The following is a 72,089-nucleotide window of genomic DNA, read 5'->3' as shown; positions in this document are numbered from 1 at the left end:
TAATAGGGTATTGCTATCAATATTGCAATTGGTATTGGTTTGGGTATCAATAGTGGTATCAGTGTATAGTGTGATGTAATCCTAGAATTCATGCCAGGATGAGGAGCCCCTCCTCAAGATGCAGCTGCACTGAGGAACTCTCTTCCTGTCTTGTCTCAAAAAAGATCATGGCTGGGACCCACCATCTTTCTTTGGTCCTATCCTAGAAATGGATTCCAAACCAACAATTCCGTGGCTACGTACAATGATGGCCAAAGACTCAGTGCCATTATCTTTGGGATCAGGCAATAGGGCCATGCAATACCAAAAGGACAGCTCTCTCTCTCAGTAACATCCAGCAAAGAACTCACTGTATCTGCAACAAATACTGCCTTTGGCCCCTGTAGCCACCAGCCCAACTCTGAAAAGGCCAGCTATTTCTGTGCTCAAGCTGGGTTTATTAAGAAAATATTCAATAGCCTGTGGGTGCCTGGGTGGCTCAGTCGATTAAGCGTCTGCCTTCGGCTCAGATCATGATCCCAGGGTCCTAGGATCAAGTCCCCTGTCGGGCTCCCTGCTTCACAGGGAGCCTGCTTCTCTGCCCCTCAGGGAGTCTGCTTCTCTGCCCCTCTCCCCCTGCCTGTGCTCTTTCTTTCTCTCTCTCTCAAATAAATAAATAAAACCTTTCTTTAAAAAAGAAAATACTCAATTGTCTAATGATTTATTAATTTGTTAGTGGTGAAAAAATTTTCCATAAAATCCCATTGTCCAAAATGTCTAGAAATAACATCTTGAACTTAGCTACATTCCTAGGGAACAGAAATTACCCTAGAACCATCTATAAATCACCAACCAGCTATGACAAGGCCATGAGAAGCAGCCTAGTTTCCATGTTCACCTCAGAAATTCTGAGCTATCTCACACTGGCTGAAAGAACTTATTATTATATTATTTAAACAATAATCTCAGTCACCATTAAGCAAGTGCCTACTATATGCCAAGTATCTTTCATAAAATACCCCTATTTCTCATAACGATCCTGTGAGGAAATCCTGTGAGGAAATCATTATTGTCTCCAATTTGTGAATAAAGAAACAAAGTCCCAATTTCCCAATAATGTGTGCCAGTCCACACAGTTACTAGGTAGACAAGCTAGGATTCAAACCCAGGTCTTCCCAGCTCCAAAAACTTCTCTATCCTCCACTTAAAGCTAGCCTTGCCAAGGTTGATAGGAAGAGCAGTCACCATCCGAGGGCAAATCTCCCTTCGAACTCCAGGGTCAGCGGAGCAAGAGTGACAATGCTGTGGTAGCACATTAGGGCTGTGAGAATGTCAGCCTGCGTGACAGGAACAACGAGGTAAGCGGGGCAGTAACAGTAGCGGTGGGAAAGCCACAGAGGTCACCAGGCCCAAGGAATGCAGCTCCGAGAAGGCCCAGAGTGTACTGTTCTACTGAATGCCAGCCTCAGCCCTCCCCATGTCCCACTTAGATACACGCACACTGACGGCATGACCTGAATAAAGAAGGCGGACCTATCAATGGGCAGGAGCTCCAGTTAGACTCAAGTAGCAAGGGGCGAGGGGAATGTCACTGGGTGACAGAGGCAGCCAAGCTGCACCCAGCCCCAGACAGGGAATACTGTCTTAAACTTTTTAAGAAATATTCTCACTCTTGGTTTCCTGCTCAGGTCATGATCTCAAGGTCATGAGATCGAGCCCTGAATAGGTCTCTGTACTCAGTGGGGAGTCTGCTTGAGATTCTCTCTCTCCCTCTCCCTCTCCCTCTGCCCCTTCCCCTACTCTTGCTCAAATAAATAAATAAATAAAAATCTAAGAAAGAAAGAAAGAAAGAAAGAAAGAAAGAAAGAAAGAAAGAAAGAAAGAAAGAAAAAGAAAGAAAAAGAAAGAAAGAAAGAAAGAAAGAAAGAAAGAAAGAAAGAAAGAAAGAAAGAAAGAAAGAAAGAAAGAAAGAAAGACTGACTTACCCAAACATTGCTCTGGGCCTGTCTCTGCAAAGATCTTTGTATGAATCGTCCCTGAGTAAGCAATTCCCCAGTGTACCCCACCAGTCCCCAGGAATAAGGTGCATCAGGAAACTGATCAGACTTAAAGATCAGCTTTTTTTTTTTTTTTTTTTGAAGTAGAGTAGGGAGAGACAGCAGTGAGGGAAAAGGAGGTCCGGGGGGATTTTGTGGTGCACATGAAGTTTGTTTCTAGAATCTCACCTCCTGCTCTGCATTTGCACCTCCCGATATCTTGGCACATTTTCTCTTTCATTCCTGCTCTCTGGCTGATGAAAGTTCTCCCCTCAAAGACCCCCAATAAAGGCTTCTTCTCCCCTAAAACTCCCACCACTCAAAATGTATCTCTTTATTCTTCTCTTCCTCCCTTCCCTGCTCTCCTCAGAGCTCCCTTTCCCTCAGTTTAAGTATTAGAGAAGCAATCTGATTAAATTCATCAATTCCAAGTGTAAATGAAAGCTACCCTACTTTGGGGAACCCTCTAGATGAATGATAAGAATAATGTGAGCACTGTGGAGAAAATGTCTTGCAGCCGAGAGCCTTTTCTTCAAGCACATCTTTTTTTTTTAAGATTTATTTATTTATTTATTTATTTGACAGATTGAGAGAGAGCGAGCTTGCATGTGTGGGGAGAGGGGCAGAGGCAGAGACTCCCAAGCAGACTCCCCCCCAAAGCAGGGCCAGACTCTTGGCTCAATTCCATGACCCATGAGATCACGACCCCAGCTGAAACCAAGAGTCAGAGGCTCAACTGACTGAGCCACCCAGGTGCCCCCTCAAGCATATCTTTGAGCGAGTCTTGATAAAGAGTGGAAAAACAGAGGTCTCGGCGGCTCCTTTTGGGAGTAGGAAGGAATTAGAAAGCCCTGGGTTCTCTCCAATGACCACAGGGTAATTATGTAGCCAAACTGGGTTTGGCTGGGTGGGGAGTGCTCCATGACCCAGGTGTTCTTTGAGGCCCTCAAGTAAGTCAGTACAATGACTACAAAGTGCTGGGAATCAGAACTTGGTGATAACAGAAAATAGGCCACAGTTTCGCTAAAAGCAAAGCTATTCCAACACCCTGCTCTGGGTGTTGACTCTGGCACTGTTTACTAAGAACTGGATTCTGGGGTAGCCGAAATGTCCAGATCCAAGCAACAGGCTAATGGAGAAAGAGGAGAAGCTACTAGCTGACTCCTCCGTCAGTGGGAAAGGAGGTGAGCCCTTGTCCCTCCTCCCAGGAGAAGAATTCAAAGGAACCTCTTGTCCCTCCTACTTTGAAAACCACTTCTCAGTCCCCTACCCTTCGCTAGAAAAACACAGCTATGAAGGCCCTTGAGTAACAGATTCATGAGCCTTCAAAGAGGCCCTGAGAGCAATTTCTGGCTCTTCTTCATTTTATTTTTCCCTTTCTTGGTTTGGCTGTGCAAAATAATCACAATGACACATCAAAATGAGCTCCTTACCATTTATGCCCAGCACAATAATTATTACGGCTATCATTAAATATATGTCTAACTCCATTACAGGTGGTGTTTCATTGGAATCCTGAACTCTTGTTCACAGATGCTCATATTTCATACTTTATTGCTCAAGTGGTATGATCATTCACTCACAACTTTAAAAATATTAGGAGAACCATTAATTAAGAGGCCGGGTTTCACTCCCAACTCTGATCATAATTAGTTGTGTGATTTTGGGCAACTCCCTTAGTCTCTTTGGGTCTCAGTTTCCTCAAACATCAAATGAAGTAATTGAAATAGAAAGCTCTCTAATTTACCATCCATCTCTCAAAGTCCGAAATATTGTGATTATACTAATATTGAACATCCTTTAACACTATTAAGGAGACTTTTTAGAATCTTATACAACCTCAAATTTTTTTTATAGAAGCTACTTATGTTATGATATCCTGCCATTCGCTGAACATCATACCTGTCCTAGGCATTATCCCAGGCATTTCCTGAACAGGGGCTCATTTAATCTTCCTAACGAGCTTGTTAGGTGCATACTACTGCCCTGACTTTAGAGGTAAGAAGGCTCAGACTCCCAAAGTCAGCAGAGCTAGAATTCACATAACTGGGCTCTACGAGATTCCAAAATCTGTGTTCTTCAAGCCATATTGTGATGTCTCCAAAATAATTTTGCATAACATAAATGGGGTAAGAGATTGGTTTGAATTAGGCCCAAATTTGAAATACACCTTGGAATTTCTGTGTATGTATTTCTCCTCTCCCCACCTCCACCCCTTGTCTCCTTCTCCTTCTTCTTCAGCCAACTTTCCCTATAAATTCACTTTTTATCATCTGTTTCTTTCTCATAACATAAAAGTTTAGATGGCTACAAGTGTGCCTATTACTGGGATTAATTGGTTGTTGTACTACCTGATAAATTCAAATTTACTGACTAATGCTAAAAGTCAAAAATCATACAGAAAATGTCCTATAATGATTTATAATCTATATGCAGAGAAAGAATTCAGTGCAGGTGCATAGGCTTTGGAACTAACTGGATAAAGTTCAGATATTAGCTCTGCTAAGCAAAAGCCCTGTAACTTGAGGTTGATTACTAAACTTCACTGGTTATGGGTTTACTCATCTGTTAAATAGATGCAGTAATGCCTGCCTTCCAGAGTAATAGTAAGGACTGAAGGTGTTAATGGAAGTGAAAGTAGTTACAACAGTAAGAATAAATTGCTGATTAAGGACCAGGTACTGGGGGCGCCTGGGTGGCTCAGTCATTAAGTGTCTGCCTTTGGCTCAGGGCCTGATCCTGGGGTCCTGGGATCGAGCCGGCAACGGGCTCCCTACTGGGAGCCTGCTTCTTCCTCTCCCACTCCCCCTACTTGTGTTCCCTCTCTCGCTGGCTGTCTCTCTCTCTGTCAAATAAATAAATAAAATCTTAAAAAAAAAAAAAGGACCAGGTACTGTGCTAAATATTTTGTTGTACTATTTCATTAATCCTCACAACTATGTATGAACTGAGTCCTGTCATCCCCATTTTATAGATGACAAAACTGATACGGCAAGATTAAAGAGTTTGCCCAACTCATGCAGGTGGAAAATGGCAGGGCCCGGATTTCAATCTAAGAAGTCCATCTTCAGGACCCAGACTCAAAGTAAGGTGCCTGACAGAGAAGAGAAACTCAGTAAAGATGTGTTTCTTCCACCCCTGTAAATGTTTAGAGATTTATAATAAGAAACTGGTCAACACATTATTTGATGGAATGAATTTAATTTCTAGCTTTAAAAGTCCTAGATTTTGTAGAGAATATCATATCTGACTGTTGGAAAGTATAGAGTGACCTACTTCAAGCAAATCAGCTTTAAGTAAGGTCTGTTTTAAATAGCACGCCCTGGAGTATTCACCACAAAAATTGCCAACCATTTATCAAGTGAGCTACGTGTGTGTGTGTGTGTGTGTGTGTGTGTGTGTGTGTATGAGAGAGAGCGAGACAGAGAGAGAGAAAGGGCATCTCACCCATTGATTTGTTTTTCTTCTTCTTTTTTTTTTAAATATTTTATTTATTTATTTGACGGAGAGAGAGACAACCAGTGAGAGAGGGAACACAAGCAGGGGGGTGGGAGAGGAAGAAGCACCCAGGACTCTGGGATCACGCCCTGAGCCGAAGGCAGACGCTTAACGACTGAGCCACCCAGGTGCCCTTGATTTGTTCTCCTGACATTTGGTAAATAGACTTTTGCTATTGCCTTTGTTTTTGATACCAAATAATTTTGTCTGAACTTGACCCTTGAGCTTGAACGCAATATGAATCAAGATTAGTCACACTTTAGGGGGAAATATTTAGACATCTGAGACTCTTATTAGACTTCTAATTTTTTGTTACTTGATTTTTACCAAATGATACAAATCCCACAAAGGAAAAAAAGAAAGAGGGAAGGAAGGAAGGAAAAGAACCTCAAGGCAAGGCAAAGGGTATAGCCACAAACATCCAAGTCAATAGGAGAATATTTCAAAAATCAATTAAAAAGATAAATAAGTTAAAATGTACATCAAGTACTTCAAAGGTAACAATAAATGGAACACCCTACAGAGATAAGAACACAACCGTTTGTGTAGTTATAATACACACAAAAATTCAGGTCTATATTCTGTAGCTCTAGTGATGAGAGAATGAATCTAGTCCTGCAAATGAGAAAATAACCAAGTGCTTTCATCAGAAATAAAACGTATTCCTTAGTAGGAAGTAATAATTGGGAAGAAAGTCTGTGAGCTTGGAGATGTGGGCAACAGACAAGCAATGTTACATGACGTCACATGTAGCAGGGCAGAGATGCCCCTTCTGGTTAGAAATCACCAGTTCTGGGCTCCGTTTCAGCCCTCCTACGTAAGTTACTATGTGGTTTATGGTAAATCATGTAAACTCTTTTAATGCATTAAAAATGATGGTACAACCACAATTAGGCTACATACCGCGTTTGGAACTCTTAATTTAGAAACGCAGTTTGAATGAAATATCAGTAATACAATGTCTTCCCATTTCTATTTGACTTTGGTTTTCAATGCACTTAAGGTGAGTTGAGGCTAAAAATGTATATTTCAAATATGATAGTTTGCTCCATGTTTGAGGTGAATAGGAAGAGATGTAGATAGAACATTTTTGCTAATGGGTCTCTTTTCTTGGGGCTATCATTCATGTTCTAGGGAAAAAGTGTGTAAAATTGTGGACATATAAGGTCTGCTGGGTGGCGGGGGTGGGGGGGTGGGGGGATGTTAAGCCAGAACACACAAAAGTTCCAGCAAATTACACAGCCCACATTCTCAATTTTGTTTCCTTGACTGACGCTAGATATGAAAAAATTGAAATGCTAATTACAGTGGGATTCAACAGCAGGGAGGAGGAGAAAGCAACCGAACCGATCACAATTTTATTTTCATTTAAATCAGTTTGTTAATTGGGTTAGAATTCTCCCGCTGAAAGGAGGAGGAGGACCACAGATTAGTTTATTTTTAGCTTCGTTGCTGCAAAATTCTCCACTGCTTCTTTCAGCTTGGAGTCGAAAGAGGAGTAAATGTGTTTTCAGGTAACAAAAGTTGTAAGTTTCTTTCCCACCGGCCGCTTCCTTCTCAGGAACCTGGCGTTTGATGTGCGGACATCAGACCGGTGTCCTGCTCCTCGTAGGGCAGCAGGACTAGCTCCCAAGCCTCTGGCCCACGTGGAAGGAACTTCTACCTTCCCCAGTGTTAATATATGGCGGTTGGGCTCTTTGTAATTTTAAAACATAAATCACGGCCTCGTATATATTAATTTTGAACTATGTATGGCTCACTGTTTTTTTCTTCCATGAACAATGCATAAGAAAATAAAACATATGGAATCGGCCTTTTATTTCTCCACCAGAAAAAACAAAAATGAAAATGAAAAACACCTAGACCAGTCTTTGCCGAACACCTTTCCATCCAGAATAAGTCAGACGGCTGAGACGTGGTCGGTGATCTATCCCCCAAGACTTCAATTCTGGCATTTCTTTTGGGACCCGTCTCCTTGTCTGCCTTGTGTTGTTACTGTTCTCCTCGTCTTTATTCTCCTTTGTGAAGTCTTGAATTTCTGGAGAGCGCCAGTCCTGCGTTAGTCTTTGTCTTTTCTTCTCCCCAGGACAAACCTCAATGTGTTGTAGACGCTATATACTCAAAATATTTTGCTATCATGTTTTGTTTTTACAGAAGGACTTACCCTACGATGTAGATAAGGAAATGGAGAAAGACCAAAACTTGCCCAAAGTCTCAGAGTTAGCTTTGTGGTCTGTGCATTCTATCAAATGGGCCAATGAAATGATCCCCAACACGAAGTTACTGTCTCAGAGAACTTTAAGTGGAAGTTCCCAGATTTGCCTGGTTACACTCACATGCCTTCAGGGCATTCGCCGTAAAGCCACAAACCTCACAGACTTTGAGGTCACTGAAAGCTTTATCTCCGTTTCCACTGGCATGCTCCGCACAGGGACGTTCAAGTCTGTTTACTCAGGTTTGCCTCAAAGCACAATGCCGTCAGTTGTCATAACGTGGATGGGGCTGGGCTGCTCCAACCAGTACTTGGTGGACGGCTTCCCAAAATGACCAGGTAATGCAGGAAATGGAGGTGACTCACTTCTAGTGGCCTGCATTCTGAGTCATTCTCCACCAAATTCCTCAGGATGGTGCAAAGAAAAAGACCAAGCCAGAGCATCCCAACGCCAGGGAGCGGTAAATAAGCCACTTTTGGCTTTTCTCTCACCTCCCTCTCTTCTCCTCTGTGCTGCCTTCCAGGCCCTAACCTGCCCCCCAGGGTGCCAGGCCTGGTCACTACCATTCTTGTCTTCCCTTTCCTCAAACTCTCTCTCTCCTGATTCTCCAGGACCGGGTGTTAATCTCAGAAAAAGAGTTCTTACTCTTGGTCAAGGTAGTCTCTTCCTTGCCAAGAAATATGTTTTCATTTGGCAACAGTCTGTAAAGTTAACGCCCTTGCTTTCATTCTCCAGTCCAAGGGTAGCAAATGGATTTCATCTCATGTGTTAAATCCAGCTGATTGCTGGTGGAGCCTGGGATGCCAAGCTGATAGGGAAGCTGTAGCCATTCCCGGGCTCCGTGGTGAAGAGGGCTATACGGGAGAGCAGGTGCTCTGGGCATGGGCATGTCTGCCATGTATTCATCAGCCCTGACCTCACAGGAAGCGTTTTCAATGGTAGGAATCTCCAGGGAGGCAGGAGGAGAGGAATTACCACAGCCGACACTTGTGACTGATACAGTTAAGTAGATCAGACGCTTGGACATTCTGCAAATTATCTGACTCAAGAAGCTTCAGACTTTTTCATATGCAGGGTCAGTGTAAGCCAGAAACACCATCCAGCAAATACAATGTTCTTATGTGTTTTTAACTCATTTGTATTATCGAAAGTACTCTTCCGTTTGTATATATTTTTTATTGTTTTTTTTCAAAAGTAAAGTGTAAAACCCTACCTTTCAGGTCTACTTACAAAATGACTGATTACTGTCTTTTTTTCTTTGTATAGAGTCCCAATTGGACTCCTTATTTTTAATGCCCTTTTCTTTTCTTTCCTTTTTTTTTTTTTTAAGATTTTATTTATTTATTTCACACAGAGAGAGCGAGTGAGCACAAGCAGGGGGAGATGCAGAGGGAGAGGTAGAAGCAGGCTCCCCACTGAGCAGGGAGCCCTATGTGGGACTTGATCCCAGGACTCTGAGATCATGACCTGAGCTGAAGGCGGACGCTTAATTTGACTGAGCCACCCGGACGCCCCAATATCCCTTTCTATACACAATGTTACCTAATGTTATTGCCTAGCTACCATATACCACTGAGCTGAAAATACTGCGGGAGTTGGAAAGTAACCTTGATTTACCATGTATTCACAGAAATATGAAATATTTGAGAAACAAATGAATTCTCATCTGTGCCTTACAGGTCTGATGGGCTTCCAAGCAAGTACAGGACTTACTTTTTGCATTTCACTACTATTTAATCTGCAGGGGGGCTGGAGTCACCTCTGACGATGGCAGAGATGCAGCTACCACCACCAAAGTTCTGTGGCTACCCCGAAGACTGTTGCACTTGCCATTGAAGAGGGGGCTGCTTCAGGGGTGCCTGGTTGGTTCAATTGGTAGAGAGTGCGACTCTTGATCTCAGGGTTGTAGGTTCAAGCCCCATGTTGGGTGTAGTGATTACTTAAAAGTAAAATCTTAAAAAAAAGAAAACGAGGGGACTGCTTCAAAGCCTGTCCCTCAGGAGCCTACCAAAGTGACCATTGCCGGTGGATCAAAGCCATTACCAGCAGCCAGGAGCTCCTTACGTCCACTATCACAGCTATCACATAGACACCAGGTCACCTGAGATGCCACCAGTGCAGCCTCTAGAGGAATAAGGCTAGCCCAAGAAAACCTGGAAAGTGGAAAAATGTGTCTTCTGTGCTAGTCTTTCACTGTCATCCAAGGAAGACTCTAAACTCTGACAGGATGGAGACCATGACTTTCTTACTCATTTTTCCATCCCTAGTATCTAGCACAGTGTATAGTACTTAACTGGTACTCAAAAAATCATTGTTGAATGTGTAGATGATGGATGGAAGGATGGATGGACGGATGGATGGATGGATGGATGGATGGATGGATGGATGGATAAATGAATGAATGTTGTTCCCTCCAGGTGCCTCATGTTAATGTGTTGATGTGAAACAAACAACAAACCCCCAGATGGCTGCAGTCAGGGGGAACATTTGATAGTTTGACACAGGAAATAACTATCAAGCAAATGATTTTTTTTTTTTTTTTTTTTTTTTAGTAACAAGAGAAGGCTTTTTGATGCAGCTCTCAACCTGAAAGTTGTTTTCTTCCTGTCAAGGTTAGGGCAGTATGACACATTGAAGAGAAAGAAAAGAAATTCCTGGGTATTAGCAGACAGCCATAGAAATCAGCACTAGAGAACTTTCCTTGGAGAATGGTTTGTTACACTCCAGGAAAGCTTGAATAGTCTACACCATGGTGAATAGGAATGGGATTAGCTAGAGCTATTTAAATACAGTTCGTAAAGACACCCTACTTAAAGTCTCAGGGTAAAATACTCTTAAACTCCATTGCCTATACATGATTTATCAACACTGATAATAGAAAGTCACCACTTCACAGTGGATCAGTGAGGGGATAGGATGGGACTGGGCATAAAACATTATGAAACCCAAAAAAAGGCTCAGCAAATAGTGTTGGACTAAGAGATTTCTTCTTTCTTAATTATTTTTAGCTATGGTTTTACCAGTAGTAACTCAGTCAAGATGACTGAGTATAGGACAGAAACAGCTTTATTGAGGTATAATTTACATACCATAAAATCCACCTGTTAACAAGTATACATTCCAATGATTTTTATAAGTTCAGGCAGTTGTATGAATATTGCTACAATCTAGTTTTAGAACATTTCTATCACCCTCAAAATTTCTGTCATTGCCACTTGCAGTCAATGGCCACTCCCATGCCCAGCCCAGGGAATTACTATTCTGCTTCTCTGTCTTTGTAGATTCGCCATTTTCAGAAATTTCATATAAACAGGATCATGCAAAATATAGTCTTTTGTGTCTGTCTTCCTCCACTTTGCATGACGTTTTTGAGGTTCAACTATGTTGTCCGTATATCCATAATCTGAGGGTGGGGGTTGATTGCTGGTTAGTATTTCATGGTATAATACCACATTTTGTTTAATGGGCATTTGGATTTTTTCCATTTTTAGCTATTATGAATAATGGTTCTAAGAACATTGTTATACAAGTCTTTCTGTGAACATATGTTATTTATTTCTCTTGGGTATATACCTAGGAAAAGAATTGCTGGGTCATACGCTAAATTTATGTTTTCAAGATGTTGCCCAACATTTTGCCAAAGTGGATGCGCCATTTTACATTCTCACCAGCAATGAGCAGGCGCTCATATCTCCCATACTGGATAAATCAGTCTTTTGGATCAGTCATTCTAGTGGGTTTATAGTGGAATCTCATTGTGACTTTTTTTTTTAAAAAATTTATTTATTTATTTGACAGAGAGAGGGACAGCCAATGAGAGAGGGAGCACTAGCAGGGGGAGTGGGAGAGGAAGAAGCAGGCTCCCAGCGGAGCAGGGAGCCCGATGTGGGGCTTGATCCCAGGACTCTGGGATCACGTCCTGAGCCGAAGGCAGACGCTCAACGACTGAGCCACCCAGGCGCCCCTCACGGTGATTTTTAACTTGCGTTTCCCAAACCAAGGATGTTGAGCATCCTTTCTGTGTTTATTAGCCATTCAGATAGCTTCTTGGTGAAATGTCTTTCAAATCTTCTGCCCCTTTTTTAATTAGGTAGTTTATTTTATTATTATTGAATTGTAAATGATTTTTTTTCTGGACACAAGTCCTACAGCAGATATATGATTTACAAATATTTTCTCCTAGTTTGTGGCTTATCTGTTCACTCCCGTAATGGCACCCTTTGAAGAGCAAATTTTTAAAATTTTGGTAAAGTCTAGTTTATCAATGTTTTCTTTTATGGACTGTGCTTTTGGTGTTGCAGCCATTTTTTTTTTGTTTTTATATTCCTTATTTTACTTCTTTTCTTAATGTTTTTATATCCATGTATTTTTTTAATTTGTTGCATCAGTATTTATGCCTAAGTTAAATTAAATAGGTATTTCATAACAAAGTGTTTATCTGATGGCACTCCTCTTTCTTTCATAAAATTACATGTTAAAAAGAGTTCCACTGGGTATTTTTAAAATGAGGTGGACCCATTTGACAATTTCAATAAATATTATGATGCCTCAAAAGCCAGATAATAATAGTAATTTATCAAGGGCATACTGTGTGCCAGGCACTGTTTTAAGCACTTTGTTGGTATTAACTCATTGAATCCTAATGGTCTCATGTAGTGGGTACTGTTATTATCACCACTTTAAAGGGGAGCAAACAGACACAGAGAATACTCACTTAAGTTGCCCAGGAAGTGGCAGAGTGGGGATTTGAGCTCAGCAATCTAGCCCCAAAGTCTGAACTCCCAACTGCTATGCTGTACTGTCTATAAGCAATGTCCCTTATAGAATGACTTCCCACATAATCTCTCTTTTTGTGGGGGTATGTGGAGGGTGTCTAATATGGTGTCACCCCCGCCCCTCGTCTCTGCCCACAGGGAGGTTTCCTGTTTCTGTTGCGTGAACTTCCTGCTACACCAATCCCTTCCCCTCCCCATGCTCAGCCATTGCTGATTAAGCCAACTGCCAAGCATACCCTAGTCTCACTCTCACTTGAGGCTTAAGACATACTGGAACCAGGAGCCACGTCAACTCACTGGACTGCTATAGGCTGGGACCTTCACCAACTGCCACTGCAGTCCCAGGACTTGCCTTGACTCCTCCCTTCCTGAGGCCTGGCTGTTCTGTAATTGCATAGTTCCCCGAGATTCCCCTGTTTTCTTCTAGTATTTTCCCTTTCTGCTTAAGGTAGCTCAGGTTGTATCTGTTATTTGCAACCAACAGACTGTCACTACTGCAGGCAGCCATGTCTGTCCAGAGTCCTCACACTGCCCCATCACTATGTGGGTTCCAAGACCTCTGCCCATACCTGCTGGCCTCAAAGAGCGCTAGTGACACTTGTCAAGTGCGTCTTCGCTGAAGCTGTGATCGTCTTTCCAGGATTTCCAGGAGACAACTAGCTTATCCGATGAACTAAAGAGTGCTAATGAGAGAGAGCTAAAAGAAACTCGGTCTCTCCTTCCTACTCCCAGGTATTCCATGGATACTGTCACAGGGGATCTCTGAAGACGACCGCACTTTGTTTTCCAAACCGAGTGGCATTACTAGTAGCCACTTCAGGTCAGAAAAGAGGAGAAGGAATATTCCCGGACAATAGGGGCTTTCTTGTGCTACCCCACCTCCACCCCATTAGCTTTCCCTAGGCAGCAGCTTCTTCCCTCTTAGCAGAGGGCGGGCTGGAGGGCAAAGGGCCGCCATGACATTCCACCAGGGATAGCAGCAGTTTCTGAAGGTGACTTCAGAACCTGTGGCAGCTCCAAACTTGACGCTGGCCCTGGGGACAGTAACAAGTGGCAGGACGTTGTGGTTTGGGGCATGTGGTTTGAGATTAAGAGCATGGACATTGGAGCCAAATCAACCTGTATTCAAATTATAGCTCACTCACTGTGCGCGCGCGCACACACACACACACACACACACACAGAGGCAAGTTCTGAACCTGTTTCCTCTTTAAAATACCGTTGAGGACAGTGACAACGTGGAGGGTCAAGGATGGATTTGTGTAACACCTGGCACACCGTCTCCCCCATATTTTTCAGGTTTACCCTTTCCAAAAGCAGCAACTCCACAGCTCTTTCTATTGTTTCTCTCTCACACACACAGACACAGAATAATTCATGAAAGGATCATAACTCTGAGTGTAAAATTGAGACGTTTCACAATTATCATTCTGTAATTAGTCGAGTCAGTAGATGCACACTCAGTGCCAGCTTTCCAGAAAGACACGGTCTCAGCCAGACAAAGTTTTCCTGTAGTTGCAACTTGGAGAGTATCTCCTGAATTACGGTGCAAATGTTACCAAACAGTTATAAAAAACTAGCTAAAATTTCAGAAGATCCAAAAATCAATATTATTTTCCTTGCTACTTATTTCTGAGCCATTGAAAGGGTCTGAAAATTTCATTTCCCAAACATGAAGGAGTAATTTTTTTAATAATAATTTTTTATTATATTATGTTAGTCACCATACAGTACATCCCTAGTTTTTGATGTAAAGTTCCATGATTCATTACTTGTGTATAACACCCAGTGCACCATGCAATACGTGCCCTCCTTACTACCCATCACCAGCCTATCCCAGTCCCCCACCCCCCTCCCCTCTGAAGCCCTCAGTCCAAACATGAAGGAGTACTTTTAAAATTAACCCAGTATCTTTGTTCTTTTCACCAAACTTCACATTGGAGCTTCATCCCTTCCATCAGAATCTCTGGATCAACTACCTTTGTCGCTGATGTGAGTGGTGACATTACCCATCCCCCCGGAATCACATGATTCAGACATCTGGAGGAAATTCCTAAAAATCCACCAGAACATCTGCCAATCTAGCCTTCAAAAGTGAGTCCCAATGTAAATAGATGATGATAAAATCAGTGGCTAACATTTATTGAGTACTGGCTATGCGCAAGGCGAGGTGCAAAGGATTCTAAACAGATTGTTTTATTTAATCCTCACAAGTCTGTAAGGTATGTACTATTCTTATTCCAATTTTTAGATGAAGAAACTCAAACTTAGGGTGTGGAAATAGCGTAGGTTCTCACAGCTAATGAGGTACTGAGTCAGAATTTAAACCCGGGCTTTCTGAGTCAGAGCCCAAGTTCTTCACCAAGACATTTTTGTATTGTGGTGAAATATACATAAGCCTAAATTGACCAACTTAAGCACCTTTAAGTGTACAGTTTTGTGGTGTTGAGTCCATTTACATTGTTCTGCACCCATCACCACCATCCATTTCCAAAACGTTTTAATCTCTCACACTGAAATTCTGTACTCATTCACCCCTAACTCCCCCTGACACCCTCAGCCCCTGGCAACTACCATGCTACTTTCCATCTCTATGAGTTTGACTACTCTAGGGACCTCATATAAACGGAATCATATAGTATTTCTCCTTTTGTGGCTGGCTTCTTTCACTTAGTATACTATCTTCAAGATTCACTTCAAGTTGTAGCGAGTGTCAGAATTTCCTTCCTTTCTAAGGTTGAGTAATATTCCATTGTATGTATATACTACATTTTGCTTATCCATTCTTCAATTGATGAAGGTTTTGCTTGGTTTGCTTTCATCTCGGCTATTGTGAGTAATGCCGCTATGAACATGGGTATAATTAATATCTGCCCTAGTCCCTGCTTATATACCCAATAAGCAAGATATTTTAAATACTTCTCTTTGCTATTGGCCAGTTATTCTTTGCCTTTTGTTTTTTTTTTTTTTTGCAGATGTCTCCATTTATGAAGTAATTATCAATGTGTAATTATCTAGACAGATTCTTGTGCCATCTTGAGCAGGAGAAGGCTGGGCTGACTCATATCTTTGGTAAATGTAGGCACATTCAGGCAAGCTGGTGAAGCAGACAGAATTTTTCAGGCCAAATATATTTTAAATATAATTTCCCTCCCTTGGCTACCATGATCTTTTGACATGCTTTCCTAGGCATTAAGGACATGACAAGCCACTGAAGAATTTAGATAGAGACAGTTAGGAAAGGGATGCTAGTGAAAAAAAATTGTGGTTCTGAGGTCTACTGAGAAGCAGGAAGGAAATGTATAAGCACATTGGTGATGTTCAAGTCTGTCTTTAAAAAGGCAAAGGATATAATTTAAAAAGAAAAAAGAAATGGACAGGATCAGCTAGTGTGGGGCACTGAGAGATACATGCCCTTAGAAGGCTGCTTCTGTCACTGTTGAACTTCTTTCAGACTTCAACCAATTTTTCTCAGAATCTCACTAAATAATTATTTTCTCAAATATATTTACCTGAAGCCAAAATAATCTATTCCCCCTGATAATACACTCAAGACTGTGTTTTTTTCTTTTTCGTCTGGGTAAAAAACTACTAGAATTTCCTGTGGTAGTTTCCCCTAAACCACCCTTCATTACCTCATCACTCTGTTTATTACCACCACACCGTAGCCAGGTGGGGGTACCAAGAGCCCCTCAAAAAGACAGACCTCACCTGCCTCAGACTGACATTGCAGCCCCATATTTTTTCCATAGTCTCCCTCAATCTGTTTCCTAACCTAAAAACAGAGATTAAAAAAACCAACTCAAAGGATTTTTCAAAGGATCAAGTGAGATAACTTCCTAGGATATAGTATAGGCTTAATAACTGGACTTCTTGCCTCGATTTGGGGATGAATGAATAGTTTTCAATCCATCTTCTGTATTTTCTTCACATAATGTAAATACGTGAAAGGGAGGTCCTTACTTTCTCAAGCTTGTATTTATAAAGATGTGTAATGTAAAAGCTGCAGGGTTTTGGCCACAGAATGCTTGTGAAGGCATTGACGAAGTGATGTCATTTGTGCAGAAGCTGAAAGATAAGGAAAAGCACAAGAGAAAACAATACAAATCGTCATTCACTCAACGAAAGGAGGAGAGACTATCAGAGATTAAGAGAGATTTGATAGGCATAATAATTAAATGTAATGTTTGGACTTGTTTGGATGATGAACTTAATAAACCAACAGAAAAAGTCATCTTTGATACAATCAGGAATTTTTTTGGACTGAAATATTTATTAACTCTTCAGGTTCTGGTTTCTACTTCTTTCTTTTCTTCTTTCTTTCTTTAATCGAGGTAAAATTGGTATATAACATTATATTAATTTTAGATGTACAACATAATAATTAAATATTTGTATACACCACAGTGGAAATATTAATTTTAAAAACGTTTTCTTTTTCAGAGAGGGAGGGCAGGACGGGCAGAGGGAGAGAGAATTTTAAGCAGGCTCCACGCCCAGCACAGAGCCCAGGGCTCATGACCTGAGCTGAGATCGTGACCTGAGACAAAATCAAGAGTCACACGCTTAATGGACTGAGCTATCCAGGTGCCCCACAATGGAAATTTTAAATATGGACTGGGTATTATATTTTGTTAAGGAGTCTTTTAAAATTTTGTTAGGTATGATAATAGCACTGTGGTTATATTAAATGTAATTAAATGTTCTTATCTGTAGGAGATATATACTGAAGTTTTTACAAGGTTTTCCTTAAAAGAAGGGATGATGAAACAAGAGTAGCAAAAATTAGGATAAATGTTGAAAATGAATGAGGGGCTCATTAAATTCTTCTCTCTATGTATATTCGAAATTTCCCACTATAAAAAGTTTTTTTTATTTTTTATTTTATTTTTAAGACTACTACTCAGAGAATGGATGGGAGGAGGGACAAAAGTGAAAGTATATAAACCAACCAGACAATGGAAATGGAGAAGAGTGGTTGTATTTTAGAGATTTTGGAAGTAGAATCGGTAAGACTTGGTAAAGAATTTGCTGTGTGGAGTAAGGTAGAGGGAAGTGCTAGATTTCTATTTTAGGGAGCTGCCACCATCTATTGAGATGAGGATTCCTGGAAGAAGAGCAATTATGGGGGAGGTCAACCATGGAAAGCTTTCCAGAAGGCAATTGGCTCTACGCATCCAGAGTTCGGCAGAGAATTCTGAGCTGCGGACATAGATCTATGAGCTGCTGTCATTTAGATGGCATATGAAGCCACGGGAAAGACTAGAACTGCCCAGAAGAAAGTATATAAGAAGAGGGTCCAGGATCAAGCTCCAGGGGACTCCAACCCTTAAAGTTCAGACAGAAGAAGAGATAGTCCAAAGAGAGTGAGGAAGAAGAACAAGCAGAGAGAAAAGAAGAAAACCACAAGAAAAAGGTGCTGTGAAAAACCGAGGGAACGGTGTTATAAATGCTGGTCAGTAGTAGTTGAAAGAGGACAGGTAGACCTGGTTTTATTATGCTTCTCTTTATTGTGCTTCCCACCCATTGCGTTTTTTACAAACAAGGTTTGCGGCAACCCCGAGTCAAGCAAGTCTTTTGGCACCATTTCTCCAAAAGCATTTACTCATTTTGTGTGTCTGTATCACATTTTGGTAATTCTCATGGTATTTCAAACTTTTTCGTTATCATCATGTTTGTAATGGCGATCTGTGGTCAGTGATGAGAACTTGCTGAAAGCACAGATGAGGGTTAACAGGTTGTAGCAATAAAGTATTTCTGTATATTTATTTATTTGAGAGAGAGAACACTAGCAGGGGCAGAGGGAGAGAAAGAGAGAGAGAAAAACAGACTTCCTACTGAGTGCAGAGCCCAATGTGCAGGGCTCCATCCCAGGACCCCAAGATCATGATCTGAGCCGAAGTCAGACACTTAACCCACTGAGCCACCCAGGTGCCCCAGCAATAAAGTATTTTTAAATCAAGGTATATACATTGTTTTTTAGACATACTGCTATCACACACTTCATAGACTTTTGAATATGTGTGAACATAACTTTATACGCACTGGGAAACCAGAAAAATTCAAAATTGACTTACTTTATTGTGATACCCATTTTATTGTGGTGGTCTGTTACCAAACTGGCAACATCTCCAAGGTATGCCTGTACTTTTAGAACTGTGTTTTTATATCTGCGGATTAAAATAGGCTTTTTTAAGCTTGCTTAATAATCAAGTCATATTTTAAGATACTCAGGCTGTAAACTACACAGCATTGTTTCCACTGTTTACATATCTTCAAGTTATAAGCTACTAACATAAAGAAACTTTAGAACACAACCAACGCTTAACTGAGGACTGTCATAAGCAAAGCAAAAGGAAGAGTTAACTAACACTTGCTGAATTCTTACTATGTTTGCACAAAATTGTATTGCGCCAGAGGTTCTAGTAGGAACCAACATTTATTTGTGATCTTTTAGATGATGACGCTAACATTTATAGAGTTCTTGCTTTGTGGTGGGCACTGCTTGCATTGTTAACTCTTTTAATCCACACGGTAATCCTATAAGGCAGGTTTTATCATTGTACTCATTTTAGCAATGAGGAAACGGTGTTGCCAGAAGTAAATTCTCTAAAACGAATGGAGCCCATGTTTGAACACGTGCAGTCTGATTCCAGAACCAATCCACTTCCTTGCTGCTCTGTATTACTTTCATTTTTATATGCGCTCTCTCTTTTTTTAAGATTTTTTTTATTTATTTATTTATTTATTTATTTATTTATTTATTTATTTATTTATTTATTTGACAGAGAGAGAGAGACAGCCAGCGAGAGAGGGAACACAAGCAGGGGGAGGGGGAGAGGAAGAAGCAGGCTCCCAGAGGAGCAGGGAGCCCAATGTGGGGCTCGATTCCAGGACCCTGGGATCACGCCCTGAGCCGAAGGCAGACGCTTAACAGCTGAGCCACCCAGGTGCCCCTGCTCTCTTATTTTTAAAAAATTTAAAGCCCTACATTATAGATATTGTTACATGCCTTTGAAAGATTACTAAAAAGGAATTTTGGAAAGGTTAAATAACTGCCAGAGATCACAAATCCACTCTGATCAGCTTGGAGGGTCTAACCAAGACTAGCAAGACCCCCTAAACTACGTTTTATTTCTACTATGTGATGCCAGGCAGTATGGTAGCCACAAAAAAGGTGTAAGTATGGTCTTGGTTCCCAAAAATCTCAGGATGGAGGGAAAACGAAAGCAATTTAAATAAGGTCATGTCTGATAAGTACCAAATGAGTGATATAAACAATAATTATTAGAGAAATTCAGAGAAGCAAGAAACCACTGGGTCTTAAATAATGACTAAGATTAAGATAAGTACAAAAGAAACAGGAGAGATTTTCTGGATGAAAGAACAGCATTAATAAAAGAATAATAGGACAGCATGGTGCCAAAAGAAAGCAGACAAAAATAACAAATTTCAACTCTGCCCACGTATTTCCATACGGCCGTGGTCACTTAGCCTTTCTAAGCTTTAGCCTTCTCATCCGTGTAATGGGTCCTTAAAACCTACCTCTCAGAATTTGGCCATTACTACTGAACACAGGATTCAGGGTTAACTTGACTAGAAGCCAAGTACTTATATCATAATGATAAAGTTTGAGGGCATGCCTAAGTACAGAACATCTTTGGCGTGATTACATTAGCTGTTTTACGTGGAGATGGCCCAGACTCTGAAAGTACTTGTATGTGGTTTTTAAGGATTTTTTTTTTTAAAGATTTTATTTATTTATTTGACAGAGAGAGAGACAGCCAGCGAGAGAGGGAACACAAGCAGGGGGAGTGGGAGAGGAAGAAGCAGGCTCCTAGCAGAGGAGCCTGATGTGGGGCTCGATCCTGCAACGCCAGAATCACGCCCTGAGCCGAAGGCAGACGCCCAACCGCTGTGCCACCCAGACACCCCAAGGATTTTCTTAATTTAAATTTTTTTTGAAATTTTTGAAGATTTCGTGGCAGGGGGTATTTCATGATTGGTTCTTCCAGTGGTTTTCTCCTTTAACACTCATTTACATGATGGCTCTGGGACTGTTGTTTTCCTCAGCCATAGCTTAAGAAAGGGGGACATTTTAAGTACAATGTGTTCCTTACATCATAGACATTAGCAATGACTAAATTATAGAATTGTTAGATTTATTTAGTGTGGCATAGGCAGGTTTGGTGGCCAAGCCTCCAACTGCTAAAACAGAATACAGACAGAATTTGAAATATATTTTGAGACAAATAAGCAGTTATTACACAGAGTTGAAAACATGCCAAGCTGCCTCATTTTTTCTTATATACGAATACTTGGTTTCCCCAAAACAGAAATCTTAGAGGCACACAAACTACCCTGAGAGTATGAGTTCTGAGTTGTTTTCCTATAACAGCAATGGTCTAATATGTTCATACCTGGTCTCTTGCGTGATAAACGGCAGAATTTATTAAAATGGCTGCATAGAGTTTGGAACACAATCTTTGACCAAAAAAATCCAGAATGAACCTAACTGGAAAGTTAAGCCATGGTTTTTCCTCTTTCACATCAATAAGTGGCCTTCTTATCCTTCTCAACCTCCAACCCCAGCTACGCAGGATACTGCAAAGGGACTATATTTATATACTTAACACTCTATATAGTGGTGTATATAGATGATACATATACACCATACACATACATATTATATATATGGATATACACACACACACATACACATGCATACATGAGTGCACACAACAGAGGGCAAAAACAGTAAGAAAGTGCCTTGAAAGGATCAAATTTCACTATTGTTCATTTGTTAATAAAATAATATAATAATATTTAAGGTTAATGACTTTCAATCCTCTTGATACCATACTTAATTGGAAGTTAAATAGCATGACTCTTGTTAATGCTAATAATCATTAACTGTTAATTAGGAAAATTGTAAATATGAGGATTTTTGAAATCCAATTTTGGATTTGCAATAAGACCTTTATTTATGTGGACTTGTTTTTAAGATTGTATTTATTTAAAGGAAACGCAAATGGGGGAGGGGCAGAGGGAGAGGGAGAGAGTGTCTCAAGCAGACTCTTCACTGAGCTTAGAGGGGCTTGATCCCACAACCCTGAGATCATGACCTGAACCAAATTCAAGAGTTGGCCTTAACTGACTGAGCCATCCAGGCGCCCCTTTGTAGACTTTCGAAATGAGACGAATGAGGTATAGATGTTATTGAAGTATAGCTTTTAAGGAAGCAAATAATATGAAAAATCAGAAATACTGTTAAATACATTATTATACAGCTAAGTACAGTTAAATAAGCAAAAGTTTTGCATAAGAATCCTATTAATTCACTTCCCCTTAAAGGGAAAAAAATTAATTTTGAGCTTCATCCACTCCCAGGGGCTAAGACATGGCTATTTTCTATATTCAATCTAAACAGTTTTCTAAGGCAGATATTATTATACCCATGTTATAGATGACAAAATCAAGGCTCAATATGGTTAAAGAGACCATGCAGTTAATAAGTAGCAAAGCTAAATTCTCTCATGTTCTCCACTATTCCACAGTGCCTTAGGAATAGAAAATTCAACAAATGCATATTTTTTGAGAGACAAAGGACTTTATTACTCACAGCAAAAGCAGTAGGCAGACCATCATGCTTGCACTGGTTCTATATATCCCCTAAGTCCCCTGGGGGCAATGCAAGTAGACTTACGTAGATGCCTACACTTGCAGGGGGTTGTGATATAGAAGGGGAACCCTGAGCTTAGGAGACGTACAGCTTTTATAGTGAGCAGAAACAATTCTGCTCTTTGGGGAGGTGTTACCTCACTCCTCAGTACTGCACAATACAAATACAACCCTAAGAAATCTCTCAACAAATACATTTTGAAGGCCTATTATGTGAAACGTACCACACCAAACATGAGAAATAAACATCTTATAGATTTTTCCCTTCTAGGACCAACTACAGAATTTGAGGAACCCAGTGCAAAACGAAAATGCAGTCCCTTTGTTCAAAAATTAGTAAAAATTTCAAGATGCTGACATTAGAGCATTAAACTGATCATTGAGCCTTTCTAATAAGCACAGGGCCCTGTCACAGGCCCATGAAGCTGGTCCTGGGCAGGGCAAACACGGACAAATCCAGCCCATTGCTTGTTTTTGCACAGCTATGACCTAAGAATGGTTTTTACAGTTTTAAATGGAAAAAGAGGAAGAGGAAGAAAGGGTGGGAGAAGGGGAGGAGAAGGAGATTTGTGACATGTGAAAAATATATGAAATTAAAATTTTAGTGTCCATAAATAAAGTTTTATTAGAATACAGTCACACTCATTCGTTATGCATCCTATGGCTGGTTTTGCACAACAAAGGCAGAGTTGAGTAGCTGCAACAAAGACCATCTGGCCCCCAAAGCCTTAAATATTTACCATCTGGCTCTTTATAGGAAAAGTTTGCAAAACCCTATTCTAGTAGGAAGGTAGAATACAAGTGACAAAAGAAAGGAGCAATAGAGCTTATAGGAATTCCAAGGAGAAGAGACCACATTCAATAGAAAATATCAGACCGCATTTGACTGGAAAAATGGTCTTTCTTGGAGAAAGTAAAGGGACCTTGATTAGCGGACAAGAGTGGAAAGGAATACTTCAGGCAAAGGAAATCACCTATACACACCAGAGCAGTGGAAAAGCACTATATTTGGGCAAGATGAAAAGTCCACTCTGACTGTAAGGCAGTTGGAAGTGAGAAGGAATAGTAAGATACTCTACAAGGATTTTAACTTTATATTTGGTAGGGCAACAGAGTAACTGAAGACCCTTTGAGGAAGAGAGTGACTTGCTCAGGATGCTTTAAGATAATTCATCTGGCAACAATGTGTGGAATAGATCACAGCAGGAGCAGACAGGAGGCCTCAAGGCAAGGTAGGAAGGTGTGGCCAAAGTCCAGGAGTTGAGAGGTAGTGCCATCCTAACAAGTGTGGTCCTAGTAGAAATGAATGTCTATCTAATGGATGTGCCAATGGGCTGATGGTTTGAGAAAAGGCTGCGAAAGGAGTGTCAGACTTGGAGACTGGCTAAGTTAAAAGATGGTGATACAATTAACAAGTGAAAAGAAGAAACTAGTCTCGTGACAAAGATGACCAGTTCCGTCTGCAAACATGACCAGTTGAAGCTGCCAGTGGAGTATCCTGGTGAAGATTTCAAGACAGGAACCTGAGTTCCAAACCCAAAAGTGAGTTTGGTGCTAAGACATGCAGATTCTGGCATTCTCTGAATAAAGATAATAGTTTAAAACAAATGTAACGATTTCAGGGTGCCTGGGTGGCTCAGTCGGCTAAGTGTCTGCCTTCGACTCAGGTCATGATCCCAGGGTCCTAGAATGGAGCCCTGCATCAGGCTCCCTGCTCAGCCTAGAGCCTGCTTCTCCCTTTCTCCCTCCCTTTGCCTCTCCCCCTGCTCATGCTCACTCTCTCTCTCTTCCAAATAAATAAATAAAAGCTTAAAAAAAAAAAAAACAAGCATAATGATTTCTAGTCTTTTAGAAGAAAAACAGAAGTATTCTTAATTAAAATAGAGTACTCCCTCAAACTCTAAATAACCCTAGCTCCAATCTTCTAAAACTGACTTTGAAAAAAATTAAAAATAAAAAATCAATTGCCCAAAGGTGAAAGAGAGATGAAAGAAAGAAAAAAGAAAAAACAGAGGTATACAAATAACATCTGCTTCCATGAACTTAAGAGTTTTAGGCTTTCAGACTTGATCAAAGTTCCATGCAATAACTGAAAAATCAGTAAACTCTAATTTGTTTAAAATTCAATCATTTAGAATTTATAATAATTCCTACAGACTGGGGCACCTGGGTGGCTCAGTCAGTTAAGTGTCTGCCTTCGGCTCAGGTCATGATCCTAGGGTCCTGGGATCAAGCCCCATGTGGGGCTTCCCTGCTCAGCGGGGAGTCTGCTTCTCCCTCTCTCTGCTTGTGCGTGCACTCTCTCTCTCTCTCTCTGCAATAAATCAATAAAATCTTTAAAACAATTCCTACAGACTGCTCTGAAATTTGCCTTTGAAATTTCCACTAAAAAAGGGTTTTCTAAGGAAACAAAAATCGCAGAAGTATGTAACATTCAACTAACCTAAATTGTGAGATACCTAGAAAGCACTTACATACAGACAACTTGGAATAATTATAATTCATTCTTATCTATTCTTTAACTTGGTTATTTTTCAATTATTAGTATTCTTTAAAGGAATGAAATTAATCATACTTTTTATTAATCTTCCAAGTTCATCAAAGTTCACCAAAATTTATTTCAAGAATAAAGTTAAGCTGAACTAAGCAAGTTAGTTTTCAATTATTTCCCAACCCCTACTTTTCCCTGCATTTTGCTCTTTGAATCTCTTATTTCATCAAAACTTTTTTTCATAAAAGAGCTGATGTTTTGTACGAAGGTAGTTGCATTTTAGTCTTTTCTCTAATAATGTAAGTTCCCTCATTAAGTTCCCGCCCTTTTTGGAACCAGGCATTTTTAGCACAGAAAGTGCTTTCTGTTGCCCAGTAGTCTCACCATAAACCTACCTATGAGTAACCCTTTAAAGTGCCCGAGTTGTCCATTTAAATATGCAATTTATTTTACTCATATAAATAGTTGATTTAGGTACAGAGTACCAAGTTGTTTGTGATCATCGATTTGTTAACTGCGTCTGGAAGGGTAATTTGGAGAGTTCACCGAGGTTAAGACACCAGTGCATGAAATACTTGTCAAGAGAAAAACCCTTTCAAGAACCGTGCCCAATTTGGCCCCTACCCATGATTACCCTCAGCTATAGAAGGTCCCCGGCCTGGTTTCCTTCGTGCAAGATCTAGGTGTGGAAACTGCACGCTCTCAGTTAGTTCCCCAGCCACTTTCCCCAGCACAAAAGAATACAGAAGCACCAACTGTTGGGTGGCGTTGGGTGACTGAATTAGTTTGCATTAAAGGCACCTTTTAAGTTTCGGAGCGTTTCTAAACCCTTCGCATCACTGTAATCCACTGAGGTCAGGGAAGTCGACACGAGCATCTGCCCCGAGCCAGGTGGCCCAGGCGACGCTGAACGGGCACTAGAGGTGGGAGAGAAACACCGCCCAGAACTCGCCGCGAAGGGGCCGCGTGTGTCCGGCCTGCGCTGCGGCGGCGCGCAAGGCCCGCCCCCTCGACTCCCCTCGCTCCGCCCCTCGGCCCCGCCCCTTCCCCGGCCGCGCACCCGCGCGCCCCGCGCGCCCCGCCCGCGGACGGAAGCGAGAGCGAGGCTGAACGCCTGACGTCAAGGCGACACCGCCAAACCTCGCCCAGAGTCAGGCGTGTAAACCAGCCGGAGCGGCGGCGGCGGCGGCAGCGGCAATACCGCCGTGGCGCCGGGAGCAGCGACCCGGAGGAAGCGCGAGGCGCGGGGCGACGCGGGCTGCGGAGACCCGGTGACAGCGTGAGAGGTTCGCAGAATGTGTGCGTGGCCGCTGAGGGGAGCGGCGGCGGCGGCCGCGCGGGGCGGGGGCCGGGCGCCGGCTGAGGGGAGCGGGTGGGGTGCGGCGCGGGCCGGGCGGGGCGCGCGCGGCGGTCAGGGACCCTGGCGGCGGCGACGGCGGCTTCACGGCGCGCGGCAGGTGGTGCGAGGGCCCGGCACCCAGCCGGCGAGCGCGCTGCCTCCCGGGCCGGCGGGGACGAGCAGCCGCCGCCGCTGCCGCCGCCGCCGCGGGGGAACAGCGCGCTTTGCGGAAGGGGTCAAATGTCTGAAATATGGCGGAGGAAGTGAGAGCCCGAGGACCCCCCCCCCCCCGCACCCGCTCGCTCCCTCCCTCCTGCCCGCGGCCGCCGCAGCTTCTCTCGATACCCGCCGTCCGCCGGCGGCTCCCCGGAGCACTCGTCCCCCGCCCCGGAGCCCCCTCGCTGGCCACCTCGGTGCCCTCCTGGGTGTGGGTGGAAGTTAGAACGGAAACCAGAAAGTTGTCCTTTGAGAAGACGCAGCTTCCCCCAGCCCCGAGCCAGGACGAGGAGCGTTCGGGGGAAACCACTCCCCGGCGCCCTGCAGGCTCCAGCCTGACAGGGAAAAAGTTTGCCTGAAACGGGACTGGTTTGCTCTATTTGTTGCGGGAAGTGGCAGGAGGAAGGCAGCGGAGGGAGCCCCACCTAGTCTGGCAGCAACCACCGCGTAGGGAAAATCTGTTAAAGGGGCCTTTCCCTTCGTCAGCAAGAGGAAATCTCTCTTACAGAGGGAGACAAAATCCAGGAAGTTTGTCGTCTTCTCTTTTTCGCCATCTCGGTGTGTCTAATCCTAAAACTGTCAGCACCATGAGTTTTATTTAAAACTACCCCCAATTACCCGGGCCATTTGGATTTTTCTTCTGAAAAGAACTGATGACTTTTGGAGAAAAGATCATCCTTGAGAGTTTAAAGCACAAGATTTGCTTCCCCTTCGCTCCTCCCCCCCCATTTAGTTTAGCAAAAAATTTTGCCCTGCAACTCTTGTGTGGAAGGAACATAAGTAGTTCTGTATTACAGTAACGGGAAATTACATTTTTAAAGGGGTAGAAATTTGACACTAAATGAACATTGTGATTTTAATATTTTAAGATTAACTGGATTTTTGTTTTGCTGGTAGCATCTAATATATATCGAGTGCTTACAACTTAAAGCTTCTAACTCGCAAATTTATTTTCGACTTTTTTTTTTTGTAGTTAGACTGCTGTTTAGACTTGCTCAACAAAATCGTATCTACTTAGCAAGAAGTAACTATCAAAAAGGGAGACGTTCATTTAGTTTCAAACTCCTATCACTCCTAAAAGCTGACTCTTGAATAGTATTTGAGTCATAATGGAGTCATGGGACTTTTTAAGGGCCGGAAGGGACTATTTAGATCATCCAGTCCCACCCTCTCATTTTATGGAGGAGGAAACTGAGGCCTAGAAAAGATAAGATTAGTTAGTGGCCTTGGTGACTTTTAGGACAGTATGTAATAGAGAACCAGGAGGAAGAAATAGAATATTTTCATAGTGAAATTACATTTTTACAGGATAACAATCATATACAGGATGTTAGTACCTTAGTCAAATAGTGTGGAAGAACCACATTGGTTTTAGGAGAGGAAATTGATACTCAAGGAGGTTAAATAACTTTAAGGGCAAAGAGCCCTGAATGATAGTCTTATTTGAGCCCTTCTTGCTTTTAAACTCTGCATGACACAGTGTTTTCACTTGGATTTTCTTCTTTGGCATTTTCAATAAATCATGAGGTTGCCTTATCTGAGGAAGCCACAAAGTAAATCTTGAAAACACCTGTAGCCAGTTCAGTTTTAATGTGCCAGGTATCAGAATACAGCCGAAGAAACCGATAATAAACTGGCTTAATTTAAAAATGTGATAGAGGGCATGAAAACAATTGCTCTGTCTTTTGCATTCTCCCAATAACACCCCCCCCTTCCACTCCATGAAAGTCGTCTGTTTCTATGACACCTATCACCTCCAACATTCTGTTACTGTTCTGTTATCATTATTCATATGATTTTTGTTATCTATTCCACTAAGTTGTAAAATTCAAGGACAGGATGTCTTCTTTGTGTGCTCCAAAGCACTGGCATGGTACATTGCACGTAGATAATACCAGTTTGTTAAATGTAAGCATAATGAGGGTAGGGACCATTGCATTCCCCATTGTATTCTTAGTTCCTAGAACCTTGCCTGTGCAGATAACAGGTATTTAGTATTTAGCCTTAAGATGAACTGTAGTGAACATTTGAAGAGAACTTTGTCTTCCTTCAAAAAGAAACATTTCCACATTGGCTTTGGAATCCTTTTAACTTTACAAATTGATTTGCATTTTACCCTCAAAGCAATCCTTATTAGAATTCCAATATAGGTTTCCAATATTTTCTCTTAGCCATATAAAGGAAAAGTGAACCCCCATGGTAAGGAGCCATCATGTAAGGAGCATCTATTGAGATGTAATAAAGAGCTAATCATAAAACTTTGATCATGTACATAAATACCATATTAAGTGCATCTTCTAGTGTAATTCAAGACTAGTAGAAGACCTATCCAGAGGTTGATAACATGGTAACTAACTATACATGTTGTTTTAAATAGAAAGTCTGTGGTTTGGATGAGAAATTGCTCATATTCAAATTTGGCTTTTGTAGTAGGTACTTGATGAATATTTGTTAAGGGAGTGAAATTAATCAGTGAAACTGGATCTGAATACAAAGAAAATTTGGCTGTTTTACACAGGTGTTTATTTTTTCCCCCAAATATGTCATTTTAAATAAGCAATTTTATTATTGAATACCAACATCTCACTGGTACGCACGAGTCATTTTCCTAGGCTTAACAAAATGTGTTCTGTGTATGTATTGATGAAGAGGGTGGGTATTGATCGGTGCTAAATTTGACACACCAGGAATAGTTTCGTATTTATGAACTACATAGTCGAAAGGGCTTCTTTTGTTGTTGTGGCAGTGATGTCACATGTTCATTCAGTCTATAGAAAGACTTTGATAAGATTGATCTTAAACTCTGTAAGACCACATAAGGTTGTGATTAAATAAATACCTTGATTATTTTTCCCCTCTTGTCATTTTTGAGGACTCCATAGTCTTAGAGATTAGGCTGAAGTTTTTACTGTTAGCCTTTTCAAGTTGAATTTCTTGTAGAAAAAGTTAAGAACAGACATTTTGGCTGATGGCAATGATTCTTTGTAACATTGGACAAATTTTTCAATAAGCAGGAATACTGTACCATGTTCTGAAACACTTGTGCTGAAAGCCTAATATTTTTCAGTGTTCTTAGATATTTTGCAATAGTGTCTGAAGGTACTAATTACCATTTGAGGACTTAAGTCTTTAATTTATTCTTTGGAAATCTCATGAACACATTGGAAGCAGTAGCTACAAAGACTAGAATGAATTTATCCATTTGCAAGAAAGACTGGCTCGCCATATATATGTATATATATAAAATCTGTTGTACTTTGAGCCTAGTTGAACACTGGATTCTAAAACCAATCCCTTTAGTCATAGAATTTCTATTTTAAAGAAGAGAGGGTTATGCCTTTAAAAAATTGAAACCACTTTTTATAATATTCCACAAACAAAAAGAAATACCACTATTCCATACTTCCATACACTGGTGTGTTTATTCCTAGTGTTAGTCAAATTAAGGGTATACAGCAACTGATTATTATTTCAGTAGTGATTTAGAAATAATTTTTGCTCAGCATTAATAGAGGATCAAGAATTTTGAAACTCTTTCCAAAGAGCCTTAAAACTTACAAAAGAAAGAAATAAACATTTAGGGAAATGTACCACATTTTAAATCATATTTAAATTATTTATCAAAAAAATATCTGCGACATGAACTGAAGAATTTCCATCTGGTTTTTATTATACAGAACAGTATTCTGGAATATAACTATGATTAAAATTGATTGTATTTGAGGTACTTGAGTACTAGAAATATGTTCACTCTTAAATTAAGAATCCTAGTCTCTCTAACCATAGAGAGTAATTATCTGATGTTCTGATTTTGGATTTTACATTGAGCTGGTTTCTAAAGCTTACTCTTGTAGTTATGCTATTTTATAATTTTGTAGTTAAGCTGCTTTGTATACCTTATATATTATATACATATAACCAACGAGACCTTTTACATTTAAACCAGATTCTGATCTCATGAGATAATTTGCTAGGTAATCTTTTCCTGTGGTGAGGAATTGAATGTTTTTAACTTTTGTACAAGTAGGCTCAATAAGGATGTTAAAGGAAGAGAGCATTTATTTAAACAGTTATAAATAATTTTGATTGCATTAAATTATTGACTTCTTGGAATCATCACCTTCACTACATTATAGATGTTGCTGAGTTTTTCAGTAGTTGCTTTGAAAATTTATTTCGGTAAATATGTACTTTTAATAAAATAGATTTTTTTCTTATATTCAAAACTTGGCATTTCATTAAATAACTTTATTTTGAAAATATACAATGAACTGATTGCCCCAGTAGTGGATTACCTCTACCTGTTGCTTTCCTCTTCTTTGCCTTGTAGAAAAGAAAAAAGATGAAAGAAAATCTGTTTTGTCCATTTAATAGCACTTTTTGGCAACAGCTTCTGGAAAGGAAATGGAAAATGTTACGTAAAATAAAATTCTAATTATCTGTGTCTTCTAAAATTTATACTTCTAAAGTTTATGCATTAGAATATATTTTTCCATATCACTTCATTCTAAAAAAAATTGGGAGACTTCCTGAAAGTTCTCAGTTAATGGGACTGAGGATGTCAATAAAATAAAAACTGTAAATATAAACTCTGTTTAATTAATAGGTTTTGGGTATCAAAGTGGTATGCATATTGCATCCAACTGTTACTTTGTGTTTGAAAGCTACAGTGAGACTATTACTATTATTACATAATGCTAGCAAAGTTATAGCTGCTTCCTAGGATTAATAAGTTATGGTTATGCTCCTTGATAACAAAACTCAGGAATCCCTGGGTAATCTTGAATACTGTATAGATAATGAAGAAGGATAGGGATGAAGCATATAAATATGTGTGTCTGTTTTCTTCTCTTGAAATTGTGCAACTTGAGATATTGCATTGAATTTGTATTGGTAAGACTGTTAAGTTTTTAAATGTATGTCTTTTGAATTTTCTTACTAAAGTGTTTAGAACAAAGTATAAAGCAAAAATTTAATGTCCCTTAAAATCCCATCAGTACAATGAATTTTTTTAAGACTTTTTTTTTTTGAAGATTTTATTTATTTATTCGACAGAGATAGAGACAGCCCACGAGAGAGGGAACACAAGCAGGGGGAGTGGGAGAGGAAGAAGCAGGCTCATAGCGGAGGAGCCTGATATGGGGCTCGATCCCAGAACGCGGGGATCACGCCCTGAGCCGAAGGCAGACGCTTAACGACTGCGCCACCCAGGCACCCCAGGACAATGAATTTTTAGACAAAATTCATACCTCCTTTTTTGAACCTTTCCTACCTCCTTGGTTCCTCAGTGGGAACAGTGGCATATACTTAGAGTTGTTGTGGATTAAGTGGAGTATTATCCGTAAATGATTATAAAAGAATATACTAATGTAGTATTAGTTTTTGTTCTGTAAAACGTTTCTCTGTAGCATCGCTTCTCTCAGTTGAAGTTATTCATTAAGGCATGAATAAGGACTAAGAAAGAATAATTGTGATTATGAACAGCTTAACAAATTGTCTAGCTCAGGGGTTTTCAGAATATACCCCAAGGAATCCTGGGGATTTCCTGGACATTTTCCGGAGTCTGCAAATGCAAAACTATATTTACAATAATATTGAGATGTTCTTTGCGTTTTTCACTGTGTTGACATTTGTAGCAGTGGTACAAAAGCAATAGTGAGTAAAACTTCCGGCACCTTAGAACAAATCGAGTCAGAGCACCACGCTGCATTCATAGTCATTGTATTCTTCACTGCTATGCGTTTAAAAAACAAAATACTTTGGCCTAAATGCACTTGATGAAGAAGTTAAAAAAAAATTTTTTTTTTTTTTTTTTTTACCAAATCTTGACTCCTGTACATACTATTTCAATATAGTATGACAAAATGGAAAATATGCTTCAAACACTATTTTGCTGCCGTATTGAAGGTGAAATGGTTGTCTATGGGAAAAGCATTTGTGTAGTTACTGGAGTTGCAAGCTGAACTAGCCACTTTCTTCATGAATACTTTTTTTACTTTAAGGAATGCCTGAAGGGGCGCCTGGGTGGCATAGTCCTTAAGCGTCTGCCTTCGGCCCAGGGCGTGATCCCAGAGTTCTGGGATCGAGTCCCACATCAGGCTCCTCTGCTAGGAGCCTGCTTCTTTCTCTCCCACTCCCCCTGCTTGTGTTTCCTCTCTCCCTGGCTGTCTCTGTCAAATAAATAAATAAAATCTTTAAAAAAAAAAAAAAAAAAGGAATGCCTGAAAACTATTCAGAGTTATTCAGACTTGGGTATTAGGCTGACATTTTCTTGAAAATAAACAAAATGAGCCTGTTGCTTTAAGGAAAAGATCAACACTATTTATGGTCAGTGACAAAGTTCTAGTTTTTAAGTGAAAATTAGAATCTTGGAAAATTTGTATCAGGCACTGTGCTCTTGACAGCTTCCCAATATTTAGAAAATTTTTCTGATGATATTGGTGATAATGAGCATAGTTTTTTAAAAATAATATAGTGTCAGTATTTGAAGATCTGCATAACTCTTTGTACAAGTATTTTCCAAGTGACCAATGCATGACGTTACAAAATCATGCATGCGTAAGAAATCCTTCCTAAGTTCTAGCTAGACCTATGGATGTTAATGTTAAAGCAGACCTTAAGTTTATTGGTAAGGTTTTCCATTCCAGTATATTGCAACCAAATGTCAAGTTTTGGTATAGTATCAAAGGAGAATATTTACATTTATCTGAAAAGGCTACTAAAATAGCCCCAGCTGTGTGCTTATAATTCACTTTTTTGTATGTTCATTTTTCCATGCTTTGCTCTCAATGTATAATGTCTTTGATTTATTTAGTTCATATTTTTGTTGGAGGGGAAGATAAGAATAGGAACCAGAGTACATGTGAAACAGTATTTTCATGCACTTCATCTTGAAATCTCTTATTAATATATAGTCATTTTAGGTTGACCTTTTTTTTTTTAAGATGTATTTATTTTAGAGAGTGTGTGCACGAGCCTGAGTGGGAGGGGCAGAGGGAGAAGGAAAGAGAATCTCAAGCAGACAAGATGGTGAGCGTGGAGCCCTGCACAGGGCTCAGTTTCACGACTGGGAGATCACAACCTGAGCCGAAACCAGGAGTCGGAGGCCGAAGCATCTGGACCACCCAGGCACCGGCTAGATTGACGTTAATAGTCTTCTCCTTGAGCAATCCATTCACCTGTTGATCACTGTAATAAATTAAGTGACTGTTATTTTTTAAGTCTATTTCTTGGTTTTAATACTTGTACCCCTGATAACTCATGCACATTGATTGCATTGTGCTCAAATTTTGACATAACCTAAAAAAAGTTTTTAATAGTTGACCTTCATGAGTTTAGGATATTTAGTAGCTTTCCTGTAGTAAAGCTATGGACTTGTTCAAACCATTTCAAGTTTAATAATGTCTCTTTGACCTGAGTATTTACTGTGTTGTCTACCTTTTGCAGATATTTTTAAAACAAATTATAATGTTCTTACCTTTTGGGGAGAAAGTGGTTTCTTGTTCATGCTTGTTTGAGAACAATCGTAGCAATCCTTGTTAACTATTTTTATAAATCTTTTGTCACAGGACAGTTACAAATTTTAAAGGATTTTTAGGCTAACCATTCAGTTCAAGTAGTAAGTTTCAGATTATGAGAGAAGATAGGTCAGTTGTAGATTATGCTGTACTTAGTTTCTTGGAAATTTAGTGCCAGTTATTCCCCTAGAGATAATAAAATGAGTGTGTTTTGTGAAGAAAAAGTAGTGAGTCTGTGTTCTACTGGTTGAAAGAACAGCATTGACGGAAGAGGCAGAGACCTGGAGTGGAGTGGTTTAGAGAAATAAGTGTAAAAATGCTAACTTTGGGGTAGCTTTGAGGAATAAGCATTATGGAACCTCTTGCCTACATGAGCTAATCCCACAGTGAGAGAGGGAGTGTAATAGGAAGCTTTAGTTCTCTGTATATTAAACAATTACCTGGTCAACTGTTCAGGCTGTTCTGAATTAGGGAACATACTGAGATCATATTTTATGTTCAGGACATCCAAATTGGTCACAAGGTTGCCACTGGCTATTGTTTATTCAGTTTTAGTTGCTAACTGAAAAAATTGTATGTGATTTCCTGTATTTTAGATTTTTTACATTTAAGCTTTCATTTCTTTTCTTCCAAGACTCCTGTCACCTTACTTCATCATCCTTCAACAAAGAGAGGACAGGATGTGCAAGCTTTTAAGGACAGAGGAACATTTGTAACATTTTTCTATTTACATGAAAGTGATAATAGTGATAATGGGCGGTGGAGAGGTGGAAGGGCAGGAAGTAGAGCAGAAAAGAATGAGGATGATGATTAAGAGATTCTCTTTCTAATGAGCAAAGCTACTGTTACTGCACTCACTTTAGAGTTCAGGTTAACAGGAATGATAAACACTTGGAAAAGCATTTGTGATGCTTTAGTGATAGATAATCTTGTCTCCCGAGAAATGGTCCTGGGTAGAAGATAAATTGGTATTATCTATCGAGATTTTGGGGTTAAAGTTTCATTACTAAGCAGTGTGAGAGTATGTTTACTTTTACTCCCCAACAGACCCTTACGTACTTTTCTCTGAACCTCCAGTGCTTAAATTGGACACTTTTCTCATAAGTTTTAGCTGATTCCTTTGAGCGTGAGGGGTAAATTTGAGAAATGATGTGCTAGTTTTCAGTAGTTGCTAGACCTCTGATTCCACCCTATTAAGTAGCATGGCTTAGTGACAATAACTTTGAATTGGGTTTCCCAGAATTCAATTCTCTTTCTGGCATTGGCTGTAAAACCTCAAACAAGTTAATGTGTCCGTCTCTCTCTCTCTCTCTTTCTCTCTCTCTTCTCAACTTATCTGTACATAAGCCAGTTTGATTAAATGGCTGTTTAGGTCTTTTTGAGCTCAAAAAGCCTGGGTTTCTGTGATATTACTCTTGTTTAAGCCATCATCTCTTGTTTGGGCTCCTATAGGACTTTCCTAACTCGTTTCCATTCTTGTCGTCCTCTACCTCAGTCTCCACCTAGATTTTAAAAATCATCTTTTAAAAGTGTAAATCAGCTCATAGAATACGCTCCAGTCCAAGCTCCCCTCCCACCCACCCCAGTGGCTTAAAATAGAAGCCAGGTCCAGTTCTTGCTTGCCTCACAACTTTATCTCCTCTCCATTGTTCGCTAAGCTCTACCCATATTGACTTCTTTCTGATCTTGACCAAAAAAGTGCTTTACCATCTTTTTTTTTTTTTTTTTTAAGATTTTATTTGGTAGAGAGTGCACCAGCAGGGTGAGGAGCAGAGGGAGAAGCAGACTCCCTGCTGAGCAGGGAGCCTGATGTGGGGCTGGTCCCACAACCCCAGGATCAGGACCTGAGCTGAAGGCAGACACTTAACCAATTGAGCCACTCAGGTGCCTCCCTCTACCATCTTTTGAGATCTGGTGTTTACAACTACTCACTAGCAGGATCTTTCCCCAGCTGTCTGCAGTTCTGCCTACGTATCAGATCTCAGCTCAGATGTACATTTACAGGGAAGTTTCTCCTGATCACCTTACATGAAGGAGCATGCCCTTTATTATCTTCATAGCTCTTATCACACTCAGTAATTAAATTTATCCATTTATTCTCTCTTGCCCTGTAAACTAGTTGTTTCAAGAGGGCAGGAATGCAGTGTCACTTTGCCACCACAGTCTCAAATGGTTAGCCTGTTACCTGGCACATAGTGCCCAACAATTTTTATTTTATTTTATTTTATTTTATTTTATTTTATTTTTTTTAAAGATTTTATTTATTTATGTGACAGAGAGACAGCCAGCGAGAGAGGGAACACAGCAGGGGGAGTGGGAGAGGAAGAAGCAGGCTCATAGCGGAGGAGCCTGATGTGGGACTCGATCCCAGAACGCCAGGATCACGCCCTGAGCCGAAGGCAGACGCTTTAACGACTGCGCTACCCAGGCGCCCCCAACAATTTTTATTTTAATGAAAAGAATACATAAGGTGTTCGATGATTTCTTTGTCAGTTCCCATCGTAGGCTACTTAACACTAATTTTTTAAAGTGTTATATCTGTTGCCAACTATAATGCCTCATTATTTAGGGCTTCTGTCTCTGGAGGACTCATTCATCTGACTCCATGTTTTTGAGAGCTAATTGTTTTCAGTTACTGTATGTTAGGATTAAATTGAGTAATTATGCACAAAAGGTTTTTAGCAAAGTTAATATGAAATTTAAATAGCAATTCAAATAATCATAATTGATACCCAAATGAGTGATATAGATGAGTGCTTACAGAGCTAAAGGAATAGTGAAAAGTCTTAGGCTCTAGTAGTCAAAGAAGTTATAAATGAGGTGGGATCTGTACATGTTATCAAGAGTATGTAAGTTTTAGACTAACTGAATCAGGGTGGGCAACAATACAGAAATTAGAAAATGCAAAGTATGTTCGAAGGAGTACTTAGCTATGGTAGATGTTTATGAATGGATTATAGGTCCTCTTAAATTTCTTGGTCTCGAGTACTTTGGAATTCAGAATTTTGTGGAAAGATTTGTTTTGAATTTTAGTGAGAGTAATCAAATTAGTATTTCTAAAGTGAAACACCAATAGTCACACTAAATGGGATGAATAAAAACTATAAATAGCCTCATGGTAGTGCTTAAGTGAAGTTTTGCTGTGTAAAAAATATATCTACTATGAGAAATGGATCTGAAATTGTTGGAAAGACTTTACTCTTTGTTACTTTGTGTCTTTGGGGAGGACATCAGGGTCTGAAAATGTTACTTTGAAGCAATTAGCTTAGAAACAGTCTCTGCCAAGGAATTGTTTTTGACACAGATTCAGGATGGAGTGCACTGCTTAGGCTGATGAGTCTATAAGGGTATGGGAAAACCACCCAATTCCTAAGAGTCCAGTTAAATGTTTGGAAATAGTGAAGATTCATCTGTGTGTATTGGTGCCTGGAACATAATAAATGGTTTTTTTTAAATCTTTAATAATTGAGAGTTCATATTTAAGCTACAATTTCTTAATAGATTTTTTAAGTCTTTTAAGATATCATGAAGTTTGTCTCCCAGTTCATAAGGTTTCTAGGAATTATATAATACATTTCATTGTTAAGTTAGAGTACAATAGAAGATTAGAATAGGAATATTATAGGACGAACATAATCTCTGAAAATTCTTGATGGACTCACTTATTTTTGACATGGAAGGAAGTAAATATCTGAAGATGCTTCTTTGAAACTCAGGATTGATTATAGAAAGTGCCTGCCCACTTTTTGTGGTTTCCCAGTATGCTCTCCTTATTCCAGCAGCCTAGTTAACACCCAAACTTTGGTTCTCATTGCTTTTATTCATTCATTTGGTAAATACTAATTTCCAAGAATGCAAACATGTATACGTTATTTTTTGGATACTAACTTTTATTTTATAGAATTGCCAAGACAGGCAAGTTCTGAAATGACTTTTTTTTTTTAAAAAAGTACTTACTGACCTACTAATTATGCAAGTTAAGTGGAGTAATGTATGAGAAAGCCAAATACAAGCATTATTGGGGCTTCGAAGTGTGGCATGCATTTTATTTTTCTGAATGGCATTTATTTTATTCGATCACTGAGGAAGAACTTAAATTAGTCAAAAATAACTTCATAAGACAGTTGTATAAGCCAATATCAGCTTTAAGCAGCTATCATAAACTGCTGCTTAGATTGAGATACTAAAATTACCAGAGAAAATTATGGGAAGTACCTCTGCTTCCACTGTTTTTTTTGTTAGTTGCTTAATTTTTCTTCTCTGAACTTTTGGCAGGTTTACTAGGGAATTTTCCATTAGGAATGTCCTGGCCTTGAAATTTCATTTAGAACGTAATTTAGTCATGCAAATTATGAACCCACAATCTAAATCATGGCATTCTTATTATGGTTTCAAATGCATTTGGGGGCAATCATATTAAGCTTTGTCATTTAATCCTAGTTAGGAGGTTAACAGTAAAATGAAATAAAATATTTTTTGCAGCCATTTATTCCTTCGTTCATGGAAGACACTAATTCTGTTTATTTCTGAATTCAGTCTTATGTTGAAACAGATTGTAAAATTATGTTTTAAAGAATGCCCCCCCACCCTTGTGGATGGTAGCGTTTTGTAAAATCTGAGTATTTATATTAAAAGAAATATTTGTGGTGGTCTTCCACTTGTGAAAACAGGTGTGGTTTATTCTGGAATCTTTACCCATAAATTCTAATTTACCTGCTACTACTAAAGTGCCTCACTTCTGATTTCTTTTACTTTTGCCCTAACAAGTCATAAACTGTACTTAGTATGATATTTGCTTGAAATATATAAAAGCAGGTATTTTCCCTAACAGGGATATATCTGGTTAATGTAGTGCAACCAGTTCAAAAAACATTGAGCACCTTTGGCGTTAATGTTAAATTCTGGAATGACAAATCAGCAAACTTAGAGAAGATACGGCTTCAGCTTGGAAAAATACATGGTTAACTTTCTTGCCCCAACAACGGCCATCCCTTTGAAGTAGTTGTGTCTCTTTCTGTGACTTGCGGAAGACATTAAGAGCAGGTTATTTAAATTACTGAAGAATCTGATTTTTGCAGACCTGAGGAACAACAGAGACTCTTTTTTCTTTACCAAATTGCGGGACAGTTATTTGGGGGCAGAATGATGAATATAATGGTTCCTGGTGAACCCTGACCTTTCTTTGCTAGGGATATAAGTCTTAGGGTCTTTAGGAGGAACAGGGAGGTGTTGTCAGAGTGTTCCAGAGGTACTTTTAAAAACAATGCATACACACACAGACATATATAATCTCTACTATGATGAGTGATATTACTGATGACCACTGCTGTGATACCACTTAGCTGTCGTAGGCTTCTGGGTCTTGTGATTTAAATTTGATCTGACTTTGAGACCTTCCTTCCCACCATTCCCAGCAGTGATTTTGTCACCTCTTAAGATATCCCATGCGTGGCTGCTTACTTCCTATCATGCTAGGGTGTGGCCCATATGGGGCAGACTGTAACAGAGATATAATATCTGTCTCAAAGTGTCTTATATAGATGTAGGAATGAGTGTGTTCACGTTTATCTTTAGAGAGACTTAACCGGTGTCTGAAAAGGCACAGATCTAAATGACAATTGGTTAATAACCTTGCTTTGCAGAAAACAAAAATGCCAGGTACTAGCTCTCCCAGCCTCCCTTGCAGCTAGGGTGCAAGTACTTGAAGTGGGTCCAGCAAACAAAGGAATTTTGTAAAATCTAAAGGGAAACTTTGCAGAGCTCCAGTAGCATGAATCCTTTAATGTGAAACTGTTTATTAACTACTTCCAAAATCAAAGGGGGCTAATTTAATAGATTTGGCTTCTAATGTAAAAGTACTTTACCCAACATGCTCTTCTTTACAGTTTTATCTATAAAGCTTGATAGAGTTTTAGGGCATATTGGGGACTTAACCTTCTTGCCGTAGGTTCCCCCTGATAACACTGTTTAATCATCCTAAGGAATCATTTTAAACAACTGCATCTGTTAACCAAGTGAATAATGAATGAATATGGAGTGAATGAATGAATATTGTAAAAATGAGCAACATCAACTGTGCTGTTTTTGGTAGATGGTCTTCAGCATTCAGGCAAACCATTCTCAGTGATTCCTTTCGGGTTGCAGGGTGGAGGGGGCCTTTGCATAATTATTTTGCAGCTAATCATCTTTGTAAAACTGTCAGACAACACTGCTAGTTATTTAAGATCAACGTATTCTACAACAGAAGTTTTTGAATGTTTTTAGAGTTACAACCCTGTTTTTTCCTTCCCCTGAACCACAGTAGTCATTGATAATGGAGAACTATACTCTTTCCCTTTGGGACTAGAGTTGGTCTCAGAATCATTCTCAACACTGCACTCTAGGTAGCCATTTATATTTTGCATTGGTGTTTGAGCTGAAACCCATTTGCCACCTGTGAATAAATAGACAAGACTCATCCTTATTTCTTCCCTATAGGGTAGGGATCAGCAAACTTTTTCTGTAAAGAGCCAAATAATAAATTTTTAGCCTTTGAGGACCATACAGTCTCTGTCACAACCATTCATCTCTACCAGAGCAACCATAAACAATATGCAGTTGCATGGCAGTGTTCCAACAAAACTTTAATTACAAACAAAACAAAACAGGCAGTTAATGGGATTTGGCCTGAGGTCTGGAGTTTGCCAGCCCCTCGTCTACAGCAAGAAACTGGTTTTGATTCATTCAACAAATAATTTGCCTTCTATATTACAACTATTTTAAGTGCTGGTTATGCAGCAATTAACTTTATACTTATATCCCTTGCCATGAAATATTTCAGGTTTTTTTTTTAAGAGAAAGAGAGTGGGGTGGGGTTGGGGGTGGGGGAAGAGCCGCGGTGGCAAGGAAGAGGGAGAGAGAGAAGAGAAAATCTTAAGCAGGCTCTGTGCCCAGTGCAGAGCCTGATGTAGGGCTCGATCTCACAACCTTGAAATCATGAGTTTGAGCCAAAATCAAGAGTTAGATGTTTAACCGAGCCACCCAGTCTCCTGAGATAATTTAAGTCTTAACTGAGTATTTTTTATGCATGTGGACAGATCCAAATCAGTTTTTTGAGGAAGAGTATGGCCTGCCCCATAAATCTGCCTCATTTGTCAATGTCAGTGAGATCTTAGGCAAATACACTAAGTGGTGCCGTGTTGTGTGGTAGTGATATTAACTAAAAGTAATCTCAGTATGCTTTGGATATCACATGGTGTGACAGCAAAGTTAATATTCTGTCGTGAAAAATAGACAGCCTTGATGTGTGCATCTGATATCTGCACTGTCTGCCCATGGTAGGTATGCAGTATTCATACAGTCTTAGAAAAGAAAGCTAAAATTACTGATTGTCTTAGCTATCTTTTGTCAGTCTCTTGAAGTTTCTTCCTCTATGCAGTATTTTGTTTCTGACCTTTTTAGTTTTTATCATCTCATTATAGGTTTTTAACCTGGTGTGCTTTTTTGAAGATTTATTTATTTATTTATTTTAGGGGGTGCAGAGGAGGAGAGAGAATCTTAAGCAGGCCCCCCGCTGAGTGAGTGCAGAGCCTGCTACAGGGCTCAGCCTTAGAACCTCACCCAAAGGTCATGACCTGAGCTGAAATCAAGAGTCAGTCACTTAATTGAGCCACCCAGGTGCCCCCAAACTGATGCATTTTAAAAGTAAGCCATATATTAATTATATTTTAATAAAATGCTTAACATTTCTAGATGTATTGTCCAGGCTTCTGTTAGAACTATTTTTATTCATTTAAAAAGTACCTTTAGTTTTCTCAATATTGGTATGTTTCTCTTCAAAACATCCAGTACTGTTGCTTATAAAATGAGACCAGGTTCTTGACAGTACTCAGAGATCTATGTTATGTTGACTGTAGACTCTCTTGCTGTTTTTGCTTTCCTATTTGTACACTGAGATCCACTCAGACTGTGCTTTCTATGGTAGTCTAATCATATTCCTACATTTTGCTGCCTTTTGTGCTTTTGCTTTCACTTTTTTCTCTAGTATGTTCTTTCCTGTTGAAATGCTGTGCCTTTTGTTCATTTGCCACCTTCTTCATAAATTTCCTGACCTCTCTTCATATTTTTATAATATTTTTGTGTTTCTCATATTTTCATATTTTTATCTCATCTTTCCAATAAAACTGTAAACTTCCTGAAAGCAAGGATGTTTCGTTCCTCTTTGTAAATCTTCGTAGTGACTTGCAATTAAGGCATATTCAACTACTAATTAGATGAAAGGTACTCCTGATGAAGCAAGGGACAGTGTTTCTTCATGAGAAATGTCCTGAGACTTTATCCAAACGAAAAAACTCGTGTCAAGATGTACTGTAAATTGTAAATGCTATGCAAATATAGTCTGTTACCATAAACACTCAATTTGGCTCTTACGCTAAGTGCCGCACAGTTTGGTTTTTAATTTCCATATTTTATTTCAGACAAGAGTATGATTCTGTTATGGCAAAAGACAAGATATGTAGTACCCCAAAATGTTTACAAGATGTTTTTTAAGCCTTCGCAGTTTCATAACTTTAAGATCATGAAACATAAGAGGAAGGAAATTCCTATTACGATGATGAGCAACCATCTTGATTTGCTCAGGACTGAGGATTTCCTGAGACATAAGACTTAAAGTGCTAAAACCAGGACTCTTGGTTACCCTGACTCCACTTTATGATGTAGCCATCTCCTTTGCACATCACAGTCTTGGCACAGTTTTAAGAAGTGTAATAAATGCGTGGTAAGTGGGTGATTGGTTTGGTGGGAGCACTTGGGCTTTTATTTATTAAGTTTCTGACTATTAGGACATTTTCTAATGTTCAAATGAAAACACAAAAGTGCATTTGATTAATTGGTCGGCTTAGGAATATATTTGTTATGACATATCATTGGTGACCTTATCAGAGGGTGGTGCTACTCAACTTTTTAATTTAAAATTACATAATCTGTCAGATGATTAGTACTTTATTTAAATGTACCTTATTAGATAAAGCAAAGTCTGAGGTGGCCTGAAATTTTCCTTAGTTCCCTTTACAGTGGTTTAATCTTTACTCATAGATTTGCATTGCAGAGACCATGTTTCTAAAGAAATGTCTAGGATAGTCTGTGTCTAGTCACACCTTAGCTGGAATTAGCTTTTGTTTGTGCTCATGTATATAAATCAGAGAAGTCCATGGCTGAGAACTCTCTAATAGCAGGTGTATAACTTGAAGTTACTAAAAAATCCTTTTAAATTTTATCAGCAGTTAAGCCATAGTGGGTTAACTATTCTGTTACATACAGTATGCCTGGTGGTATTGTTGGGAAAAGAGCCATTAAAAATATTGGTATTTTATACCAAAAAGGACAGTAATGACCCAGTTCTTTCCTTCTTCCCACCCCTCCTAGTTTTGTTTTGTTTTGAGTTGCCCCCCATTTAGTAATGAGTAATTTTTAACTGTACCTCTTGGGGCTATGTGGAATAATAATAGCATCCTTAATTTGATTAATCTTTGGCTAAAATAGGCTCTTCTGGAATGATTTGCTTGGTTGTTATCCTCTTGTTATTTTTCTTGTTTTAACAATGTGAATAGAATTCTTTGATGTTATTTTAGCTTTTTAGGGTTCTTTTTGCCAGCTTATATCTTGGGCCACATTGTTGTAGAAAAATTACTTGTGCCTTTAAAGCAAATGTATCCAACATTATATTCCTGTATAGAAATGTAAAGATCAGATTTGGGTTACGAAAAGACTTGAGAAAGCAAGAACATGGAAAAATTTAGGTCGAAGTTGAAAAAGAATGGCGTTCTTTTCACACAAAAGGAGGGAATCTGTACTTCGCTTATAGTAGTTCTAGTTGATTTTTAGTAGATATATTTTCTTTTAGACTAGATCTTAAGGAAAAAGTGTGAAGTAAACACTGGCAGTGGTGTCACCATAGCAGTAGTTATTTGTTTATTCCTAAAGAAATGAGAAAATAAGATATAAGATAGTTCCTGGCCTGTTTACAAAAGGCTTCTGATAAAGAGGAAAAGGGAGCAAGTCTAAGGACACTGTGTGGCACTTTGTGGGCAAATGATTTTTATATGTTATGTTTTATTGTACCACACAAGTTAGTCACCAAGTATTTTGCCCTGAAATACTCATTAAGCCTAGAAAGGTTTTTGGTTTTGTACAGTGTTAATCTTTTCTGTTCATATTTCTCTTTCTCATAAGTTGGCAAAAGACTCCATCAAAGTTCATTTGATGAAGCCTTAATGACTAAAACTATAAACCTTAAAGTTGAGATTTGTAATCATCTAAATAAATTACATATTTCAAATTAATAAGCCAGGAATATTGAGTGGAACAGATTACACATGGTACATTCATAATCTTGCTAAACAAATCAGTGTTCTGTTTTATGCCTGAAGCCTTTTGAATACAGGTAGTGAGCATCTTTTTTCTAATCTCTTTAAGAATAAGAGATGCTACTACCATGTCCGTGCTATTGTCAGTTTTTACTCTGATGTCTTTAAGACCTATTGCAAAAGATAAAAGGTACTTCTTGAACCAACTCTGTTCCTCGTAAGCTCCCAGTCTCATTCAGTGCCTTCAGTATCCATGTTTGATCATGCTGCATCCTATTTTTCTTTCTTACCCATCTAGTCAGTCACCATGTTCTCTTGATTCCTTTTGTGATTGCCCTGACCTAACCTAGGTCGCCATCTCTCACCTGTGGTAAACCTCTTACCGAATTCCCAGAATTCAGAAAATGGATACTTAGTTTCTGTGATCTTTCTAAAACACAGATATGTTCATGTCATTTCCCAACTTGCAAATTCTTTGTCTTTCATTTTCTTGTAGAACACAGGTCAAACTCTTAAGCTAAGAGGATCACCTGCCTCTCTGATCTACTCCCCCCTCCATCCCCATGCACTCCTAATCCTTTTCCCCCAGAATGCCCTCATTTTCCAGTGAACTCCTGTACTTCTTTAAAATAGCCGCTGGTCTGGTTTAAATATCCATTTAGTGAAGCCTTGCTTGACATATCCTTCTAGGCAGAGAATTCTGTTATGTGTACACATAGCACTTCGTTCTGTAGACCCTGCTTTACTGTGAGGTAACACAGTACAAACACTACATTGTAATGTTACAAACTAACAGATTTTTTGGGGTAGAAAGGCCACTAAAATACAGTTGTCATATTGGTTTTTTTTCTCAAATTTCTAACATGCCCTACCTCTTTGTCTTCACCGTTAAAACTAAAATATCTCTAATCTGGTCATTGAAATTCAAATGTATGACAAATTAATGTTTTCCTTCATATTTGCCTCCTATATCCCACCGCCCTTTTCCTCATTGGGAAATAATGAGGGGCCCTTATAAGGCAGCGAAGTGGAGAGAGTGCAGTCGATTGCAGAGATGCCAAGCTGGAATGGATCAGACTTGGAATGGAGAAGATAGAAGTGTCAGTGACAGGTCCCTCAGGTGTACAGGTTCCTGTATGTACTGTGTTTTTGAGGTACTGTAGGAGCTTCAAGTTGAGCACTGTAAATAGGTAGATGGGACTTTTAAAATAGCAAGTAACACTGCTTACTATGTGTTACGCATTTTGTTAAGCATTTTGCGTGGGATAAGTTATTTTATTTGAATCCTAAAAACTTTAAGTAGATAACTTACTCCCATTTTCAGATGAGGAAATGGGACACAGAGAGGTTAAGTAGCATGACCAGAGTCACTTAGCTAATAATTAGAACTGGCATTCTAGGAGATCACGTTAAAGCCTGTGCTCTTAACTCTTACATTTTCCCGTGTTATCATTTTTTCAGTTTAAAATTTAGTTAAATAAGGCATGTCTCTGTGGGTGGGTGGGTGTCAGATTCTAAGACATATAACAAATAGTAAAGTTAATCTCCATACTCACCTAAATTATGTTTGGAAGACACAGCAGATCTTTGAGTCACTATGTACACCTATAGAATTACTGCTAGATCTGACAAGAAGGAAAAAAAAAAAAAACCTGACAGGTTAATTCTTAGGTCATGTCCAAAGAACTCTTGGGAGCAGGGGAGAGTTCTACATAAATCTGACCTATTTAGAGGGATACGGTAGAAACTAGTAGGTCATTTAGAGCCCACATTATTTTTTCTTGCTTATTTTTGAAACGTGTTGAACTTTCCTTTTTTTGTCACTTACTTACCAACTCATCTCTTGATTCCACTGAGAAATCTAAGAAACAGTTCTTCTGCATTTGTCATATTACTGATAAATTGTTGTACTGTAATTTCTCAGAGACATGATCAAGTACTAAACTGAAAGGTAATAACTCCAGTAATAAAACTAGAAAACATGACCTTAACTTGCATGTCATACTATATGTTGGAATAAGCTTTATTTACTGGCAATATTAATCCATGAAAAGGTCAATGGAAGAATTTTTTCCTACTTGAGGTATTATAAATACAGTCAGAGTAGAGAAAATGCTATGAACAGTTTGATAGTCCACAAATTCTACACTTGACTAGATTTAGAAATCTAGTTCGCGAGACCTTTCTCAGCAGAATGTAAGATTGGAAGCATTTCTCGTTTGTCCTCATTATGAGAGACACAGACAACTCAAAAAGTAAATATGATACGTAATGTTCATTTTAACAGCTTTTTGTTTATTTTGTAGTACATTGTTAATTTTTAAGAGGGTATGAGAAATAGTGTTTGGACCTCCAAATACAATTTTTTAAATCTGATCAGAAGTTTTGAATTCTATCATTGTGTCCAACAGATTAGTACCAGATTCTCCTGACATTTTAATTAGTTAATTTTATTTAGGAGGGTAAGGAGAACACAGTAATCCTCTTCAGCTGCTAAAATACTGTTTTGGGAGTTGGAGGCGGAAAGGAGAAGTCGAATACCATCTCTTCCAGAAAGTGTTCAGTGGGAGAAGTAATGTCACTTGACTTCAGGAACCAGTAGTTAAGTTTTTTACTTAATCCTTTATTTATAATTTAAGATAGCAGAATTTCAAAAATGAATGGTTGGGGGTGGGTGTCGTAGCAAAATAACTTGAGGATAGAATTGCGTGAGTTACCATAGTTTTGGAAAATTTCTGATTCGACTATAGCTATTTGGAGACCCTGTGACATATTTTAATGGAAAGGAATTATGCTTTTTGACTATCACTTACCACTTTTCAAGGATTTGATTCTTACAACGTTTTTACATTTACTAATGAGATTGATTAAAATAATAAATCAGATTATGAGGTTGAGAGCAGGTGTCTCTGGAACCCAAAAGTTGCTGTTTTTAATACTTTTCCTGCTTCAGAGCATTTTCTTTTCTACTGGAATTGCATTCCTACAAGGCAAGTGTAAGAACTGATTTTTTTTTTCATGATTTGTATAGTTCATTTTCAACTGAGATTCTTGACAACTGTCAGTAATTGATGTGAACTTAAATGGCAATTTACATACAAAAGGTAACTTGTTTATGGTCTTTTAAAGATCTAAATAGTTCTTTCCTTTGCTAGAATTGAATTATTAATCTTTAGTCATTCCTTGATTCAACATACATTTCTAGACCAAATTGGGGACAAATTAAGGGGCTACTGTGCATCTAGTTGATGATAGTAATGACTAACACTTAAAACTTTTATTACATTCTTTCTTAATCTGTCCACTAAGTCTGTGAAATTGGTGTTTGCATTGTCTATATTTTCAAGCTGAGAATTAAGTGACTACCCGTGGGTAAATTATATAGGTAGTCAATTCTAGGGTTCCCTTATTTGCAGATTCCATGTTTTACCACCCTGGGCAAGAGAGGACCTTGTGTCCATACCCTAATCTTAAGTTTGTTCAAAAGAAGACCTTAATTGCACAAAGCATGTTGGATTAGCATGCCAGAACTAAGAAGAAAATATGGAAAGCCTTTGCATCTTGCCTTGGTTGAATGCCCACTAGGATCCATGGATTTTCCCAGTTGAGAGCAGCTTATGAATGTGTAAGTTGTCCTGTATTGTGTTCAACCCCTTTATTTTAGTTTTATCTGTATTATATTTGAAAGATAATTCTAAAATGTCTAATGAAACTACCATTATGAGTTAGGAAAAGAAGATTTAAATTATTGTTAAGTGTTAGTACCAACATAGAATTATATCTTTTTTTTACAATAATTAAGAAGAGTGAATATCACATTAAGATATTTTTAAAAGTTCTGTCGATATATAATTCTTCAAAACCCTGGTATATGTAACAATGCATTTTGGAATTGAAAGGGACCTTAGAGATCATTTAATCCAGAAGTAGAAAACTAGTGACTCAGAGTCCAGATCTCCATACCTTAAATAGATTTTATTGGTTTTCACAACATTCACATTTTTTAGAATTTGAATGACTTTAGCTGTATAAGCATTCATTCCCCTTGGCCACAGTTCACACCATTCCTTAATATTAACAACTTCCAGCTTCAGACATTTACATGCCTACCTGGCTGATCTAAGGCAACTCTGTGTTCAGTACTTGCCCCTTCCCTGTTCCCTCATTTTCCAAACAAGGAAACAAAATTGAGAATAAAGTAGTTTATCTCAAATTTTTTAATAGAGCCAAGCTTCTCAAATCTCAAGATAATGTTCCTTTCTACAATTTGTTGTCTCACCTTAGAAAACAATACAAGATAGTATATAATCAAGTGCTGAAGTATTTGGTGTGGGTTGTCAGAGGAACTGTCATTGTGGGCTGAGACAGTTCAAGAATACTTCAGAAATCTTTGACACTACCCTCCTAAGAATTGCATTCTAAGTATTTGCTAGTCAGGAACATTCTATCCTGATCTGTGTAGTATTCTTGCTACATTAACAGTGGAGGGGGCGGTGCGGGAGAGAGGATCATGAATGTGTCCCCATATAGAGCTGGCAAAGGAAGTCACTGAGGGGCATTTTGTACGTATTGAATAATCTACCTTATAAGACCATCTACATTTAGATTGCTCCAGAAATCCCATTTTTGCCCGTTAGCAGAGGAAGAAGGGGCATTGTAGCCATGAGCTCTCCAGTGGATTCTAGACAGAGTTCTGTGACTTTCCCAAATCCAAATTTAACTTTAGCTACAAATTAATTGGCATATTACCCTACCAGAGATGTTGATTTGAAAATAATAAACAGAAAAAGCCACATGGTAGAAACTTTTGTTGAAAACACAAAATCAGTCTATTGAAAGGGCTCTTTGGGTACTGAGCTATACAGTTGATTTCTGAACAGCATGGGGATTAAGGGTGTTGACTCCTGCACAGTCAAATCCACATATAACTTTTTACTCCCCCAAAACTTTACTAATAGCTTACTGTTGGCTGGAAGCCTTACTGATAACATAAACAGTTGACTAACACGTACTTTATATGTCATATATATTGTGTATTGTATTATTAGAACAAAATAAGCTGGAGGAAAATGTTTTTAGAAAATCATAAGAGAAAAATACATTTACAGTACTGTACTGTATTTTTAAAAATCTGCATATAAGTGGACCCATGTGGCTCAAACCTCTGTTGTTCAAGGGTTACCTGTATGGTACCTTCACCTTAACAGAAGTCCTTTATCACCATATGGTGTAAGAAGATCCCTCCATTCCCACACTATCCCCTTACCTTACTTTATTTCTTTTCTCCATAGTGCGTATATCACTTCTAACGTGTTTTATATTGATTATATTTGTGTCTCCCCAGACTCCATTATAAATTCTGAGGACAGAGTCTTTTGTTCACTGCTTCATTCCCTTTGGGTAGAGCAGTACCTGACATGTTGTAGGCATTCATTATATATTGATGTTGAATACTAAATGTTATGGTAATCTTGGTATAAGCTATAATTTCTTAGATTTTCTTTTTTAATCTTCAGGTACTAGCACAACCCAAACCAGAGTAGGTCTTCAGTAAATGTTAACACCAAGTAAAAGCTAAGGGTTGTTTTTTTAATTCCAGTATAGTTAACAGTGTTAAATTAGTTTCAGGTATACAATGTAGTGATTCAGCCGTTCGTTTTTTTTTTTTTTTTTTTTTAAAGATTTTATTTATTTATTTGACAGAGAGAGAGACAGCCAGCTAGAGAGGGAACACAAGCAGGGGGAGTGGGAGAGGAAGAAGCAGTCTTCCAGCGGAGGAGCCTGATGCGGGGATCGATCCCAGAACTCCGGGAGCACGCCCTGAGCCGAAGGCAGACGCTTAACAACTGAGCCACCCAGGCACCCCTCAGCAGTTCTATATATTAGTTAGTGCTCATCAAGATAAGTGTACTCTTAATCTCCTTCACAAAAAATGCGGAAACATTAATTTGAAGGGACGTATGCACTCCTGTGTTTACTGCAGCATTGTTTACAATAGCTGAACTATAGAAGCAGCCCAAGTGTCCCCCTCCCATCGATAGATGAATGGTTGTTAAAAACTATAACTATATAGTTAAAAAAAAATATATATATATATAACTATATGCATATATGAGGGTTTTTTAAAATATATCTATCATTTTTTAATGCTTTTTTTAATTTCCCCAGTGATTTTTAGAATTACTCTTATGGTTCATAATTAGGGTCAGTAGTATTTGAAGTTGGGTCTGTCTTAGGTCTTATTAATAAAAAAATATGTGTAATATAGAGTGGTAGATAATCAAGTCACTTACTTTTTGATACGTATTTTTATATAGTGAATACATTTAGACTAAAATTTTACCAAATTTTTATTTTCTCTGACTCGTAAATCTCTTCAGAATTTTCTCAGAATCATTATAGTGTCCTTCTTTGTTTTGTATTTTTGTGAAAATTCCAGTCCATTTAATTGACGAAGTACTATCTTGGATATATTTACTGAACTTCAGGTAGACTGTGATTGCATCTGTTTGCTCAACTGTCCTTTCAAGCAATTATGAAGCAGCCCATGGAACCTGACTTGGGAAGGAGCCCTAGGCGGTTTTGTTTTCTTGTGCTTCTATGTCTTCGCTATGATTTTCTTTGAGACTAGAAATAAATAACTTCTTAAATTGACTGAGAAAAAAAATGCAAGCAAAACTAGGTTGTAGAGTAAATGGAGGAAGTTGTAGAAGGTAATAAAAAAATAACCTTTTAAATTACTGAATAGGTACCCAAGTGTTTTGGAAGAAATACAGCAAAGTCTAAGACCTATCAGTTATTTTCATTTATCGGGAGTTGGTTGTAAGTCATATAAATTTTAGGAGCTCTATATAAGTAATTAAAATTAGGAATCTTTACATGTAAATATGTAATCCCCAAAGTTACCCCCCCAATTTTTAATGAAACTTTTAAGCCCTCCAAGTATTTTTTATTCAGCTTATTTATTAAACCAATTTAATTGGTTTTCTTCATCTGTAATCTTAGATTGTTGGAGAAGTAATGTGAATCATGCTTCATATTTATGATTGTGTAAGTGCCTGCTTGTTGTAGAAGTTATACTTTCTTGCTAATGAAGAAGTGTAAGTGAGAAGTGACATTATTGGTAACACCACTAAACTCATTTTGCATATATACTATTCTTACCCGTTTACCTGAAGAAAATGAGGATCTGAGAGTCCCTCAATAATTAATGACTTATAATAGGCGACTTAATAGATTAAAGCTTTGTTCAAATGCAGATTAATTTAGGCATATTATTTTTAATTAGCAATTCTTAACTTTGCTTTTAACTTCCAGAGTACACCTAATTTTTACAAATAAATGACATTATTTCAAGGAATACCACAAAAAAAGAACATACGTAAACCAACCAAATCCCATCACCTGTATTAGAAATTCAAACTAGAAGGTTTCACAGTTGACCAATAGCACCATCATTTTTGGCAGTGTTTAACCAAGACACTCCCATTGCTGGTGACATTTTCATTTAATGTTTTCTCATGGTGTTGCCCTTAACTTTCTGAAGGTTGTTAAAATTTCTTAAATTCATAGATTTTTTTTTAGTTGTTAATGAAATGGTTTTAATTCTACTTCCCATTTCTTCCAAGTAGCAGTAACTTACACCTAGTTATCAGAACTCTTAGTAATTTCTAAATCAAGTACCCTCATTTTACTTTGTACCTTTTTTGTGTCTTAATCTTTATTTTCTCCTGAAGTGCAAGAAGATAAACCAGCAAGCTTTTCAGAATACAATGCTTTGATTGTGGCACACCAGTTAAAGTACTTAGAACTTAATTCCTTTGCCACCCTACTTATCTTTTCTTTCTAGATAGACTTATTAGCATGCTAATTAATATAAAGATAAATTCTGCTTTGACAATAGAGAGGAACGTGTTTAAAATTCCAGTATTTACATTGTTAGAGTAAATATTGTCAGTATTTATGTTGGTAATTCTTCTGTTAAGCGCTTAAAACAATATGTTTAATTTTGTAATTTTCAGTAAATACTTCTTAGCCCTTTTCAAGAACAAGCATACTAGTTATTAAGGTTTAAAAATAGGATTAAAAGAATTTTAATTCTTCTTTTAAGCTTGCCTGTTTTCTTTAAACATGCACTGTCACCAACAGTATATTATTTATCTGAAAGATATTTCCCTCTGCCAGCATCAATATTATAATTACTATTCATTGTGAGTTGAATGACTGGCTAAACTTGGTATTTTTGAGTTTCTAATGACCACTTTTTAAAAATGCCAATGATTATCAACATTCTTAAATGATAATAACATAGGGTAATTAATTACAAGACAACTCCACAACTCCTCTTTTACTTTGTCTTTAATTTTCATTTGTATATTTTGTAAATTGTTTATTAGTAATAAAACGCTCAGAAAAAAATTTAAAAGTAGAAGAAAAATGATCCCCCACATTATCACATATCTGTTTTACACATTCAGGGTAATTAAAATTCATTTTATATTACAATCTCAGGATTTTTCTCACTGTTCCTAAAGTATACTGAGGTTCTCCCTAGGCTGTCAAAATTACAGTCTGTAAAACTTGAGGTACAGAAAAGTTCATAGACTTGTGTGATTAATATTAAGGGTCAGAGATAAAACCAATATTATAGGATTTTTTGTGTAGTAATCTTTTTTTAAAGACTTACAAGAGGATTATTTCCAGTCTTTCTCCCTGAACTACATCTTTAAATGATTCAGAATACTGACTTGTACTTACTAGCTTTTTGCTTTTGTATCGACATGGGAGGTTGTAACACATTTCAGTTGCAGAGATGTTAAAATGTATTTTTTTTTTAAGATTTTATTTATTTGACACAGAGCACAGGTGCACAAGCTGGGGAAGCGCAGAGGGAGAGGGAGGAGCAGGTTCCCCACTGAGCAGGGAGCCTGACGCAGGGCTTGATCCCAGGACCCTGAGATCATGACCCGAGCCGAAGGCAGACGCCTGACCGACTGAGCCACTCAGGCACCCCTAAACTGTATTTTTTTAAGTGCCTCTTCGATTTAGTAGAATATGGTCATAAGCCTTAATCTACAGCTAAAGAATTGTAATATAGTTTAGTTGATCTTAACATATTCCAAACTTGTTGTAGTGACAGGAGGACTAAATATGGTTGGAAAATAGTTTTAGCCTATACACTGTATCTCTTTGGGTACCTAGAAGAAACTTTCTCAGACAAAAGCTGGACTGCAGTCCCCGACTTGTATTGATACATGTTTTATTGAGTTAGTAGGTAAAAGGGTAGAGCAGTGCTTCTAAGTTGCGGCAACTTGAGCAGTAGCTCAGACCACTGCCTATTATTATTAAAAAACTGTCTTTTGATTGTTACTCTGTGCAAGGGACCAGTGACTCTTAAGGAAAATCACTACATTTCATTCCTGAATTTATTGAGCACGTACCGTGTGCTCCAGGCACTGTTTCAGGTTCTTGTGTGTCTCCCTCACAACTTTATCATGTAGATATTACTGTTTCCGTTTTTCCCTATAAAGAAAGTGAAGCTTTGAATGATTTCATGACTTGCCCAAGGTTATACAAAACTAGGATTTGAAACTTAGGTGCTGTGAACCATTATGCTGTCCTGTCAAAATTGTCCCTCTTTGGGATTCTATGAAAGAGAACAGTTATTCTCAGTGTCTCAAACAATAGTTATCACAAATCCCTTTGAAATTCTGATGTAACTCTCCCCATCAAAATTGTGTGTAAAATTTTAGAAATTCAGATTCTCAAGCGCTCATTCTCGGGCATTAAGTTAAGAGCACTTGAACAGGAAGGTCCTTCCCACAGCTCACAAGTACACAGGTGCCAGCACCTTTTCCCTCCTCCCCACCAAAAAGCTAATGACAGACATTGCTTATTGAACAGGGTTGTCTTTTCTGCTAAAACTAGATGCAACCACACAATCCATTTAAAAATAGAACTAATGCCCATTCCGTCAGTCACTGGCATTCACTATGAAATCCATTATTTCAATCTTAGAACCTGAAACAATTTTTCAAAGCTGGTGTAGTAGAAAGCACCTATTTGAAAAGTTAATATTCAGGGGCGCCTGGGTGGCTCAGTCGTTAAGCGTCTGCCTTCGGCTCAGGGCGTGATCCCGGCGTTCTGGGATTGAGCCCCACATCGGGCTCCTCTGCTGGGAGCCTGCTTCTTCCTCTCCTACTCCCCCTGCTTGTGTTCCCTCTCTCACTGGCTGTCTCTCTGTCAAATAAATAAATAAAATCTTTAAAAAAAAGAAAAAAGTTAATATTCAAATCTTGGCACCTATTTGAAAAGTAGAAAGCACCTATTTGAAAAGTTAATATTCAAATCTTGGCTGTCATACTGCTTTTTTTTCTTTTTAAGGAAAAAAAAATACCCCTAGCCTTGGTATTTATCAGGATTTGGATTAAAATATTTTAGTTGTTTAGTACATATAAGGAAATACTGGTAAAAATTGATGAGAGATAATGATTTTGCTCAGTTGCATTTCCTTACCTTTGCTTGTTACAAAGCTGCTTATTGGCAAGTTACATGTGTTTTGTCACTATGTTTTTAGATTTGAAAGTTTATTAACAACTTTATCATATTTCTCTACTTGAAAATTTAAAATTTCAGTTCTAAATTTCCTGTGACCGTAGGGCTCTGTAATAAAAATTCTTGGTTGAATTACTAAAAACAAATAGACAAGCATAATTTTTTTTTACAGATTTATTTATTTTAGAGAGGTGGGGGGGATAGACAGCGGAAGGGGGGAAGAGAGAATCCCAAGCAGATTCCCCACTGAGCACAGAGCTCAGTTTCAGGACCACCTCCCCCCCACCAACACACACACACCCGGCCCTGAGATCATGATCTGAGCTGAAATCAAGAGTCAGACGCTCAATCGACTAAGCCACCCAGGTGCCCCAATAAGTATTATTTATAATATCCACAAGCCAGAAATAATCCAGATGTTCATCACTTGATGAATGGGTAAAGAAAATGTCATGTATCCATACAATGGATATTTTTTAAAATTTTTTATCATAACAAATAAAAGGAACAGTATGGAAGCAATAATGTAGATGAACCTGATTCTAATTCTAGCAACAGGTAATATTCACTATGGATAAATGAAGCAATTGGGGAAACAGGTCTCAACCATCTCATTAAGAAATGCAATTCCATAAATGTTTACTTTTCATAGTCAATATTTTTAAATGGCAGTTTTTATGCTAATTCAGTCAGCTGTGTATTGTTTTCGTTTTGGGGTTTTTATACAGTTGTGCATCATCACTACAACCAGTGTTAGTACACTTCCATCACCCAAAAAAATTCCCTTGTGACTCGTGGTAGTCAGTCCACTTCTACCTCCAGTGGAGAAAGGGCAGGAATTGTTGGGTGCTTAAGTTTTCCTTAGAGCAGCATTATGGGACAATTTGAATCCTTGTACTTCACTTCCTTAGTAAATATGGAACATTGATCCTTCCTGTAGCTCTTCTTGCGTTGTGTAAGTGTCCTTATCCGTAGATTCCCATTTCTTAGAAAACCCTTTCTTAGCTTTTTCATTTGTAAGGGTCTTTGAAAAATCTCATCTGTTGTATTCTAAATCATTAATGTCTTATTTTAAGTTTCCCATTCAGGTCTGAGCCCGGTTAACAGAAAGAATGAACATGTCTTCCTTTACCTCAGCTATAGACTCTGCCACAGAATATATTTTACAGTTTCCTGACATTAATTCTTATTTTGTTTCATATCGTCGTTTTTATTTTGCTTACAGTTTTAAATCTTGACCAATTTACCTCTAAGAAAGACTTCTAAAATAGTGCATTTCCTAAATAAGTTCTTGTTCTCTCAAGGCCAGTTTTTAAAATATGCTGGGCTGTTTGAATCTGGTCTTTCCTGTTCTGCTTTTCTTTATAAAGAGGAAATTAAGTAAGTAATGATTAAGCTGAAATTCTGAAACAAATTTCTGTCAGTCTCCCTGAGATTTAAGAAAATCCCTAACTGTAAATTCAACTAAATCTAGACTCATGTTTACACTCAATTTTTACAGTTCTGTCTTTTACTCCAGCAATTAAAGAGGCTAGTATAATTGTTCCTTTGCTGAGAAACCTTCAAGAAAAGTAGTTAATTTCAGAGGTAAGGGGAAGGAACAAAAGGAATAGGATTGTGTGGGTAGTATAAGAGACAGAATGATTCAAGAGAGTAGGCTTCCAAAGGTTTGAGCAGGGGAAGTAAAGAAAGACTATCTTAGTCATTTTATTTTGAGGCCCCAGAATACCAATTAAAGAAGTTGACTATCGAATGTTATTTCGTCTCATAATTCTTTTCTGTAGTTACAGTTTCTCTTAAGGTATTAATTTTGACATTTCAAAAGTTGGTCATAAGTCCGGTTGTTAAGTCACACTTGTCAAAAATCATAGTTTTTGTCATTTGCCAGTGTAAGTACAAAAGTCAAGATTATATTGGGAGTTTATTAAAAAAACATGGAAGTTCTTCCTAGAGAAGGTTGGTGGCTTTGACAAATAAAGCAGCCACTAGAGTCAAGAAAAAGCGTGTCAGGTTAATTAACTGGGAAGAGGCACATGGGAACTTTCTGGGTGATAGAAGTGTTTTAAATCTTAATGAGGGGTGAGGTGCCTGACTGGCGGAGGTGGCAGGACGTGCAACTCTTGATCTTGGAGTTGTGAGTTCAAGCCCTGTATTGGGTATAGAGATTACTTAAAAATAAAATCTTCGGGGGCGCCTGGGTGGTTCAGTCGTTGAGCGTCTGCCTTCGGCTCAGGTCATGATCCCAGAGTCCTGGGATCGAGCCCAGCATCAGGCTCCCTGCTCAGCGGGAAGCCTGCTTCTCCCTCTCCCACTCCTCCTGCTGGTGTTTCCCCTCTCGCTTTGTCTCTCTCTGTCAAATAAATAAATAAAATCTTTAAAAAAAAAATAAAGAATAAAATAAAAATCTTTCTAAAAAAAAATCTTAATGAGGGCTCCGTGATTGTGAAGGTATTAGCATAGGTCAGAATTCATTTTACTATAATATTTAAGATCTTCCTATTTCACTTGATATAAATTATTCCTAAATAAAAATGATTTAAGAGTGCTTTAAAGAAAACTTTTTTTTTAACAAGCGTGTCCTTACAAACAGATCCTCAGTTTCCCTGACCAAGCAGAGGTTAGGAAGGGCCCACATTATCAACAACTGCACAGTTACTGACCTTACAGTAAAATGTCATGAAGTTTGTAAGTGACCCAAGGTGATATTTGACCAGTCACTCACCTCTGCCTGAAGAGGTCACTGGTTTTACTCATCTTCAAGTTTTAGTGCCTGGAGCCAGCTTGAATTGGATTGGAGACTTGTGGGGGGCTATGCCTCCATTCATTCCAAATGGAGCACTCCCTTATTCAGTGAATGGAAACAAGACAGTCCAGGACAAAACAAAATACATGACAGATTTTTGCACAAGTAGATCAACAAAAGCAAAGCAAATAGCTGAAGAATTAAACTAATGGCAAAAATATTTACCAAATAATACACTTCCAAGCCATATCCTAAAGGCTTAATTTCCTTCTACCAAGACCTACTTGGTACACATCCTAGGATAACAAAATAAATTTGGCAGTGTGAGCTCAAGGAGCCAATTGAAGCTTCCATCATTGTTGAGACTGACTCATCTGATAGCAAATTCTCAGAACAAACAAATGAGACCCAAGCATCCCCTTCAGTACTTTTGTTTGTCTAGGGCATCATTTGGGATGAGCTAAGTGAGGGTCTTAGGTCAAAATATCAAAGAGTGAAAGGCACCATTCAGTATCTGAAACAAAAAAGCACAAAGCTGAAATTATTGATTACTTAAGGAAAAGATATCCTGGTCAGACACTGCCACCCACGAGACACCAGACTTCTAGTCTTACAGGGTTTGAAGGAATTTGCGAGTTCAAAGATAGACAAGTTAAGTGAATTAATGTCAACTGTAGAAACACTGTCATTCAAGCAAGGAGGTGGTTGTTTAGTTGACTTTTTTTTTTTTAATTTTTTTAGAGAAACAGTGACAAAGAAGTTATCAAAAATTGGCTCAGCCAGCCACATAAAAAATAAAAGAATGCAGGGAGATGAACCTAATTTTATTTGTGTTGAAGTATTTGGTTTACTGTTACTGAAGTATTTGGGATGTTTAGGAAATTCTTAACCCAAAGTTACCGTATTTTCTCTAGTTGGGTTCAGAAACACAAACTTGAAGACATCTTTCATTAGAACCCTGAGTTTTTAAAAAATATTTCTCTGATCAATACAAATCTATGTGATTGGGTAATGTCTACACGGGACTGGTAACGGAATTGTCCCCTAAGTAATCCTCTTTTTAAATGATTTTTTACATTAAAAGAAATAAACGTGACTTCAGTTAAATTTTTACAAAGAGTGGTTTCTTTTTTTCTTTTTTTTCCTTTTTTTTGGAGAGAGAGTACGGGGGTGCTGGGAAGAGGGACAGAGCAAAAGAGAGAATCTTAAGCAGGCTCCATGCCCAGCACAGAACCAATGCAGGCCTCAAGTCTCACAACCCTGAGATCCTGACCTGAGGGGAAATCAAGGGTCATGTGCTTAACCAGCTGAGCTAGCCAGGCGCCCCAAGAGTGATTTCTTTACCTGTCCCAAATTTGTATGCATACTACCGTGTGGAATTTTTTTAAAGCTAAAAGTTGATTCAACTTTTATTTCATATCCTCTTTCCTAAAATTATAATCTCGTAAGAACCATGCAGATCACAAAAATTAAGGAGACATATTCGAGAACTGGGGAGAAATCTGTAGAAATGATGGGTTCAGTAGAAATAAAACATAGGATAGTAAGTGGGGAGGTTAGCAACTAATTTGATTGGTTGATTTTTGGGGGGTGATTTTCCTCCCATTCAGGAGAAGAGAAAATACGTTAACTAGTCTACACATCTAAAGTCAGAAGTGGAGAAAGTTTTGAAAGGAAGCCATGGCAATAGACATGGTGTCCTAAAGAGAAATAAAGGACTGGCATAGAGAGGTAAAACAAGGGATATATTTTCTAAGACTGTGGGTTGGGAGGAAAAAATATATAAATATGTAATATAGTGCCTAAGGGAATCCATTCTTGATTGACTGGCTTTCATAAGTATGGGGCTATTGATAATGGCTAGTTTGCAGAAGCATATTCATTCATTGAAGCAAATGGCTATTGATTGATTAAATGCATTTAAACCAGTTCTAGTAGTCACTTATTACTAGGACCATAGAACTGTCATTTCTTCATTAAGATGTAGAACCCGTTCTGGTGGCCACTTCTTTCCCATGGCCACTGACCCAATTATTTCTTTCTAGGACTGGAGGAGTTTTGTTATTATTTCCCTAGCCTGGAAACTTTTAGGATCTTCTTTCTCTCGTATACTGAAATTTTGTGATAATAAGCCTTGGTATGGGTTGTTTTCTTTTTGGTTTTGTTTTGATTTCCACTATTTCATCTTCCTGAACACCGTAGTTTTTCAGTCTGGGACTCATACTCTTCAGTTCTGCCTCTGATTCCTGACCATTTTCAGGCTCTTTGTATCTCCCCCCACTTCGGGAATAGATCCCTGGTCTGCTTTCTCTGCTAACTCATTTCCCATTCATGTATCCCAGGGGGTGGCAAATTTTTTCTGTAATTTCTGTAAATGCCGGATAGTAAATATTTTAGGCTTTGTGGACCAGATGGCCTATGTTGTAACTACTTAACTCTGCCATTACAGCAAGATAGCAACCACAGACAATACACAAATGAATGGACATGACTGTATTTCAATAAAACTTAATGTACAGAAACAGCTGATTAGCTGGATTTGTTTGCAGACCTTTCTTTCAGCCTGTTCATCTTTACTGGAATATTGCTCAGTGAGGATAGGAATTTTTTGTTGTTCATTGGACATATCCCTGTACTTAGTAGGCACTCAACTACTTGTGCAACTCAAGGTTACAGATGGTTCAGGAAAGGGAGATAAATAAACATGCCTGTTACTGCCATCTTGTAACCAGTAAAATACCCCTTCATGCTGTTTTTCAGCCCCCCCTTTTTTTAATTCATAGCACAAATGTTTTATTCTGTTTGATTTTAGGATAGGGCTGAAAGTCATGTCTGTAATTCTGTGGTTTCTTTCTACCTCTGATGTGGTATAAAGAGCCCTAGCAGTAGCATTCTTTACTAAGTGTCTTTATGGAATGTGTATATTAGTATGGTAAGAGTAATCATTTTTAAACTACTTGCTTGAATGTCTAATTTATATAAGAAGCACGTACATATGTAGATATTACCTAAGAATTCTTTTTTTTTTTTTTTGCCTTATAAGGTACTAGCTTTTGACAAGATTGCACCATGCGTGAGTATAAACTAGTCGTTCTTGGCTCAGGAGGCGTTGGAAAATCTGCTCTGGTAAGTCATTCTCACTGTACCTAAGCTATTCACTGCAACACATGTTCTTTTTCTGTTGAGTTTTAGGTTTTGATTATTTGTCTTCATTTATTTGTTAAAGTGAAATGTCAGTGATTTTAGAAGCAATAGAGTATTTTCCTTGTAATTTTAGTCAGCTTTTAGTTGTACCTGTGTAGATCATATTGTCTCTGGTCCATTGGTTCCAGACCAACATGAGATATGCCAGAATACAATTTGGGCTAAGCATAGAGAGGGAGAGCATATAAATGTGTGCCTATCTGTATTTCTGAGCCAGATAGGAATGAATTTTGGCCTTTCTCGTTGTGACTGGCTTATATATTTTATGTTGGAAAATATTAAAGCTTATAAAAAGCCTTTTTCAAATACTACCTTTGTCCAATTTTCACATTATTTTAGCAGCCATGCTTTTTGTATCAAGAATAGTATAACGATTGGACACCCAGCTGGCTCAGTGGGAAGAGCATGCATCTCTTGTTCTTGGGTTGTGAGTTTGAGCGTCATGTTGGGTGTAGAGATTACTTAAAAATAAAATATTTTTTAAAAAAATAATAATAATCAGTGAGAAAAAGTTTGATAGTCGTGACTGGGGAAGGGGAGAAACTTAGAGAAAATAACCTGATGAGTAGTGAGTTGTTCAGTCTAAAAAAGCCCCACTATAAAACAGATTGACCATCTCACTCAGCCACTTAGAGTGGCCACCTAGCACAGAACTTGATGTTTGGATCAAACTGAGAAATGTGTACAATGGGGCATGAGCTGCCTTTTCATTTGTAAATATATCCAAAGCAATGAGGCGATGAGGCGGCGTCTTGAGTGTATGTACTCACGTTCACAAAACAACTAGCCTCTTTCTAATTAAAGTTCAAATTTAAGCTGTTAAGACTAAAATAGAAGACATCTAAAAATGGGTTTAAATATAGGGCCCCTGGGTGGCTCAGTAGGTTAAGGTTAAGTGTTGGACTGTTGATTTTGGCTCACGGTCTTCAGATAGCTCCACATAGCCTGCTTTAGGTTCTCTCTCTCCCTCTCCCCGCCCCCCCACTCTTTCTTGCTCTAAAAATAAAATAAATTTAAAAATTTTAAATATATGAACTCTAAAGTTACAATTACCTAATAGGGAACATAGTAATTATTAATTTTTTTAAAGCTTTCTAAGGTAATTTTCTCACCAAATGCCTACATTAAATGTAGTAGTGGTTATGTTTTCATCGATGGTATAACTAGCTATGTAAAATCAGTAGTTCAAAGCATATGGATTTGGATTTGTTGTTTTCTTTAAGTGTATGCTTTTTTTTTTTCCCAGACTGTACAGTTTGTTCAAGGAATTTTTGTTGAAAAATATGATCCTACGATAGAAGATTCTTACAGAAAGGTATATGTTACTCTAGGAGGCTTTTGCTTTTGACTTTACTATAAATATAAGTTCTTATTTTTTAGCTTTGTGATTGCTGAATGTTGTTTACAAAGTTGGATGAAGAAGCAAGAGTTTATAAAATTAGTAAGAAAAGTTCACACTTGATTATTTCCTGGCTTTGTGTCCTTACCGGTTAATGAGAATCTTAAAACACTTGCTCTTGTGTGTTCTCTCCCCCCACCAGAAAATATTAAGTTTATCCTGACCCCACAAACGTCAGAATTGGGCCATCCATTTCAAGTGATAGTTCTGTCCCCCCACCCCCAACACCACCAAAGACTGAATACTCTCAGGCTCCCTTCTTTTTAAACTAGAGATGGAAATAAGAAGTCTCTCTAACCTTTCTATGTAATAACTCTTTGAGAAAGTGTTATTGCTTATAATAGAGTTATTTCTATGTCCACTAATACAACATGTGACAATAAAACTTAATATGCAGACATTTTTAATTTAGTAGGGGGAGAGTTATCTCCCCACCTTTATGTAACAGCCAGTTTGACCCCTGCTGCTGTGTAGATACTGTTTCTATTCCTACCTTTGTGTCCACAGTCTACCAGAGAAACTGGAAATCCCTTCTTGCACCTCAGCTGTGAGGCAATATTACTCTTTTCTTTTCACGTCTAATTCTAAATAGCTTCTTTTCCTAGGAAATGTTTGGCGGAAAGAGGGGTCACGGGTATATATAATTTATTTGCTACATGTCTTCTGCTTCTTTGCTACCAGAAATGTTGTTCCAATATGGTGAAGAAGATGTAGTTATCTAGAGAAAGGAAGGTATATCTGAGTAAAGTATGGCAGTGTTGAGATAGAATGACTTCTGATCTTATTGGAACTATTACTGCTTTTAAAAATTTTTTGAGCTATATTTTGAAATCATTTCCTCCCCCAGAATTAAGTTGAGTGATTCACTTTGAGCTTGGATATTATAGGTATCCTTATGTTGAGAACACATGGTTTTTGTACACTAATACAATTTGGGGGTCAGTGGACCTTGATTATATAGCCATTTTTTCCTCCTGTTTTCTTCAGGTACTGTGTGAAACTAGTTGTAAAGTTACAATAATCTCTATTTAAATATCATATTAGCTTTTGTATATAATAAGTTATTCTTTTACACATTAAGAATGAAGGTATATTTTAATTTTTCCCCCAGCAAGTTGAAGTAGATGCACAACAGTGTATGCTTGAAATCTTGGATACTGCAGGAACGGTATGTAAAACAAGTACCGAAGTACATGCACAACTTGTGCGATATTGACCTTGCAAGTGCTAGTACTCTATAGACAGAAACTAGTTAAGCTTATTATTTAAAAGCTTACTACTTGCATTAAATCTTACAGCTGCTTTTCTTATTCTCTTGAGTTGTAGTTTGTGTGTGTGTGCTTTGTAATTGCAGTGGGTCATTTATTGAAGAAATAAATAGAAATTTGTTTGAATGAGAGCACCTGGGTGGCTCAGTCGGTTAAGCAGCTGCCTTCGGCTTAGGTCATGTTCCCAGGGTCCTGAGATCAAGCCCCCACATCAGGCTTCCTGGGAGCCTGCTTCTCCCTTGCCCTCTGCCTGCCGTTCTCCCAGCTTGTGCTCTCTCTCTCTGTCAAATAAATAAATAAAATCTTTTTAAAAGTAAATAAATAAATTTGTTTGAAAATTTTCAGTCTCAGTAGTACTTTAAAAACAAGTTAAAATATATCACAATATTTTAGTTAATGTGGAAAATACTTCGGTAAACATTTATTCCTTAGTGGCTGTGTGGAATAACTTGAACAGTATCTTTCCTTCAAAGTATTTCTAGACCAACTAGATTTGTTGGTATCAGAAGGTGAAGGGAAGATTTATTCTGAATATATGGTATTCATTCATCTAATATGTTTGAGTACCTGATATGTGCCATGGGCTGTGTTCTTACTTATAAAGGCTCACAGTCTAGTGAAGGAGGAAGAGTGTGAGGAAATGACAAGATATAGGTAAGCATGCTGGTGGGTCCCTTAGAAGAGTATTGTGAACTAGCTGCGAGAAACTTGGGGATGCAGTTTTGGTACCCTATATATTATATATTTAAAAGCTGTCTTTTAAGTAGCTTTTGGAGAAAGGATCTTTCTTTCCCACTTAAGTATACTTACTGCACATAAATCTGCTTTGGTTGTATTGTTAAATAAAAACTTATTTCATGAAATAGCAGTTTTTCAAATAGCATCTTGCCACAGACTATAATTTTAAGAAATGTTACATAACACTACTGTATTCTTCATTGAGCTCTAATTATAGACTTTAAAAATTATCACATTAACTGTCAGAACTTTATTGTTTTTTAATGATCCTTTCTTTCTACTGTAGGAACAATTTACTGCAATGAGAGACTTATACATGAAAAATGGACAAGGCTTTGCATTAGTTTATTCCATCACAGCACAGTCCACATTTAATGATTTACAAGATCTGAGAGAGCAGATTCTTCGAGTTAAAGACACTGATGATGTAAGCTGACGTCCTAATATATTTTATTTCAAACTCTTAGTGAAGTGATATATTATTTAAGAATTTGGATTTAAATCCAATTTAAAATTCATGTGTTTTGGGGAGGGGAGTTTCAAAAGCTTTTTTCCTTAAAAGGCAAAAATATATCTTTAACGCTCATGCATATTTTCAATATATAATGTGGAAAATGAAAAATAACTTTCTTCTCTCCTTAACCTATGTAAAATAAACTTTATACCCTTCCTATTTTTAAATAATGCGTTTGGTGGGGAGGAAGGAAAGATGTGGGTGGCAGATGTTACTAATAGATGTTCTGGCCATATTTCTGGTAGACTTAAGAGCCTTTCTACAGGAATCAAAACTACATATGAACACATCTCAAACAACTGACAGAAAAAGAACATAATAATTCTTTTAAAAGGAAGCCAACCAGTACATTAGATTCTAACCTCAATGTGCATGCCCCTTACAGTGTACCATAATGGAGTTTAATCCCTGTAGGAAAAACCCTGTAGCAGTGGTTCTCAAAATTGATCTTGCATCATGATCACCTGTAAATCTGGTTAAAACAGATAGCCAGGCCTCACTCCCAGAGTTTCTGATTCAGTAGGTCTAGAATAGGGCTCAAGAATTTACATTTCGAACAGGTTTCCAGATGGTGTTGATGCCGCTAGGGTCCGGGAACCACACTTTTTAAAAACACTGTATTATACATATAATTATAAGCAAATATTGTGAGGTTCAGAGTCATCTGTGGGAAATGTTGCCATTTCCTAGACTTCTGAAACGGGAGAACTTTGGGGGCTTCTTAAATATTTACAGCTCAGTGACCATTTCTCAATTAGTAAGTCTGTTTTCTACTGTCTCTGATAACTAGTTTTCTTCTTCTGTCAATTACATTAAATAAGTATGAATATAAAATTCTTTATCTGTTCCTAAAAACCAAAATTCTTGATACTCCTAATTTGGATCTTTTTCCAAAAATTCTCTGGAAAGCCAGCCTCTAAATGATTAATAGGAATTTTGCAGAATAAGTATTATTTATCTCTATAATGTCCTTTTAAAATAGACATCACATGATTAAGATAGTCTAAATTTTTGATAAGATGATTTTATTTTCTGGCTTTTTAATATAGACTATATGAGAAACTAAAAATTCTAAATAAGGGGCTTTCCAAATTTCTCCTTTTTGTGTTATGAAATTGAGAATGATTATTTGATAAATGCGTTCAGTAAATCAGAGAACTTGGAGTTGATTCACATCCCTTAGAAAAACATTTTAAAAATTTGAAATATATTGGCTTTTCGTAGTAATACCCTTTTGTAATTTATTTTTTAAAAGGTTTCGTGTTTTGCTTACTATATTTAGTTATAAGTCCATTGGGACATAATTTAAGGGTTTTTCCCTCCTCTTTTATAAATAGATCATAGCTTGTTTTCTAAAAATTTCACATGAAAGATTCTTAACAGGGTTAAGCCTTTCATATTTAACTGTAAATTTTATTACATATTATTCAGTATTTTTCTCTGGCATAAAAAGTAATCCTTAGGGTTGACTCTTAGAATTCTTTGGTTTTGAATTTATATAGCATACTTACTTACTTTGTTTTACCCTCCCAATTTTTTTTTTGTATTTTTAGGTTCCAATGATTCTGGTTGGTAATAAGTGTGACTTGGAAGATGAAAGAGTTGTAGGAAAGGAACAAGGTCAAAATCTAGCAAGACAGTGGAACAACTGTGCATTCTTAGAATCTTCTGCAAAATCAAAAATAAATGTTAATGAGGTACGATGAAGTATACTTTAAGAAACTTTTGATTTGGAATTCATTTAAAATTAATGAAAAATAATGAGTGTGTATTAGGTTAACCTTAGTAACGTTAATGCTTACTCCTGGTACTTTGTTGATCTTACAGGCAAAAATCTTATGTTAAATATATACATGTTAATAAGCAACAATGCTAGAATTTACTATGAGAAAAAGGAACACTGGGGTGCCTAGGTGGCTCAGTCAGTTAAGCATCTGCCTTCGGCTCAGGTCATGATCTCAGGGTCCTGGGGTCGAGTCCTGCATTGGGCTCCCTGCTCAACGTGGGTCTGCTTCTCCCTCTACCTGTCCCTCCTGCTCATGATCTCTTTCTCCCTCTCAAATAACTAAATAAAGTCTTTAAAAAAAGAAAAAGGGGGGCACCTAGGTGGCACAGCGGTTAAGCGTCTGCCTTCGGCTCAGGGTGTGATCCCGGCATTATGGGATTGAGCCCCATATCAGGCTCCTCCACTGGGAGTCTGCTTCTTCCTCTCCCACTCCCCCTGCTTGTGTTCCCTCTCTCGCTGGCTGTCTCAATCTCTGTCAAATAAATAAATAAATAAATCTTTAAAAAGAAAAAGGAAGACTGGACAGAAAAGGATGGGGATGGGAAAGATAGGATTAAGTATTCAGGTATATGTATGTAGAGATGAAGGATGTTTTGTAAAAGATGGAGACAAATTCAAGAAGGCCTACACCGTTCTTGCCTTGAAGGGGCTTAAGTCAAGTTGTAGGGTAAAGATAGCATAGAAAGATTTGAAGAGTAAATCATCATTTTCTTTGAATGATATTAAATGTTCTAATGAACTACAGTAAGATCTCTGCTGCTCCTTAACTCAGTACTTATTTTAAGGAGAACAATTTTAGCCCTCCCAAAAAATAAACAAAAGCGTTTGGCAGTTAAATGACTTCCCAGTTTTATTTATTCCTTAACTGAATAGAATATTTGTTGGAGTTCATATATATATCCATGGAAAGTTCAGGTTTTCATTTTATTTTTTTCATTTTTTTGGTTTTTTTTGGGGGTTTTTTTCCTGTAAATAAACAAAAAAAAAAACAAAAACAAAAACAACAACAACAACTCTGTTTGCAGATCTTTTATGACCTAGTGCGGCAAATTAACAGAAAAACTCCAGTGCCTGGGAAGATCCGCAAAAAGTCAACATGTCAGCTGCTTTAATATATTAGATGCATTGTAGCTCTGAGCCAGGTATGTTAATTTATCTTTTTTTCTATTTTTATATTCTTTTCCTCTAACTTTAACCTCAACTTTATTAAGGGCACTCTTACAAGAAAACAAGTATAGAATGTTTTGTTGTTCTAAAAAAAAAAAAATGGTTACTTCTTTTTAAGATATCCATGAGTTAGTATGATATCCTAGTATTTAATTGTTTCCTTTATATATCATCATCAAAAGTAGGGTATTCCACATAAGTGAATAGTCTAGGTAAGTTCATCCAATATAGACTTCTGCCCCGTTGGTACACTGGTTTGTGCTGCCAGTGCAGTGGTGAACAAAACCAACCTTCTTTTCTTGTCTTAAGCTAATTCAGGTCTAGTGGAAGAGTTAGACAAACAATTGCAAAATATGATAAATGTGGGATAGACTGAGTCCAGCACAGTACTAGTAATAAGATCCCTGACACATTATCATATGCTAGCAGTCTTAGTATTATCCACATATTCATTGAGTTCCAGGCATTTATGAAAATTGTCTCAGCAGCCACATCTATATTAACAGCATTTCTGGAACTTGCAACAAGTCTGAACCCCAGAAAAACAGTAAAAAGAAAACTTTTTTTAGCCCAGGAATGTATGCAGAAAATCATCCAAAGTCAATAAATACTTGGCAGACAATGAGTTACTTTTTTTTACGTCACTCACAATTATTTTTAAGTTTAATTACATATGATTTCAGTGTAATACCAGCTTTTTCTGACATTCATCTTAAAGTTGATAGAATTTGTTTAAATATGGAATTAGAATGTTTATAACCGTCAACTGTAAAGAACCATCATGAAATAAATTATTTTTTGTCTGCTTCTCTGAACCAGCTTTGTAGCCACTCTTCCTGGAAGAGTAAGGAAGAAAGGTCTTGATTTTCTGATACTAAAAACCTTGATTAGATGTGTGTTCTATACTTACGATGTAATTCTAGGATTGGAAACACTCATTTTGTTGATATTGCTATCTTTTTTAATCCTAATTCTAATAAAGTTGACCTGACCTAAAATTTTAATGTGGTGTTTTTTGTTTTTTGTTTTTCTGCTTTTAATCTTTGGAAGGTAATACACAGAAATATGCACTAAGGTACATTCCCTTTTTGTGTCTAAAACTTTTCATTTGACTGACTTTCAAGAGGGCAGCAAAGTAGATGAAGTCATCCCAAAAAGATGAACGTGTCTGCCTATGCTTTGCTTTGCTGTGAGTTGTGTGGCACATCGTCATACATTGTCATGAATGTAATGACAAGAGCCTGTATATTCATTTCTAACACTTATAACACTGCTGCTTTATTGTGTTCCTTTGGATCTGTAGTGAGCTGTTTTCAACCCATGTTTTCAATTTAATTTTTTCCTTTCGACAGGTCTGAAGAACTGTTGCCCAATTCAACAGTGCCAGCATTCCAACTTTGTTAAACCTACCAACATCTTAAATGGACTTTCTGTGGTGGTACCCTTTAAGAGGCGGATGAAAGCTACTACATCAGTTTGCACATTCTAATCACTTTCCAGTATCACAAGAGAGATTTTTACTTATATAATAGTCCTAGAGTATGCAGCTGGTAAAACCAGAGGCTACAATCCAGTATTACTGCTAAGAGACATTTTTCATCCACCAATGTTGTACATGTATGAAAATGGTGTACTGTATACTTTAACATGCCCCATACTTTGTATTGGAGAGTACAATAATGTAAATCCTAAAAGCACCACTATTTTAGCATAATAAAAGAAAGTCCAAAGAGCTCCTATATAGACTACTCCAGATAACTTCGCTTCTTTGATACTTGTAGCTTATTGTAATTTTTTTTAAGAAATTCAAGGTCATTATCATTGTATTGTACAAATAAGCGCTTTGATTAACACAGCTATATAGTTTTTTTAATTTTTAAAAAAACCTGTGGAGACAGTGATCTTGTCTTTAAAATATGATAGTCCTTTCAGTATAATGTCTTAGATTAAAGACATTGCCTTTAATATCTGTTGGGAAAGAAATGTCCAGACTTTTCAAATCTTTTATTATATGTTTCCTTTTTTGTTTACATAGGGAACAATGTTTATAGTTGTGTGTACAGTGGGGGTCTACAACAAGAAGTGTATATTTTCAAACAATTTTTTAATGATTTAACAATTTTTGTAAATCATTTTCAGGCTTCTGCAGCTGTAGATTCTCACTGTGAATCCCTTGCTTGCTCATGCATAAGTGTATTTGCAATACCAAATATACAGGTTTAGTATTTTTGCCTGTTAGTGATTGTTTCACATGTGTAACGTTTTGGTTGAGATGTTAAATGGTGGACGAGTACTGTGGATGTGAATGTGGGAAGTAATTTTAATCATGTGTAATTGGTCACAAGGCCTAAGTTGCAGTAACTCTTGCTGTTTTATTTAACAATGCCTTGTTGCTTTGTATGCATTAACCGTTTGGGTGTAAAGATTGTGTGTCTATCCAACAGGGAGCCACAGTATTTAAATTGACCAACCTAATGTTACAACTACTTTGAGGTGGCCAAATGTAAACTAAAAGCCTTAATTAAAGTGGTGCAATTTTGTATAACTTAGCATCAGTAGTTCAATAAATTTGGATTGCCATGCAAGGGCTTGCATTATAATTACTTGCCACTTGAATGTGTTTTGTGTAATGTTTAACAGTGCTAGCAAATAAATATGGGTTTAACTTCTTTTTAAATGTAATAGGTGCATTTTACGTAGTGTGGTTTCATAATTTAACATTTGGGCAAGCCAGATTGATTCATTGATTATAGAAATAATGAGTGAAAGATGCCAGATTTTTTTCCCCTAACGTTGTTTGAATATCCACATAACCACCTTTTGAATTTTTTCTTGGGAAAGAATTTTGTAAATCAAGCAATATTACATATGCTTTCTGGGTAATGTTCAGTAGCTCTTTGAGGTGTAGGAGAAAGATTTGAAAATTCTTTGATAGATGTTACGCTTATGGATTTTTTAAAAAAATATGGGATGAAGTTATACTTAGAATATTATGGTTATAAAGATCTTTGAATGAAGTGGACTCAAGAACTACTTTTTTTGGATAATCTGTCTTTTTCTTAGGTGTGCTATAATTCAATTCTTTTTTGAAATTTTTGAACAAATCTTAACTCAAACTTTTCAAAGTATTTGCCAGTCACTGGAGCATATCCTCAATCAATGAGTGGTATCATCTAATTTAGGGGTGTCTGCTAATCTCTTAAATATATATGCTATTTGAATGGAACATTTAAAGGCTTTCATTTTAAGAAGAAAAAGGTATTATTCCTTACAAATTTAACTCAAAGAGTTCCATGTATTTATTTAAAGGTTTTATGTATCTAAAGAAAAAATATTCTCTCAGAAGGCCTACTTAATTAAGAGGCTTTGTCTTGGCAGAACTGGTTTTATCTGTAGTCATTGGGAGAAAATTAAACCCCCAAAAATTGGGATTATAGAGCACTAAAATCACTTCAATTTATTATGTCTGGTTACACCCATTTGACCTTCTTTGTAGGTACCACCATTAATTCAGTTACTTTTAATAAATGTTGCCTGCCCGCTATGCAACAGGCTGAATTCTAGGCTCTTTTTTTTTTTTTTTTAAGATTTGTTTATTTTAGGGTGGGGGAGAGGGAGAGAGTGAATCCTCAAGCAGACCCTGCATTGAGCAGGGAGCCCAATTGATCAGTGAGCCCGACGCAAGGCTCGGTCCCACACCGTGAGATCTTGACCTGAGCCGAAATCAAGAGTCAGACGTTTAACCAACTGAGCCATCCAGGTGCCCCCTGAGTTCTATTCTAGGCTCTTACAAACAAGTATTCAGATAAGTTTAAGTGTTCTAGGTCTGAGTATAGAGCAACAACTGAGATCGACTTAAGACCCTCCCCTTCTAGAATTTATACTCTATTATAGGGCTTCTCAGCACTATGGGTGTTTTGTGCTGGGTAATGAGTTGTTGGGGAGCCGTCCTGTGCATTATAGGATTTTTAGCAATGTATCTGGTATCTACCCTCTAGATGCCAGTAGTACCACCCCCACCCTCAAGCTGTGACAACCAAAATTGTCTCCAAACATTGCCAAGTGTTTTCCAGGTAGATTCAGGGGAGGGGATGTCGAAGGGCAAAATCACCTGACTGAGAACCACTGATCTGGTGATAAGCAACACGGTAATTACAGATTAGTGTTAGGGGAACAAAATGGACAGTTTCGTGAATAAGACTGGGCTCCCCTGGAGCCAGATACCTGGTTCTTATCCCAGCTGTGCTACTTCCTAGCATATGACACTAGTTAGGTGCCTCTGCTTTATCTGTAAAAATGAAAATAATAGCACCTACTTCATAAAGAGTTAAAAGGAGTGACGTAAATGCCAGTGCCACCCTCTTGGTCATTTTTTAAATTTTATTTTATATTTTGCTACTAGAAATAGGACTGTGGTTTGGCAAAAAGCATCATTGTCTCATATAAAATAGTAACTGCAGCTTAGGAACGTAAATCATGTAGATGGACTTTTCTGGTCCTTAAATGGAAAAATACTAAAGTAATTCAGTCAGTAAAGTCATGAGTTCTTTTTCATGTCCCCACAGATACTTGGAGAAACTTGAATTTCAGGAGAAAACCAGAGTGACATTTCATCTAATTTTTTT

The 72,089-nt window shown here is 38.0% G+C and overlaps 1 protein-coding gene across 3 annotated transcripts; it reads left to right on the top strand.

Annotated features, from left to right (window-relative positions):
* Positions 1 to 25,792: 25,792 nt before the first annotated feature.
* RAP1B (RAP1B, member of RAS oncogene family) lies at positions 25,793 to 70,146 on the top strand. Of its 3 annotated transcripts, XR_006778121.2 has the most exons (9): positions 25,793 to 25,959; positions 60,432 to 60,514; positions 61,839 to 61,907; positions 63,103 to 63,159; positions 64,284 to 64,424; positions 66,065 to 66,208; positions 67,323 to 67,439; positions 68,515 to 68,539; positions 68,817 to 70,146. XR_006778121.2 is itself a non-coding variant. In XM_087868995.1 (8 exons), the coding sequence occupies exons 2-7, from the start codon at positions 60,458 to 60,460 to the stop codon at positions 67,407 to 67,409; spliced, it is 555 nt and encodes a 184-aa protein (XP_087725121.1). In that variant the 5' UTR covers positions 25,793 to 25,959; positions 60,432 to 60,457; the 3' UTR covers positions 67,410 to 67,439; positions 68,284 to 68,468. The 3 variants fall into 3 exon arrangements, 2 of the variants coding, with proteins under 2 accessions (XP_087725121.1, XP_045645588.1); XM_087868995.1 differs by lacking the exons at positions 68,515 to 68,539; positions 68,817 to 70,146 and adding an exon at positions 68,284 to 68,468; XM_045789632.2 differs by lacking the exon at positions 68,515 to 68,539 and having other exon boundaries at positions 25,795 to 25,959.
* Positions 70,147 to 72,089: the final 1,943 nt, after the last annotated feature.

The sequence above is a fragment of the Ursus americanus genome, chromosome 17 (assembly GCF_024610735.1).
Source record: "Ursus americanus isolate L20-20 chromosome 17, mUrsAme1.1.p, whole genome shotgun sequence".
Taxonomy (NCBI): domain Eukaryota; kingdom Metazoa; phylum Chordata; class Mammalia; order Carnivora; family Ursidae; genus Ursus; species Ursus americanus.
This window is presented reverse-complemented; position numbering and strand designations above follow the sequence as displayed.

Excerpts from the sequence above, each read along its gene's own strand:
- RAP1B (XM_045789632.2), top strand. The coding sequence starts at position 60,458 with ATGCGTGAGTATAAACTAGTCGTTCTTGGCTCAGGAGGCGTTGGAAAA. Across the intron at positions 63,160-64,283 it reads TCTTGGATACTGCAGGAACG|GAACAATTTACTGCAATGAG; the intron begins GTATGTAAAACA and ends TTTCTACTGTAG. Across the intron at positions 64,425-66,064 it reads GAGTTAAAGACACTGATGAT|GTTCCAATGATTCTGGTTGG; the intron begins GTAAGCTGACGT and ends TTGTATTTTTAG.